Source organism: Micromys minutus, assembly GCF_963924665.1.
Source record: "Micromys minutus genome assembly, chromosome: 8".
NCBI classification, from domain to species: domain Eukaryota; kingdom Metazoa; phylum Chordata; class Mammalia; order Rodentia; family Muridae; genus Micromys; species Micromys minutus.
The window spans coordinates 9,061,896-9,118,508 of record NC_137977.1 but is presented as its reverse complement, the minus strand read 5'-3'; the positions used below and the strand labels follow the sequence as shown (position 1 = coordinate 9,118,508).

The 56,613-nt window shown below is 43.9% G+C and overlaps 1 protein-coding gene and 2 pseudogenes across 3 annotated transcripts in view; 2 read left to right on the top strand and 1 right to left on the bottom strand.

The window, feature by feature from the left end:
- Positions 1–16,036, top strand: part of LOC308423740 (protein SET-like) — a 21,546-nt pseudogene extending 5,510 nt beyond the window's left edge. Inside the window, exon 2 of the transcript in view lies at positions 15,165–16,036. The product of the transcript in view is annotated as a protein SET-like (transcript). The remainder of the gene's footprint in view (positions 1–15,164) is intronic.
- Positions 16,037–17,767: 1,731 nt separating this feature from the next.
- Positions 17,768–19,016, top strand: LOC308423739 (fructose-bisphosphate aldolase C-like; annotated as a pseudogene). Its single transcript has one exon. The product of its transcript is annotated as a fructose-bisphosphate aldolase C-like (transcript).
- A 5,107-nt stretch (positions 19,017–24,123) lies between these two features.
- MEP1B (meprin A subunit beta) lies at positions 24,124–46,795 on the bottom strand (the record flags this gene model as incomplete). Its single annotated transcript, XM_080920519.1, has 16 exons — positions 24,124–24,254; positions 24,802–24,907; positions 25,219–25,417; positions 26,348–26,480; positions 27,573–27,752; positions 29,501–29,944; positions 30,889–31,104; positions 32,682–32,834; positions 33,390–33,608; positions 36,191–36,369; positions 37,750–37,867; positions 40,885–40,963; positions 42,917–42,957; positions 43,593–43,643; positions 44,345–44,363; positions 46,733–46,795. 16 exons carry the CDS (start codon positions 46,793–46,795, stop codon positions 24,124–24,126), a joined length of 2,331 nt encoding a protein of 776 aa, XP_080776645.1.
- Between the last annotated feature and the right edge of the window lie 9,818 nt (positions 46,796–56,613).

Here is a 56,613-nt window from a genome sequence, read left to right as displayed (position 1 = left end):
GTCAACCTGACACAAGCTAGAGTCATCTAGGAAGAGGAAGCCTCAGCTGAGGAATTGCCTCCATCAGATTGGCCTGTGGGAATGAAGTCTGTGAGGAGAACATTCTTTATTAATGACACATGAGAAGGGTCTAGCCCACTGTCAACCTTGTCATCCCTGGACGAGTAGCTGAGTTGTACAGGAAAGCAGGCTAAGCCCCTAAGCAGCTCTCACCATGGTCTCTGCTTCGATGCCTGCCTCTTGGCTTCTGTCAGCGATGGTGTGTCCTGACTGGATTTTTTGCAAACTTGAAACTTTCCAGGATCATCGGGGAAGAGAGAAATTCCGTTGAGGAAATCCCTCTGCTACATTGACCTGTAAGCAAGCTCATGGACTTTTTGATTAGCGGGTGATGTTGGAAGGATGAGAGCACTGTGGGCTGTATACCTCGGGGTTATAGAAGAAGGGCTGAGTGGGGAGCAAGCCAGTAAGCACCTCTCCTCCTGCAAGGTCTCCGTTTCAGTTCCTTCCTCCAGGTGCCTGCCCTGTTTGAGTTCCTGCCCTGACTTCCCTCAGTGGACTGTGGTCCAGATGTATAAGCCAAATAAACCCTACCCTCCCCAGGTTGCTTTTGGTCAGAATGTTTTATCACGGCAACAGAAAGAAAAAGAAATAGAACATTTCTATAACTCCCATGAAAGGAACACAAGGTATCACAGGCCTCCCTTGTTAATGATAAAACAAAAAAAAAAAAAGACTGGAATAAATTGTGCATTCCACAAAGAACCTCTCACCCTGGAATAATGTATTCTCTTTTTCTCTAGCTTTGACAAGCTTACAGGCTTGAGCAGTAGGGGTTTTTTAAAGCCTTCAGGAAACAATAGCAAGACTTCATTTCCTTAAAAGAAGAAATGGAATCCCAAGGTGGACTGAGCGCAAGGGGGGCTTGCAGCAAGCCAGCAGAGGCAGAAAGAGGATCCCTGTTACTGTCCTGATGCTGGCCAGGGAAGGACTTATCAGCAGTGACCTTTCCCCTGGTGAGAAAGAGCTGGCCTTTGGATTCTCTTCCTGAGGTCAGAGGTTGTTCTAATTGCTCTTTATGTCCCCATAAACTGACACCTCACTCTGTTCATGGTGAACAATGTAACAGATCTTGGTTGTTTATGGGCGAGCTGATAACTGGGTAAATGACTGTGTTGGTGTACTTTTTAAGCATTTCCATTTTGTACGTTGAACTACATGTATGGGGCAGTATGCACATGTGAGGATGTACAGTGGACCTCCTGGAACTGGAGTTACAGGAAGGTTGTGAGCCAACTACCCGGAAGCTGGGAATCGAAACTGAGGTCCTCTAGAAGAGCAGCAAGTGTCCTTAATCGCAGAGCAGTCTCTCCAGCCCTGGTGGATTCAAGTGTATCGAGCTCTTTCTTCTCCGCCTTACAGCAGACACTTCTTCCTGGCCCCTCCACATGATGCTCTGCCAGGTTCCATCAGCCACACCCCAGCATCAGCACCACTGGGCCATCCCTCCCACAGACCTAAGCAAGTGTCCCATCTTCCCACAGATGGTAAGGCACATTTCCATCTTCCTGGTGTCCCCAGATTATCCCAGCCCCACCCCACCCCCAGGCAATAGCCACAGATATATTTGCCATTAAGTGAGTGAATTTAAGCATATTTTAGATTCTTCATTTGAAAGTAAATTCTTCTATAGTGGTTTTTGTTGTTTGTTTGTTTGTTTGTTTTCTTTGTTCTTTGGTAAGGAAGATTAATGTTTATTAAACACTAAGTCTGTTGAGATACCTGTACTGACTTACTTTAAAATTTCCTTTTGTGACCAAAACTGAAGCCTACAGTTAGTTTTCAATCCAGTGAAATAATGTCAGCTTGCAGAAGACACAAGACAGCCACTTCTGGCTTTTTCAGTTTTTATGTCTCTTTTCTCATTCAAAATGATACAAAAAGGTTTTCAACTTAATGAATATATAATTCTTTCTAAATTATAATGTGATTTACTTTTTATGGCTTGAAAGGTTCACCTCTATTAGGTTTTCTTCTCTCCCTGTGTGAACAAGCAGATGCGTTCGCTAGATCTGCCTCAAAGCAGAAGAAACGTGGTACTCACGGGATGCATCTTTAACTCCCTAAGGCCATTTCGGAGTTTCTCTTTCTAGTTTTTTTCTTTTTTTCTCTTTGAAAACTTTTAAGAGAACTCAAGTCCAAAAACCAATTCATAGTAGAGTGATCTGCCTGAGACTGAGAGAGACAGGCAAAGGTTAACAAAATCACAAAGAAAATACTTTTAACTCGTTCCACTTTATGGAAGGCAATTTCCAAGTAGCTTATCTACTGTGAAGATAACGTCATCCACACATTTATTTAATACTTAATTAGAAGCATCTCTTAAAAGACTTCCCCAGCCATAATCCTGGCTAATAATATCAAACTGATGAGCAAAGGCATCACACCTACGTGTTCAGCTGCTGATATGGCAAAGATCATGAAATTCTGCAAAACTCAATCTAAAGCAAGTTGTAAATTGCACAAATACCAGCTAATGGATAATGAGATTCTATTCTAATGTTGATAATGTGCAATGTAAGTGTTTCCTGTTTCTTAAATAGGATATCTTTGACCATTTAAGCAAGTCTTTAGCACCAGGCACCCACAGATATGAGTATATTAAAAAAGCCATTTTGTGTATGCTTGGAGGTAATGAGGAAGTGCTTCTCAATGGGACACGCTTAAGAGGAGACATCGATGTCTTATTAATAGGTGAGAGCACGCTGAGTTAATAGTGCATTGATAACTTATTTTTATTGTCCCCTCCTCATCACACTTATGTGCTTCCATGATGTAATATTAGCAAGAAAATAAAAGGCCAACCTGGTACAATTACTGTGTCATCATTTTCTAGTATAAAGGCAAGCTTGCTTTTTAATGGAGATGTCTTTTAGCTGTGAGGACATCCTTTGACCTTTTGCACAAATAGATTATGTCCAATACATCAGCCAGGTACCCCAAACTCCTCCACTTGGCTCCTTGCTCTCACAATTACCTCGAGCAAAATCCCACTATTGATCTCCTGAAAATTCTAACAGCCTGAATTGTGGTCAGAATTGCTCTCTCGCTGGGTTGTTGCCAGTCTTCCTACTTGCCCTTGAGCATAGTTTCTGAAGCCAAGCAGAGCTTCGGCAAACCCTTCCATCCACCTGCCATCAGCCCCCACTGATGGGCACCCTGGCAGGGGAAGGGTACAGAAACACATGTGGTTAACTCTGCTCAGTTGTAGAAGCAAATCAAATATACTCACCAAACATGGAAGAATGACATCCTTACTGCACACACCCACACTGACAGGCGTGAGAGGCGCTGGAACTGAAGTTGCCTGGGGGAGGGGCCACATCTGCACTGTGAAATCTACAAGCTGATTGACAGATTAAAACCTGTGACTAGACATTGGACTGTTACAGGTTAAGAGCCAATTTTTTTTTCCAGCTTTCTGCTGCCTCCTAAATAGCCTTACCTTACCTTCTGTATGAGACCAAACATCCCTGTGACTATTAGCTAAATCCTCTCAGACTATACCAACACACCCCTAGCTTCCACCAACCCAAGGCTAACAATGTTACCTGATGCCCTCTGAGACCCAGAACAGAGCCCGCTCAGCCTTGCTATGACCCATTCAACTGCCTGACATATATATATATATATATATATATATATATATATATATATATATGTATGTATGTATGTATGTATGTATGTATGTATGTAGGTAGGTAGGTAGGTAGGTAGGTAGGTAGGTAGATAGATAGATAGATAGATAGATAGATAGATAGATAGATAGATATTGCCAGCGTCCTTGAAAGATGTTTTGGTTTATGGCTCCCCGAATTGTGTTGTTAGATTGGATGTGAAATCTGGGGTCTATATATGTGTTCGGGGCCAAGGTCACTCTGGAATAAACTGTCTCCTCTCTTTGAGGTATGGTTTTTGTTTTGACCTCCAGCTTGACCTCAAGGAATTCTCAGAAGAGAAAGGAGAGAGACGGGTACAGACGGGGAAGGCAGAACAGAATGTACCAGAAAGGAAGTAGTTCTTTTTTTTTTTTTAACATCAAAACCAAATTATTTGTGTGAATGGAGTCACGTGGTGGGTGTGAATGTGGATGGGGTACGGGTGCCAGGCTTCCACAGCACGCAGATAGAGGACGTGTGGAAGTTGGGTCATGCATTCCATCAGGTAGGTCCCAAAGACTGAACTGAGGTCACCAGGCAGTACACTGTCTTTACCCACTGAGCCATCTTACTGGTTCTTCCTCAAGTATTATTTAGGTCAGCAACCTCAAGGTCATAATTGGGAATTCAGATAAGATACTATCTCTGCTTTAAATCTTCTTTCCAAAAACTCTTTCCTTGCAACATGTTTTTTGTTTTGTTTTGTTTTGTTTTGACCATGCCATCTGCTGTGCATTGTTCAGTTCAGTTCTGACAGCACAGACCACTCAGGCCCCCAGGCCCACAGACTGGGCAGTGGTGGGCAGAGGGCTGCAGATGTGTGCTCCTGAATGGTTTGTTTTTGGCCTCTTGGCTTTGTGAGTCTCACAAAGTCTTGCTCTGTGTCCCTGACTGACTGGGTCTCTTGTGGTGATCTGAATGAGAATGATTCCCATGGGCTCACAGATATTTGAATGCTTGGTCAACAGGAAGTAACAGTATTTGAAAGAAGAGTGTGATGTTGTTGGAAGAAGCCTATCACTAGGAGTGGGCTTTGAGATTCCAAATGCCCAAGCCAGGCTGGTGTTCCTTTCTCTTCCCAATTCCTGTGGGTCTGGATGTAGAACTCTCCTTCTCCAGCACCACATCAGTCTGGGAGCCTCCGTGTTCCCTGTCATCATGTTAACGAACTAAACCTCTGCAACTGTGAGCAAGACCCAATTCAACACCTTCTTTTCTTTCTTTCTTCCTTCCTTTCTTTTTTCACTTACTTATTTATATTTGTTTGTTCATTTGAGACAGGGTTTCTCTGTGAAGCCCTGGCTGCCACAGAACTTAATCTACACACCAGGCTGGCTTTGAATTAAAAGATTTGCCTGCCTTTGCTTCCCAAGATTGAATGTGTGTACCACCACTGTCCGGCAACATGCTTTCTTTTATAAGAGTTGCTGTGGTCATGGTGTCTCTTCACAGCAATAGAACACTGACCAAGACACTTTTTAGAGCTTAGTCTGGCCTCAGACTTTCAGAAATTCTCCTGCCTCATCTTTCCCAAGTGCTGGTATTTCAGGCACGCATCATCATGCTGGGCTTCCTAGGGTTTTACTGAGGTGCTGGGGAGTCAGGGCCTGCACTTGCTAGGCAAGTGACTACCACTGAGCCATAGCCCCTGCCCTGGGATATGTAAAGGCAACACATCCCTCTTCACTGAGTGTTTTCTGTTAGTCAAGATACAACCGAGATCAGAGGTGATGCATTTGGGTTCAAGAGCACTGGCTCTAGTTGCTGCCCATGGAACCTGATCTAGCCTGCTGGCCTGCTTCCTGCTTCCTTCTTTATGGGAAAAACTAGATGATTATCCATTGCTCTCAGCCTCAACACAGGTCTGTCCTCTAATATTGCTGGAGATGAAGCCACAGAAAGTTGGAACTGTAAGAGCCAGATGGCTGCAGATGCTCACACTGGGCTACACGGAAGCCCGAGGAGTAGCCAGCCGTTCCACAAAGACACATCTGTGCAGCTGACTAGAAAAACAGAAAAGCATATAGTGTAGACGTACAAGCCAGGGGAAGTGAGCCTCGGGAAGTGCAAAGCTGGTGGACATTTGGAACGGAAATGGAAGTTTTCACCAGAGTTTCATTTCTAGGGTCACCAATACCTTGTATTTTACAGACTCTTTTTAAAAAAAAAAAAAAATCAAAGTCCTTTCTGTTGATGTTTTTTACATTTATTCATTTGTGTGCGTGTATGTACATCTGTGTGCGTAGGTCTGTGTGTGTCTGTGTGTTGGTGTGTATATGTGTGTGTTTCTGTGTGTATGTGTGTGTGTCTCTGTGTATATGTGTCTATGTGTGTGTGTGTGTGTGTGAGTATGTGTAAGTGTGGGTATATATGTATGTCTATGCACATGTGTAAAGATTAGAGGGTAATTTGAGGAGTCTGTTCTCTCCTTCCATGTGGGTCCTAGGTAACTCCTGGTGGCATGTGGCATGCAGCCACTGAGCCTTGTCACTGGCCTTGAGTTCATGGCTCTCACAAAGATTAGGCTTCTGACAGAGATAGGAAACGCCCAAGTAAAGTGCTAGAGAGATAACTTGGTTGGCAAAGTGCTTGCCACGCAATCACAAAGAGCATAAAGTTCAGTCCAACACATCAACACTGAGAACAAACAAGACTGGGCATGACAGGCTGTGCTCCTAATCCAAATGCTGAGAAGGCAGAGGCAGAGTTCCTAGGATTTGCTGACCAGCTAGCCTATCTGAATCTGGATCCCAGTTTGAAACTGTCTCAACAAACAACATGACCTGCACAAAATCCCCTCCCAACAACTCATCATGAGTAGGTGAAGGGTAGTGAGAGACCAAATTTCACTCCTTAGGGGACTGTAGCCAGTGTGGTGGGCTCACTTTCTTCAGTGGTGTAGCCACTGGTAAATTGCCCATAAGTAACATACCATCCACACTCATACAAGCAACCCTAATTAGACTAAAACACACTTAAAAAGACATAAAAGTATCAGGAAGAGCAGCAAAGAAGATCAGAAAAAGCAACGGCAATAAGAGGATAATGGGGGGGATTAATTATACATGTATGAAATTGTCAAATACTAAAAAAATCAACAGCACCTATGGCCACATTCTGCTCTATCTGCGGGAAACTCAGGAGGAATTTAAAACAAATAGAAGATAAGAAAGCTGATAAGAAGACAAGAGGCATCTTTGTGGAAGAGGATGTGCTCAATTGGCATTGTGCTTGCCCGGCGTGTGCCCTGTCCACATAAACAGGGCATGGTGGGCACACCTGGACTCTCAGCATGTGGCGTGGATGCAGAAGGATCTAGAGTTCAAAGTCTTTGGGCTAGAGCATACAACTTGGGCCTAAACCTTGGGCTGAGGAAATGGCCAAGTAGGTAAAGGACTTGCCAAACAAGCATGAATTTGGATCCCCAGAACCCGAGTAGAACCGCAGTGTGCACAGTAACCGAACAACTCTTAAGAGTGAGATGGGAGGCAGCGACAGTGGCAGCCCCGGGAGTTAGGGTAGGGAGCCATGGGGATGCACCCGGCTGAAAACAAAAGAGACTGTCTCACGCAAGGTACAAGGCGGGAACCAACACCTGAGGATGTCCTCTGGTCTCCACGTATACTCTGCTGTACATGCGTGCGTATGAATGTGACGGGTGACTTTTTAAAGTTCCAGACGTTTACCCTTCAACCCCTGTACGACCAAAATCTCCACCCAAATCCTAAGCTGATGGCCTTTTTTAGCCAGTGTATTATGAAATCATAATCTCCACCTTAGATGTGTATTCACAGAGAAAAAGACTCCTGGAGAGCCCGAACACACGGCACCCAAGTATGTGGAGAAGAGGCCAGCAGCAGAGGCCACCACTGCAGAGCCAGCAACACCTTCCCCGAGTGTCAGAACCTTTGTGCTTTGTCTCCTCCTCATCCATAACGTGTGACAAAGGAACTGAGTCCCTAGCAGAGTCATCCTCTTTTAATTAAGTTTTGCTTCTTTGCTTTTTAAAATAGTTGAGCTACAACAAAGAAAAGTTCACTGTAAACAGATACGTACTTATGATTTCGTATCTGGTGCTGGAGGGATCTGGTGACTACCAGCTGTCAATCTCCACTTCGAATTCTGCTGAGTCCAACTGATACCTCGTCAGCAGTGTGAGAATCTGTGTCGTACAGTTAGCCAATAATTGCTGTCCGTGGAGGCCACCTGGAGTTGCAGGCAATTGTAAGCTGCTGGACTTGGGTTTGGGGAACCCAACTCCAGTCCACTGGAAGAACAGCAAGAGTCCTTAGCCACTGAGCCATCTCTCAACCTTGTTGCTTTTTAACAAATGGGCTAGGGATCCAATTCGGGTCCTTGTATATGCATAGCAAGCATTTATTGTGGGACTGAGCTAGCCCCTAAAATATCATTTAAAAATCATCCCAAGATCAATTATTTGCAACACGCAAAATGGTGTGTCCGTGGTGATTTTCTAGGACATTGTCTCCATTCCCCTTCGTGGCCACCGGGGTTTGTATGTGAGACAAACTGTACCAATCACAACCCAACACCCTTTTCCACAAGCACACTCAGCCAAAGCCAGGTCAGCCAAATCTTTCAAACAGGAGCTGGGGAAGAAGAGCAAAGTCCTATTTGAGGCAGGGCTGTTGGAACCTCAGTCCAGTCCCACCAATCCCACCACAAGCCTGCCTCAGAAATGGAGCTGGTTTGACAGAGAGGGGCAAAATGGGGAGAGCCGAGGACAGGGCCCAGGGGGACTGGTGCCGTGGTTATGTCTGTAACCAGTGGATCCCAGCCTTCCCAAAGTTCAGATATGCAATCAATAAAATGTCCTCCTCCTTATGCAAACTTGTAAAGTCTTCATCTGTGGTCCAAAGGCTTCTGAGTTTTACGAGCAGGAGTTCCTCTTTAACGGCCTTGTTCCTGATTCTCTTTCCGCTAATCTGGGAACACTAGTAACTAACCAGCAGCGACGGCGCTTTCCAGAAAGTCAGCTCCAGTTTCTCTCTCATTTCTCATAGCTCTGCCAGGCAGTAATGGCTAAAGGAACAGACTGCGTCTAAAACCCCTGTCAAGTCCGGGGGCCAGCTGTCACTAACGGGGCGGGGTGGGGAGGCCGCCCAGAACGCCGGGGAAAGCCTACAGAGCCCTGTTCCCTTCTCTTGTGGGCTGTGTGCCGGTTGGCGTGGATCACAGTTTATAAATGTCACCGGTCATGGGATTCAAAGAGCTTTAGTTCATGAAAGCACTCCTGTTGTCTGGGCCTCCGGTTTTTAGTGTGCCCTTCCTTCCCCACACCTGTTTATACTGTCACTACAAAATGACCCAAGAGAGTGAACCCTAAGGAGAGAACAACACAGAGGCAGAATCGACTAAAAGAAGCCACTTAGAAGGAGTTAAAGAGGGGAAAGCACAGTCTGTGGAAGAGCACTTGCTTAGAAGGAAAGGGTAGGGCCACATAAGGGGAAACCACTGCAGGAAGCTTGCAGTGTTGACACACGTGTATGAACTCACGATTCAGGAAGTTTGGCTGGGGAAAATCCCAAGTGCAAGGCTTGATAGAATGGAGCAAGTCCTTATCTAGGAAGAGAGGAGAAGAGGGAACTGAGAGCTGGCTCAGTGGCGCACACCTGTGATATCAGCGCTTGAGAGGCTGAGGCAGCAGAATTTCTGTTAAAGGCCAGCCCGGGTAAGAGTCCAAACAACAACAATTCAAAAACAGCAGGCTAGGACACTGAAGTCCCGCCAACAGTGGAGGAACGTTCCTCTTTCTCCACATCCTCACCAGCACCTGCTGTCACCTGAGATTTTAGCTTAGTCATTCTGATGGGTGTGAGGTAGAATCTCAGGGTTGTTTTGATTTGCATTTCCGTGATGACTAGAGATGTTGAGCATCTCTTTAGGTGCTTCTCAGCCATTTGGTATTCCTCAGTTGAGAATTCTTTGTCTTGCTCTGTCCACCATATTTTAATAGGATTATTTGATTTTCTGAAGTCTAACTTGAGTTCTTTGTATATATTGGATACTAGCCCTCTATCAGATGTAGGATTGGTAAAGATCCTTTCCCAAACTGTTGGTTGCCATTTTGTCCTCTTGACAATGTCCTTTGATTTACAGAAGCTTTGCAATTTCATGATGTCCATTTGTTGATTCTAGATCTTAGAGCATAAACCATTGGTATTCTGTTCAGGAAATTTCCCCCTGTGCTTATGTGTTCTAAGCTTTTCCCCACTTTCTCTTCTATTAGTTTCAGTGTACCTGGTTTTATGTGGAGATCTTTGATCTACTTGAACTTGAACGTTGTATAAGATGGTAAAAATGGATTGATTTGCATTCTTCTGCATGCTGACTGCCAGTTGAACCAGCACCATTTGTTGAAGAGGCTGTCTTTTACCCATTGAATGTTTTTAACTCCTTTGTCAAAAATCAAGTGACCATAGGTGTGTGAGTTTATTTCTGGGTCTTCAATTCTATTCCATTGATCTATCTGCCTGTCTCTCTACCAATACCATGCAGTTTTTATCACAATTGATCTGTAATACAGTTTGAGGTCAGGGATGGTGATTTCCTCAGAAGTTTTTTTTTTTTTTTTAATTGTTGAGAATAGTTATTGATATCCTGCATTTTTTGTTATTCCAAATAAATTGCAAATTGCTCTTTCTAACTCTATGAAGAATGGAGTTGTAATTTTGATGGGGATTGCATTGAATTCATAGATTGCTTTTGGTAAGATGTCCATTTTTACTATGTTGATACTTCCAATCCATGAGCATAAAGATCTTTTCATCTTCTGAGATCTTCAATTTCTTTCTTCAGAGACTTGAAGTTCTTGTCATACAGATCTTTCACTTGCTTGGTTAGGGTCACACCAAGTTATGTTATATTATTTGTGACTATTGTGAAGGGTGTCATTTCCCTAATTTTGTCCTCAGACTGTTTATTCTTTGAGTAGGGGAATGCTATAGATTTGCTTGAGTTAATTTTATATCCAGCCACTTTGCTGAAGTTGTTTATCAGCTGTAGGAGTTCTCTGGTGGAATTTTGGGAGTCACTTAAGTATACTATCATAACATCTGCAAATAGTGATATTTTGACTTCTTCCTTTCCAATTTGTATCCCTTTAACTTTCATTTTTGTCTGATTACTATGACCAGGACTTCCAGTACTATATTGAATAGGTAAAGGGAGAGTGGGCAACCTTGTTTAGTACCTGATTTTAGTGGAATTGCTTCAAGGTTCTCACCATTTGGGTTGGTGTTGGCTACTGGTTTGCTGTATATTGCTTTTACTATGTTTAGGTATGGGCCTTGAATTCCTAATTTTTCCAGGACTTTTAACATAAAGGAGTGTTGAATTTTGTCAAATGCTTTCTCAGCATCTAATAAAATGTATGTGTTCCTTTTTCCTTTGAGTTTGTTTATGTAATGGATTATGTAGATAGATTTCCATATATTGAACCATCACTGCACCCCAGGGATGAAGTCTACTTGATCATGGTGAATGATTGTTCTGATGTGGTCTTGGATTCAGTTTGCAAGAATTTTATTGTGTAATTTTGTATTGTTGTTCATGAGGGAAATTGGTCTGAAGTTCTCTTTCTTTGTAGGATCTTTGTGTGGTTTAGAAATGAGCATAATTATGACTTCGAAGAATGAGTTAGGTGGTGTTTCTTCTGTTTCTATTTCGTGGAATAGTTTGGAGAGTGTTGGTACTAGGTCTTCTATGAAGGTGTGATAGAATTCTGCACTAAACACATCTTGTCGTAGGCTTTTTTTTTTTTTTTTTTTTTTTTTTTTTTTTTTTTGGTTGGGAGGATTTTGATGACTGCTTGTATTTATCTCTTTAGGGTTTATTTGACTGTTTAAATGGTTTATCTGATCCTGATTTATCTTTAGTACCTGGTATTTGTCTAGAAGTTGGTCCATTTCATCCAGATTGTCCAGTGTTGTTCAGTATAGGTTTTTGTAGTAGGACCTGATAATTTCTTGAATTTCCTCAGTTTCTGTTGCTATGTCTTCTCTTTCATTTCTGATTTTGTTAATTTGGATACTCTCTGCTTGCCCTCTAGTTAGTCTGGCTAAGGGTTTATCAACCTTGTTGATTTTCTCAAAGAACTAGCTATGGTTTTATTGATTCTTTGTATAATTCTTTTTGTTTCTACTTGGTTGCTTTCAGGTCTGAATTTAATTATTTCCTGCCTTTTACTCCTCTTAGGTGTATCTGCTTTTTTTTTTTTTTTTTTTTTTTTTTTTTGTTCTAGAACTTTCAGGAGCCCTGTCAAGCTGCTACTGTATGCTCTCTCTCCAGTTTCTTTTTGGAGGCACTCTGAGCTATGAGTTTTTCTCCTAGTACTGCTTTCATTTTATTTTATAAGTTTGGGTATGTTGTACCTTCATTTTCATTAAATTCTAAAAAGTCTTTAATTTCTTTATTTCTTCCTTGATCAAGTCGTCATTGAGTAGAACATTGTCCAACTTCCATGTGTATGTAGGCTTTTTGTTGTTTTTGTTTTTATGCAAGACCATCAAAGGTGGTAATCTGATAGGATGCATGGGATTATTTCAATCTTCTTGTATCTGTTGAGGCCTGCTTTGTGACTGAGTATATGGTCAATTTTTCAGAAAGTACCATGAAGTTCTGAGAAGAAGGTATATTCCTTGTTTTTATGATGAAATGTTCTATGGATATCTGTTAAATCCATTTGATTCATAACTTTTGTTAATCTCACTGTGTCTCTGTTCAGTTTCTGGTTCCAGGATCTGTCCATTGATGAGAGCGGGCTGTTGAAGTCTCCACTCTTATTGTGTGAGGTGCAATATATGATTTGAGCTTTAGTAAAGTTTCTTTTATAAATGTGGGTGCCCTTGCATTTGGATATTCAGGATACAGAGTTCATCTTAATAAATTTTTTCTTTGATGAGTAAAAAAATGTCCTATCTTATCTTTTTGGTAACTTTTGGTTTAAAATCTATTTTATTCGATATTAGAATGCCTACTCCAGTTTGTTTCCTGGGAACATTTGCTTGGAAAGTTTTTTCCCAACCTTTTACTCTGAGGTAGTGTCTGTCTTTGTCACTGAGATGAGTTTCCTGTGTGCAACAAAAAGCTGGATTCTGTTTATATATCCAGTCTGATAGTCTATGTCTTTTTATTGGGGAATTGAGTTCATTGATGTTAGGAGATATTAAGGAATAGTGATTGTTGTTTTCTGTTATTTTTGTTGTTAGTGGTAAAACTATGTTTGTGTAGTTTTCTTCTTTTGGGTTTGTTGCCAGAAGATTGTTTTCTTGCTTTTCCTAGGGTGTAGTTTTCCTCCTTTTGTTGGAATTTTTTATTTATTATTCTTTGTATGGCTGGATTTGTGGACAGATATTGTGTAAATGTGGTTTTGTCCTGAAATATCTTGGTTTTTCTATCTATGGTAATTAAGAGTTTCCCTTGGGCTGGCATTTGTCTTCTCTTAGGGTCTGTCTGATGTCTGTCCAGGATCTTCTAGCTTTCATAGTCTCTGTTGAGAAGTCTTGTGTAATTCTGATCAGTCTGCCTTTATACTTGTCCTTTCTCCCTTACTGCTTTTAATATTCTTTCTTTGTTTTGAACATTTGATGTTTTGACTATTATGTGTTGGGAGGAATTTCTTTTCTGGTCCACTCTATTTGGACTTCTGTTGGCTTCTTGTATGTTCATGGTCAACTCTTTAGGATGGGGAAATTTTCTTTTTTTTGAAGACATTTACTGGGCCTTTCAGTTAGGAGTCTTGACTCACTTCTACACCTATTATCCTTAGGTTTGGTCTTCTCATTTATCCTGGATTTTCTTGATGTTTTGGGTTAGAAACATTTTTTAATTTTTGGATTATCTTTGATTGTTGTATCAATGCTTTCTATGGTATCTTCTGCCCCTGAGACTCTTTCTTTCATCTCTTGAATTCTGTTGGTGATGCTTGCCTCTATGACTCCTAATCTCTTTCCTATGCTTTCTATCTCCTGTGCTGTCTTCTTTTGTGATTTCTTCATTGTTCCTATTTCTGTTTTCAATTCCTTCACCTGTTTGGTTGTGTTTTCCTGTAGCTCTTTATGTGATTGTTGTGTTTCCTCTTTGAGGGGTTCTACTTTTAATGTGTGTTCACCCTGTTCTCCTGTAATTCTTTAAGGAAGTTATTCATGCATTTCCAGAGGACCTCCATCATCATTATGAAGTATGATTTTAAGTCAAAATGTTGTTTTCCTGGTGTGTTGGAATGTTCACTACTTGCTGTGGTGGGAGAGCTGGGTTCTGATGTTGCCAGGTTGTCTTCATTTCTGTTTCTTAAGCTTTCTTGTGCTTGCCTCTTGCCATCTTGTTGTCTTTGATTCTAGGTGATCTTCTTGTCTCTGTCTTGAGCTTGTCTCTCCTGTGGGCCTGTGGGATCAGGAAGGAGATTGCTCCTGGGTGTTCTGGGCCAGCTTTGGATGTGGGCCAAAATTGTCTGTTCCCAGGCAGCACAGTGCTACCTGCACCTCAAGAGTTCCTGGATAGTCAGTGGGGAGGAAGTGGACTTGCCCATGGACTCAGGAAGGAGAGCGTTCCTGCGGCTCTTCTGGTTGCTGAGCAATCTTCTGGCAGTCTGAGAGTCCTGATGGCTGTGAGCAGCTCGAACAATACATATTTTAAAGAAGACTTGATACTCTTCTCAGAAATAGGTCTTGTCTTAGTCTGGAAAAACTTAAGGTGACATTTTGAATATCAATATAGTGACTTCCGGTGAGAGTATAGAATTTATTTTTCAGTTTCTTTTCTTTTCTGGTAAAGACTAAACAGAGTTTTCTTCTTGGACTTGGTTTCAATTATATTAAACAGAATTTCTTTCTGCTTTCTCTGCTCTGCGTGTTTGCATTAGTCTGCAGTCCAACTAACCCAGCAACGGGCAGCTGTGAACCGGAAGTCCAATTACCTAGTAGTTGTTCAGTCCCATGGGGCCAGCTGTTTCAGGTGGAATCCTGAAGAAGTAGGTTCCAACAGATGTGCAGGCAAGTAACTGCAACGAAGAGATTCCTTCTGTTTTTAAAGCTACACGAGAAACGAGAGGTGCGGGGGCACTGGGACTAGAGGGATGAAGTCCAAAGACAAAATCCTTTGGGTCATACAAACCAGTGCTGTAAGATTTTGCCAAGAATCTACATCCATTTGAGATTTTTAAAAAATGCTCAGAGGCTCCAGACACGGAATCGCTCTTCCAGAAGACCACTGTTCAGTTCCCTGCGCCCACATCAGGAGCCTCACAACTTGCCGGTGACTGGTGACTTAAGCTCCAGGGGACCCAGTGCCCTATTCTGGCCGCTGCCAGCACCTGCACTCACGCAGTGCACATAAACTCACACAGGCAAGTACACATACACACAAATGTAAGGGGGAAAAAAATCAAAGATAAAGGTGGAGAGGACCTTTCTCAACTTGTTGAAGAGAAGTTACAGAAATGATGACACTGGGGTCACCTCTAAGTCTCTTCCTGCTGTGGACATCAGGGCTCTGTCTCCTGACCACCTCCCTCGTGCCGTGGCCCAGACATGGCAATCTGCGACCCTGCCTCAGCCTAAGAAACCCAGACCTGAAGCTGGAGGACAAGTCGGCCTCCCCTGCCACCCCCCAACCCCACTCCGTCTGCTAAGGGGAGAAAAAGAACAGCAATAAGCAATTGAACATTTTGTTGAAGTACAAAATCAAATAAATAGACTTAATGAACAAGCCAGTGAGGAAATTTTTGAAAAGTAGAACAAAAATATAACAAATTCTGTCAACCTTTTTTTTTTTCAGAAGAGGTCAGAATTGATCACCCAAATCCCAAATTTTGGGATAACGACACTTGTCAACCACCCACAAGTGTCTGCACTGCTTGGGGAGGAAGACGAAGAGACTCTGTATTGTTTGACCAGAGTTGACGAGACAGAATTTGAAGACATTAAATCAAGGTCACAGAATAGATCCTTATTTTGATGAAAATCCTTACTTTGAAAATAAAGTTCTCTCCAAAGAATTTCATCTGAATGAGAGTGGTGACCGGTCCTCAAAGTCCACTGAGATCAAATGGAAATCTGGAAAGGATCTGACAAAATGCTCAAGTCAAGGAAGTGGCAGCAGGAAGGGGCAGAGAGCTTCTTCACCTGCTTTCCCATTCTGGTGCAGGTGCTGAGTTAGGAGAGGTCGTCAGAGATGATATTTGGCCAAATCCCTTGCAGTACAATTTGGTTCTCAATGTGGATGATGAGGAGGCAGAAGAGGAGGAGGAGGAGGAGGAGGAGGAAGGTGGTGGTGGTGGTAAGATGAGGATGAGATGATGAAGATGATGAAGGGGAGGAAGAGGAGGATGAAGGCAAGGATGAGTAGCACAGAAGGTTGATGGATTCTAACCTTTTTTATTTTATTTTTATTTTTTAAATTCTCTCCAGTCCCTGGGAGCAAGTAGCAGTCTTTTCTTCCCCGCCCCTCTGTGCTCAGTCGCCCTGATTGTGAGGTCTCAACATCATGGTTCTCAAGTAATTTGGGGGAGAACATCTTGAGCAAAATACAACAGGAAAAGAATCTCCACGTTTCTTTCTAAATTCACTTTTATCCTTTCTTGTCTCAGAAACTGTGGATTCAACACCTCCACTGTGCTCTGAGGGAAAAAAGAAAAGCCCTTTAGTTCTCTTGGCTCTGCTGGAGGCTGGAGGGTGCTGGGCCCCTGTGTGCATAGAATTCTAGCTTTTTTCTTTTCTCTGTAGATTGGGCTCAGAGATTACACTGTCTCTCTGTGGATAGAGACAGTTAGCATTCACCAACGTGTATCTGTCTGCTTTCTTTTGTTAATAAAAAGGGGGCTCTAGAGAGGGAATAAGGGTGGGTTTGAGGTGTCAGACATCGGTAGGTGGGCATTTAACTGTGATGTTTAGCAGACATTTTTGCAGTTTAAGGTGACACTTAAAGTTCTCTCCTGGTGATGACCTGAGCCCTGCCACTCAACCGGAGACTCAGCAGAACCTGGAGGGTTCTATTTGGAGTTGGCATTCTCTGTTATAACTTTAATTTTCTTTTTCTTTTCTTTTTCCTTTGGTTTCCACTGAAAGGAAAAGGGTGCTCACTTTAAATACTGGGGTTTCCAATTTGTTTAGTTACAATAAAATCAATGTATACACAAAGGAATGGGTGACATCATAGCGAACGATGAAAGACGGAAGGCCTTGCTAAGACAAGAGCAAGGTAACAGTCCACTTCCACCGCTGTGATCTAGACCAATCATGGAGAAAAAGCAAGCGAAAGGGACCCAGACAGGAAGTAATAAGGCAGCAGCCTCATGTTTAGTGGCATGTTTAGTGATGTCACTGCATACAGGCTCAACATACGGAAGTCGGTCTCTCTACACACCAGTTGTTAGCATTCCTTCTAGGCTCTGCCCCACAGTTACCTGTCAACAACCAGCTAGTGCCAGGCTTTCTATAAAAGGGGTTAATTGTCCTCTTCTTGCACTCTTTCTCTCTTCCTTCTCTCCCCATTCACCCCCTCCTCTTCTCTATCGATCTATCTATCTATCTATCTATCTATCTATCTATCTATCTATCTATCTCTATCTCTATCTCTCCTCCCTTCTCAATGCCTCTTCTCATGCCCTAAATAAACTATTCTATTCTATAGCTGCCCGCCTTTGTGTGGCGGAAACCTCAGGGGGAAGGGATGCCTCAGCATGGGCCAGCAGAGGCACCTCCTCCCCACACCACACCTCGATCTATCAAACCTATCACTGGCTTCCTCTTCTTTTTATAAAACACAACACCAAGAATGAACACATGGAAATTTAGAAATCTCATAGTTTATAATCACCCCACCACAGAAGTGTATACATTCAGAACCTCTATGCCAGGATGTGTAGTGAGAATGAAAAAAGTATTAAAAAAAAAAAAAAAAAAAAAAAAAACCTCTAAGAATAGAAAGGTGGATTTAGTCCAGCTTGGACTGAGCTACTGTCAGTTGCTAATCAGGCCAAAGTGAGGTATGCCTGTGGCTCCGGCCGCTGAGTATAGACAACCGTCACCATGACCCACTTGTCCCCATTTCTGTCTGAGCAGAAAGAGTTGTCCGATATTGCTCTGCGGATCATGGCCCCAGACAAGAGCATTCTGGCTGCAGATGTACCCATAGGCAGCAGGGCAAAAAGCTAAATTGGAGTGAGCATCGCTGGCTGTACTGCTAGGTCATCTGTGATGAGGACCGTGTGAAAAAGTGCATTGTGGGGGAGGTCATCTTCTTCCATGAGACACCCTACCAGAAAGATGACCATGGAGTCCCCTTTGTGCACACCATCCAGGATAAGGGTTGACAAGGGTGTAGTGCCTCTAGCTGGGACTGATGGAAAACCACCACTCAAGAGCTGGATGGACTCTTGGAAGGCTGTGCTCAGTAGAAGAATGGTAATGATTTTACCAAATGGCGCTGTGTACTAAAGATCAGTGATCGCACACCCTCAGCACTGTTCAGACTGGAGAATGCCGATGCGCTGGCCCGCTATGCCAGCATCTGCCAGCAGAATGGTATGGCATTGCGCCTCTTGCAGAGAATGAGGCCTACCTGATGGAGACCAAGACCTCAACATTGCCAGTGTGCTACAGAGAAGGTCCTGGCCGCTGTGCACAAGGCCCTGAGTGATCATCATGCAAGAGACTCTGCTCAAGCCCAACATGGTGACCCCTGGTCATGCCTGTCCTATAACCTAGAAGAGATTGTCATGACAACTGTCACTGCCCTTTGTCGTACTGTGCTCCCAGATGTCCACTGGTGACTTTCCTGTCTGGGGATCAGAGTGTAGAGGAGGCATCACTCAACCTCAATGTCATCAACCACTGCCCTCTTCCGTCACCCTGGGCCCCCACCTCCTCCTGTGGATGTGCCCTGCAGGAATCTGCACTCAGTGCCTGGAGAGGACAAAGGGAAAATGCTGGGGCTGCTACTGAGGAGTTTATCAAGCGGGCAGAGTTCAATGGGCTTGCAGCCCAGGACAGATATGAAGGTGGTGGAGATGGTGGAACAGCACCTCAGTTCCTCTACATGGCCACCCTTCCTACTGAGGCACACTTACATGACCCACAGCCCTTGGCCGAGAAATGCATACCCCATTTTGCCTATAGTCACAGCCAGGGACAAATAGCCATGCAGAACAGAGATATCTATCCAGCACCAAGTCATCTGACATCCACAATGCCTCACATCTCTGCACCTGAGACCACAGGATGGGAGGGTAGAGAGGGCCGCCCATGTCTGAGGATGGGGGAACTTTCTAGAAGTTAGAACAGAACCTTTCCCCTGTCTCCACCAGCCCTACACTTTCCCTTGATGGTGTCATTTGTTCTTGGGCTCTGCTTCCTGACCTTCTCTCTTGGGATCAGGGACGTGAACCCTGGCCCTAACGCATGCTTTGAGTACATAGCAATAAATGAGATCAAAGCACAACTTGGAAGAACAACTAGAAAGGTGTGCGGTGATCATAGATTAGAAGACAAAGAAAATGTCATTTCCCCCAACAATTATAGTTATGTTTCACACAATTATTGTCAAGGTCCAAGCAAGATTTTTTTTTTTTCAGTTACAGACTCCATCACTCTGAAATGTATCTGGAAAGGAAAAAGAACTAAAGTTATCCAAACTGTTTTAAAAAATTAAAATGAAAAAAAAAAAATCATGTAACCCATTCAAAAACCCATTGGATCAGCCACCACGCAAACGCTGTAGCCAAGACTATAGGAAACCGACCAGCGATATAGTAGTCACGGCTATGAAGCAATCAAGACTGTGAATCTTGTATCTCATAGGACCAGACACATCGGCAAAGCAGAACAGAATTCAATGCAGATGAACACATTCAGCCTCGTGCAAGTGAGGCTGGAACGGAGAACTCGGAGGCCGGTGCAAACAGACACACTCAGCCATTTGCAAGCAAGGTTGGCTTTCATCAGCTGGTGCTGGAAACCCGGTGCTATAAAAAAAATCTCCCCCAAACCTGACTCCTTAAAACCAACAGAAACAAAGCATTGCTTAGACACAGAACATTAAAAAGCTGAATGATTTTTTTTTATAATAGAAACTATTCACAACTTAGAGACAGACAAAGATCTTAAAATCTCCAGTCCACAGCATGACCGATTTAATGGTGAGGTGCGCCGGGACAGGAGGGACAATAAATGGGGCTTCATCTAAACATTTTGTTCTAAAAAAAAAAACTGTCTGGGGTTCTTGTTGTTGTTTGTTTGTTTGTTTGTTGAGACAAGGTCTCACTATGTAGCCCCATCTGGCCTAGAATTCACTATGTGAAAGTATCATTCTGTCTTTGCCTATAAAGTTCTGGGATTTAAGCCGTGCCCCACCACACTGAACACAAATCTATAAAGGCAATGAAAGAAAGGGCTGAGAAGTAGAGAAGGACATGTCTGTAGAGCACTGACCTGCCAAGTGTGATCCCTGGATCTGATCCCAGTTAAGTGAAGGGAGACCACCAACTTTTTTTTCAATTTTATTGGATATTCTCTGTATTTACATTTCAAATGTTATACCCCCCCGTCCCCTCCTTCCTCCCCCTCAACTTGATTTCATGAAGGTGCTCCCTCTCCCAATCACTCTCTCTACCTCAGTGCCTTGGCTGATGATGATGTTGTTCTTCCCATGAGGGTGCAAACCTTTCAGCTCCTTCATTCCTTTCTCTAGCTCTTTCACTGGGGTCCTCATGTTCAGTCTGATGTTTAACTGCAAGCATCCTCAACTGTATCTATGTGACTCTGGGAGATCCTCTGAGGAGACGTCCATGTCTGGTTCCTGGCAGTAAATACTTCTTGGCATCAGCAAAGCGCTTGGGTTTGGACCACTGCAATAACTGACTGGAGTATAATGTGTAGACTATATGAAGTCCTCCTACAATAAAACCACAACAATACAACTAGAGCATGAAAAGACATTGAGAGATTTGACTCGAAGGTGGCAAGAAGGAAAATAAGAACAGAAAGAAGCTACACAGCAGCGTGACAGCAAGCATCCCACATACATCCCACATGCATCCCACATGCATCCCACATACATCCCACATGCATCCCACATGCATCCCACATGCATCCCACATGCATCCCACATGCATCCCACATGCATCCCACATGCATCCCACATGCATCACACCTGCATCACACATACATCACATACATCCCACATACATCCCACATGCATCCCACATGCATCCCACATGCATCACACATGCATCACACATGCATCACACATGCATCACACATGCATCACACATGCATCACACATACATCACACATACATCCCACATGCATCCCACATACATCCCACATACATCACATACATCCCACATACATCCCACATGCATCCCACATGCATCACACATGCATCCTACATACATCACACATACATCACACATACATCACATACATCCCACATACATCCCACATGCATCCCACATGCATCACACATGCATCCTACATGCATCACACATACATCACACATACATCACATACATCCCACATACATCCCACATACATCCCACATACATCCCACATGCATCACACATACATCACACACACATCACATACATGCTATCACTGAAGAACGGGACAAACTGTCGGAAACAGTGGCCTGGGTTTGTTGAGACTAGAAGAGAGGGATAATGAAGCGGTGGCTCACATAGGGTGTCAGAGCGTTAAACCATTTTGCAGGCAATGGGCATACACTCACCATGCCTTTCTCGAAGCCCAGGGGTTATAAAACACCAGATGTGAAGTCAGGGAAAGGAGGAGGCTCCCAGTGACTGTGAGCTTGTACTGTGGCTTTGGTTGTCACAGGAGACCTCTCTGAGTTGGATGATTCATAGTGGAAGCGGCCGTGTATTTCTCTCCAACGTCCATTTAATGTTGTTACAAATCTAAAACTACTGTGTAAAATGAAGTCTGTAAGCAAGATGTGGTGAGATATGCTAAAGTTCCAGTACTTGGGAGGTGAAGGCAGGAGGGTTGCATGTTTGAGACCATCTCAGACTGTGTGGTGGGACTGTCAATGAAGGTGATGATGGTGATGGTGATGATGGTGATGATGGTGATGATGAACAAACATACATTAAAAATAATGACAACAACCAAACATGGACAAGGACTCAGAGAAACTCATTCATTTTGTACTGTAGATGGGAATGTAAACTGTGCCAAACTTACTGATTGTCCCGTGCAACCATCCTGCCAGCAAGAACGACGCGGCACACAAAATAGGATTCTTCTGCGGTATAGCTTTAATGCTCTCGAGAGGCAGAGCATAAGCTTACATCAAGTAGAAGCGAAGACCACGAACTATCTAGCCCGTCCCCTTATATAGGAATCAGTCCTCGCCTTGGACGTGGAGCCCCCTGATTGGTTGAAACTCATCAGGCCCTATGACGCCACGGGAGAGGCAGAGCTCAAGGAGTGGAAAGTTACCCAGCGCGTGCGCACATGACTTGTTTACTGCTAACTCCAGCCGGATGTCAGCGCCATCTTGTAATGGAGAATGTGCAAGCGGCGCCCCACAACTGATAGCTTTGAGATCAGTAGTGATGTTCTCTGATGTTCTGATGTTGTAAGATAAAATATTTCAGGATTTTAAAGCACTGCTTAAATTTTCTAAATTTCTACATGAGTGATGTAGCATAAAACCAAGTCATACACAGTTGAAACCCATTTGAAATATGTATGGAGCAAGGCAGAGTGGCACACACCATAATCCCAGTACCTGGGATTAAAGAGGAAGGCAGATCTTGGTGAGTCTGAGGCCTCTATACAGTGAGCTCCAGGACAGCCAGAGCTACATATGAGACCCTGTCTCAGAAAACAAAAGGGAGGAAGGAAAGATGGAAGAAACGGGAGGAAGGGAGAAAGGAAGGAGAGAAGGAAGAGGAGGAAGGAAAGAAGGAAGAAAGGAAGGAGGAAAGGAAGGAGGAAAGGAAGGAAGGAGGCAGGCAGCATGCAGGCTGGCAAAGAAGAAAGAAGAAAAGAGGGAAAGGGAAGAGAAGCAAAGGACAGGAGGAGGAGGGGAAAGGAAAGAAGGGGACGGGAGGGGAGAGGGGAAGAGAGGAAAGAGAGGGGGAGAAAATGCATGTGAAGTATACAGATTATAAACAGAGCCCCCCTTGAACCACATTTCTGCAAGCATAGTCCTGCAGGTCCTTCTACAAGACAGCATACCCCAGTGGGCTACTTGTAGAGATGCAGGAAAGAAATCAGCTGTCTTCTATTAAACTAGACCTTAGAGATTTCCAAAGGAAATGAAAACTGACATCATGTAGGTGTACTTGTTTGCTAAAAAAACATTGTCTTAACTTACAATGAGCTCATTTTTTCATAGTGCTAAGGCTTGAACTAGGAGTCTCACATATATATTAGGCAAGCATGCCCCACTATGTAGACCAGACTGGCCTTGAACTCACAGAAATCTGCCTGCTTCTGCCTCTGCTGATATTAAAGGTGTACACCACCACACCTGGCCCTATAACAGTGACAACAACAACAACAACTTCTTCCTCCTCCTCCCTCTTCCTCCTCCTCCTTCCTCCTTCTTCTCCTTCAACATTTTGTGTGGGTTTGTGTGTGTGTGTGTGTATGTGTGTGTGTGTGTGTGTGTGTGTGTGTGTTTTTTGTCTGTGTGTCTGTTCTATGTATATAGATACCCATGAAGTCCAGAAGAGTCATCAGATCTCCTAGCATTGAAGTTGCAGGATGTATGCCTCCAAATGTGGGTGCTGGGGACCTAACTCAAGTCCTCTTGAACAGAACAGCAAGTGGTCAACCACCGAGCCATCTCTCCAGCCTTTGTCTTTCTTAATAATTAACAAAATCAATCATAGTTTAAAATAGTCTCATTATGAGTTCCTCTAAATGGCCATATTATCCAGCAGAACACTTGTAAACAAAAGTTCTTTGGGGATCCTTGGTAATGTTGAAAAATGTCAAAGCTCCTAAGATTCCTCTTCCCCACAGTTTCGTTTTTACATTAATGTAGCTCAAGTGCCCCAAAGACCACAGGAGAAATTAAGAAAGGAAACAGTTTGGAAGACCATGTGAGTGTATCTCGGAAGGGCATCCCATTGTCCTTTTCTATCTTGGGACAGGACAAACTGAAAGAGCTGAGATTCTAGCCCAGGCTTCCTCCCACAGTATGTTTTCTGTGGTGATTCTGGGTAATTTCTGTGAGGTCTAGTATTTTGTTCCTAAGTGGATGGAATGACCATTTGGAAAGCTGTCTCTGTTTCTCTCTCTTTCACTGATGGCTTTATGCACGTAGACTACAAAGTCCTGAACTGTGGAGAGAAACAGGGGAGGGAGAGAGATCACTAATTTGACTTTTACCAAAATAATGATTTATTATGCATTCAGATATTTACAGAGATGATCTGGTTTGGGATGCTGTGAATGTCACACAGCTTGGGCAAAATGTTCTTCTCCGACCGGAAGGTTTCCTGTTTCACCTGCTGGCGTGAGTTAATATTCAAAACGCATGTTGCTGAAAGGAAAAAGGACAATCGATGACATAATTCCTAAATATAAAGATAGGTCACAATGTAACAGTCCCCAACACAGATCCTGGCATCCCTCCCAGCTGACGCGCAGCACTGGCTCTGTCCTAGGGAGGTGTCCCAGCCCTTCTGAGTTTCTAAGATACAAAACTTGGTGAGGGCTCAGAAGGGTGAGCATCCCAGTTCAATATCTACACTGGATCTGCAAGATCCATTCTCGATGAACACACTGAAGAAATGCAAAGATGAAGGAAAATGTAGTAGACTTCTCACACCAGACAATATATTTAATGACTTGGGGTGTCATTGAGACATCATGATGGTGTGTCTATCCATTCATATCCCTGCCATGTCCCCGCTATGATGGTCGTGTTCCCCTCTATTGACTTAGGCTCGACTCTGTTTTCCTCATGTTTCTTTCATTACTTCTAATATGTACTGACTCAGTTAGAGCCCTTGCGATCTCTCCCACACTGCCCAGGGAAGGGCTCTTGACAGTCCCATGCACGCACATTGCTGGCCCTCCCCCCTCACCATTCTCTGCCCATCCTGCTCTTGTGTCTGATGCATCCTTCCCAACTGTGGGGACCCGGCCCATGGCAGGACAGCAGAGTCCCGCGCTGGCTGCGCTATCATTGTACTAAGCTGAGGAAAAGGTTTTCAAAAGCAACCTGTATACATTTCATTTATTTGTCGTTTTTGTTTTTGTCGAGGCAGGATCTCTATATGGCGCTGCTGTGTAAGCTGCTGTGTAATTGCTTTGTACTACCTACGCTACTGCTGTGTGCTGCCTTCCAAGTGCTGGGCTCAAAGGGCTGGAGAGGTGTCTCAGCAGTTAGGAGCACGGGCTGCTCTTCCAGAGGACCCGGGATCAATACCCAGCACCCACGAGGCAGCTCACAACTGTCACTCAGTTCCGAGGTCTCGGACATTCGCACTAACTTGACTTACGTTTTCTAGATGTGTGGCTGCTGTACTTGCTTTCTTCCTATACTTCCTCCGGGTGCAGTAGACGCTGACAAGAGTGATGATCAGCATCACAGCAAACACAGTGACCGTGGAAGAGACAGCAATGACAACAGTGTCTCGGGTGGACCCTCTCTTCTCGCACCTTTTGCCCATGTACCACCAGTCTTCTCCTGAAGGACACCTGCAGGAACAGATGCGATGCCACTTATGGTGTCATTTACAAGTGACATTGAACTGTGAACATCACCAAGGGCCCTGGTCACCTAATAATGTTAGACCACTGATAGTCGCCGACACACATAACTAGTAGGCCCACAACTACCTGAAGTTATGAGACTAACGTCAGGTGAGGCAGGGAAGGGGGAGGGGCGCATTAGAATTAATCTGATACTGGAACAGCAGTGGGAGGAGTGGGAAGAAAGCCAGCTGAGGGGACCAGGGTCACCGCTGAGCTCCACACCTTGGCTATGGACTCAGGACTTCAACATATTCGACTAGAAAGTGGGGAACAGCAGAGTCAAGGGGCAAGACTGCTGTGAGGGTTTAATGAGATAAGTAACGCGATAAGCTATATAATTGAGGCAATTAGACCACAGTGCACTACTTCTTCATAAGTCATTGTTCTGACGGAGTTCAAAGAGTAACTGCTGGATGGTTTGATGTCAGCTTGACAGAGGCTGGAGTCATTGGAGAGGAAAGAAACCTCAATCAAGAAAATGCCTCCAGAAGATTGAGCTGCAGGCAAGCTTGTAGGGCATTTTCTTAATTAGTGATTGATGGGGGACTGCCCAGCCCTTTGTGGGTAGTGCCATCCTTGGGCTGGTGGTCCTGGGTTCTATAAGAAAGTAGGCTGAGCCAACCTCAAGCAGCAAGCTAGTAAGCAGCACCCCTCCATGGCCTCTGTATCAGCTCCTGTCTCAAAGTGCCTGCCCTGTGAGTTCCAGCCCTGACTTCCTTCAGTGATGAACAGCTGTTTCATCGCAGCAACAGAAGCCTGACTTGGACACTCAACCAGTATCACACATTCGAATTATCAGCATCTAACTCCCAGAAGGACAAAAGCCAATCTCATGAGAGAGCGAGACAGAGGAACCTCCCACGTGAGCCTCACTTGCACTCAGCTTTGCCGTCTTGGACAGTGCAGATGCCACCGTTTTGACAGTCAACCTCAGAGCAGGCATTATGGGCAGTCGAGGTGGGGACTGGCTCTGGGACAGCTGATGTAGAGTTGAGGTGAGATATGTCTGCAGAGGGAAGGAGACAGTATGGTGGGAATCAGAGTCTGCATTAATAGGACACAGATAATACTCCAGAGTGAAAGCCTGTGAAAAGGCCACGTGGTCTTGATTCATGGTCCAGCAACACTTATAGGCAGCCAAATAAGGACCCAGCAAAGGTAGAGAGATGGCTGTTAGCTAAGGTCTTGACTGCATACTCCAGACCCGTGGCTTGTGTTTGTGTGTTTGTTTGTAAGCCATCTGAGGTGCTATATGTTTACAGTCTGAAAAAGTAGAGACAGGCAGATAATGACAGCCAGCCAGCCTAGCGTTGCCTCAACGTGGGCTAGAGAAATGGCTCAGCAACAAAAGAGCACTGATTGCTCCTCCAGGGGACCCAGGTTCAATTCCCAGCAAGCACATGGCAGCTCACAACTGTCTGCAACTCCAGTTCCAGGGGATCTGACACCATCACATAGACATGCAGTCACAACCAATGTACAGTTACAAAATAAAAATAGATAAATTGTTTAAAAATGAGACAGTGGTGTCTAATGCAGGCAGAATTGTCCAATGGCTTATATACACATGCACACATACACACACATGCACACATGCACACATACACACACAGGCACACATACACACACAGGCACACATACACACAGGCACACATACACACACATGCACACACACATGAACACGCACACATACACACACTCATGCTTGCACTCGCACATGCATACATGCACATGCACACGCCGAGAGGGAGAGCTGGAGTGACCAGCACCATGCTTATCTGGCAGGTGGAGCTCTGAGGGGCCCAGGGTCATGTGTTTCCTGTGTAAGGAAGTGAGATACCAGAGACTTTCAGCCTAAAGAGTTTCACTATTATTCTATAAAATGGTATATAAATGTTTGACTCTGGAATTTTTGATATTTCAAATTAAATTGTTTCATATTTCTAATCATAAGGATTATGATTACATAAGATCATATTTACATAAGAAAATTCCCACTCTTGCCCACTTCCTACTATAGCCTATACACCACAGCTAAAAACAAAAGCCAAACGAACACAGCAAACAAACAACCGCCATGAAGCTCACACATCAGTACCTTCGACGGTCAGTAAGATGTAAATATCGTCTCCTTTTATGAACTCTCTGCTCTTCAGCCTCTCGCGGGTTATGAAGACACTGGTTCCATAGCCTCTGCCTCTGCTAAACTGAGTTCCGTTAGGGAAAAAAGCTACCGCTCCCACCTTCGAAGGCCTGTCCCAAAAATAGCTTCCATTATCTGAAAAAGCAATGTGTATAAAGAAAGGGCTGGATTGGGCGTCATCACACCTTTCTGCAGGAATGAGCAGCAGCTGGCGGAGCACAGTGAGGAGGCGGTTGATGCTCTCGACCTGCGGTGAATTCCCAGGCACCCGCGGAAGTGAACCTGTGCCCCGGAAGTGAACCTGCGCCCCGGAAGTGAACCTGCGCCCCAGTGGACAAGTGGAGGGCATCACACATATGCATATTGTCCTTCACAAAAACCCTTCTGTCTGATGGGATCGACCCTCAACAGCCTCTGAATTGTAATTGGGCCTTTTTAAAACTGAGTCAAAGCAGGCAGTTGCTGAGAGTTTTTAATATTATCAAAGAACAATTCGTCTCAGAAACTGAACTAAGTGGCATCTCACCGTCATCCAGAGGAACATGTTGGAAAAGAATGAAAACCTTCTGCTCTTCTGGTGTTTTTTCCTCACTATCAAATTCAGTTGCTACTTCTCCTGTGTCACTTTGCTTCATACTTGTCATTTATAAACTACACTTGGTGCCATTCTTCTTCCCATAACTCTCTTCTCCCCTCTGCTCCGTTTCCAGCAACAAAAGATTATGGTAATTCCAAGTGTGACCATGTTTCTCCTCTGGGTGTTGGTTCTTTCTGAGACTTGGAATACTGTCACTGTCACTAAACCCTGTCAGAAGCATTGATGAGCCATTCCTCTCCACTTCCATGCTGCCGCCATTGTCCCAGTGCCTCATCCTGACTGTAGGCACCTCATTCTGACTGTAGGCACCTCATCCTGACTGTAGGCACCTCATCCTGACTGTAGGCACCTCATCCTGACTGTAGGCACCTCATCCTGACTGTAGGCACCTCATCCTGACTGTAGGCACCTCATTCTGACTGTAGGCACCTCATTCTGACTGTAGTTGCCTCATTCTGACGGTAGGCGCCTCATTCTGACTGTAGGCTCGAACCTTAAAACCTGAGTTGGTTGTCATGGCACCACCATGTCAGCATGGGTGAAAGACTCCCAACAGCAGAGGGACTCTCCTTCCCAACAGGCGTCTGTATTATTCTCTCCTAAATCTCTCAATAAATCTCTGAGATTATTGTCCCTGCCTTGGTTTAATAGCCAAGAACAGTGGGGCTTCAAGAAGTTCCCGCCCCCTGGGGTTGGATAAATAACTCAGTGGTTAAGAGCACTGACTGCTCTTCCAGAGGTCCTGAGTTCAATTCCCAGCAACCACATGGTGGCTCACAACCATCTGTAATTGGATCTGATGCCCTCTTCTACTATGTCTGGAGACAGCTTTAGTCATATACATCTACATCTACATCATCTACATCTACATCTACATCATCTACATCTACATCTACATCTACATATACATATACATATACATATACATAAAGTTACATTTATTTTTTAAAAAAGTTTTTTTTCTTCTTCAAGAGCACAACCCTGAGAAGCAAATCTTGGGTTTGTATCCAAGCATGTCAGCCTCTAAAGTCAGCACTCCTAAATCAATAATTAGAATTCAGGAATGGTTAGTTCCTAAGGTCCCAGACCTTGCTGACATTCCTGACAGTTTTCTACCTGGGGACTGTGTCTTCCGCTAGTGAATCTTTTCCCTGAAACTGAAAGCCCTCACTTTCAGGCTGAATATTCTCCAAGTAACCAACAGTGAAATCTCTCACTCCCATGTCACCCATCCCCCTTTGAACAATGCTTATGCTCCTAGTCATAAAGAACATAAGCTACGAACCATCGGTCATCGTTGGGTCTGTGGTTATGCTCCGCTGGTTGGACATGCGCTGTCGGATGTCAGGATTTTGATCCAAGAGTGTGATTGTGGCTTGTTGCCAAGGACAGGGCCACTGTAACTGATCATCATTGGCACCAGAGATCAGATGGAAATAGAGCCCTATGTTTGGTGCGGAATTTAGATTCATGAAAATCTGAAAAGCATAGCCTTTAGAGGAATAAAATGGAGGACTGTATGCCTCTGTGTTCTGGCTGCCAAGAAACTGGGTGGCATTCTGAATGTGCCAGATATGGTGAGGACATCTTGTTTCTGAGAGATTGATGTCATCAATAGACAGACCACCCGGTGATGCGCCAGGGCCTCCGATTCCTTCAAACACCACTCGAAATTTTTCAGTCACTTGCAGTGTCACATAGTAGAGTTGCCAGCTCCCGATGGGCACTTCTGCAGAAAGATTCCTCGGTTCAGAAGCAGTGAAGGAATATGAACTCCACTCTGACCTGCTCAGTGTCGAAAGCAAATGATAGTCCTAGGGTCACTGCTTCTTTGTCCTCTTCACTGATCTATTTATTCAATTTACAGTCCTTCTCCATCCTCTGTCCCTTCCTCCTCTGAGAGAAAGGAGCCTCCCCCCTCCCATGGGTGTGGAGAAAGGTTTCTCACCTCTTTATCCCAAGATCATTGACTTAAGGGTGCTGCTTAGCTTAGGCTGTTCCCTGGGATACTTAATGTTTGCACACCTGCTCCTCAGATAACTCACCCTTTCTCAGAGGGAAAGTCACCCAGTTCCTGAGAGCTGTGTGTCTGGTTACCAGTTACCCGGCATTCTGAACTGGATAACAGTCCAACCTCTCCGACACATGGTTAGTGTAAAATGTGGTCTCCCCTCCCCACAGACATAGTTCCCACTATGGAATTTATTTCATATCACTGTAGAAGGCCTTCACGGGATTTATTTTTTTTTAAGCCAAAGTTGGATAAAGAGCTTTCTCCATTTAAATGTCATTTTGGTAAAACTAGGTCACAGTGAGACAAGATGAGAAGTACCAAGAGTGTTTCTTTACCGACAGACCAGGCCCTCCCTGAGGCCAGTCTCTCCTTCATCCACTCCATACTTTGGTTTCTTTTAACCATCAATGTTCTCCTTGTCACCCAGAGTTCAAAGTGTGTTCTCGTTACTTGTGGATAACTCAGGTCCACAGTCCCAGAGACCGGCTCTGTTTTCTAAGTATTGAATAAAGGACCCTCATTTTAACTTCCTTATCAAGACAGATCAAATTCTATTCGAAAGACACGTGTGACCAGCCCCTGCTCTGCTAGAAGCTGCCTTATCAAGTTCTGAGAACACCTCACCCTGAATCTAGACAATAGAAATGTGGGTACTGTACCTTTTATTCCTCTCCGGAGGATTAAAACACCATCCTGGTGACCTGCAGTGTACTCCCGGGTGTAGACGTTTACTTGGTCATTTCCACTTCCACTGTTGTACAGATAGAACTCCAAGCACTGAAACCCTCTCTTGGGGTAGAACACTCTGCTCTCCAGCATCGCAGTGGTCCCCCCGTTCCCAGTGCTAGTGTTGAAGTGCATGAAGAAGCCAGAGTCTGCTCAGAACACACAAGTAGAGCAGATAAGTAAGGACCGCTCTCTCTGAGCACATTGTCTTCTCGTAGTGTTTTATTCCCACCATCCACCCATGCTGTGGTCTGGCTTCGGCCCCCAAAGTTCACACAGTTGAAATGACTTTCAAACTGATAGGCTGACAGCGTTTAGAAGTTGGACCTTTGGAGGAAATGGGGATACCATGAGGTCATGGGTAGGGTTTCCTGTGACCAGGTGATGACCCTTGCCCTAGGATGTAGCAGAAATGCTCTCAACAGATGACAAACAAACTCTAGGCACCCTAATCTTAAACTTCTGTTTGGTTTCAGACCCTAGGATAAGAAGCTGAGGTACAAATTTCACATAACAAAAAAGACCTGGCCTTCAGGTTTTCCCAGCATTCCTCAGTTCCTACCTGACTTACCCTGACCCAAACCCTGAATGTTCCAGCCCAGGCTGGGCTGCCCTTATCTCAGAGGCTTCTCCCTATGTAATCCAGACATTTTGGTCTCCTCTGTCTGTCTCTCTCTTTCTCTGTCTCTCTCTGTCTCTCTGTCTCTCTCTCTCTCTCTCTCTCTCTCTCTCTCTCTCTCTCCACAATCTCTCTTCCCCCTCCTCTTTCACCCTATTCATGGCAATAAACCTGCCTTTATATGTTTTAATCTGGCTTGAAATAGCTTGTTTCCCCAACAAAAAAATAACTTAGCAACTTCCAAGTGTCAGTGTTCAGACCAATGAGGAAGTGATATCTAAACAAATTAAGTATCCAGTCTTGGATCAGTTATAACAACCAAAAAACCAAGCCAAGCATGGCATTGTACTGGGCAGTAAAATACTGTTCTCCATTCAGGGAGTTCATGAATGAGACATAGTGAAACATCCTTTCTCTTACTACAGAAATTAGCTTCCAAGAAAAAAAGAAAGTGCGAGCACCTAGGTTGAAGCTTCCTGTCTTCATGGTAGATGTTTTGGTTCCTCCAACTCAGTTATGTCCAGGTCTAGAACTGAGTACCTCACAGCCCAGCAATGCTCACTAGATTCCCTCACAGTCTGAGAAGTGACAGGAAAGGCAACTCAGCCCCTCCAATCACAATCCTTCCGAGAGGCTCCTTCCTGTCCTGCTCTGTGCAGAAGCTGCTGGAGTCCTCACAGAGCCAAGCCTTTGATTTGCAGAAAGAAAATCATTCTGAGTGAACAAAAGCAGGAAACAGCAGGTGCTCTTTTAACGTCCATAAGGCCCACGGAGAAACTGCATGTGTTTTCATTGGTAACTCCAAAAAAGGGGTGGCTCGGGGGTCAAGAGCATCTCCTGCTCTTACAAAGAACAGGAGTTCCATCCCAGGAACCCATGTCAGGCAGCTCACGATTGCCTATAACTCCAGAGGAGCGAATGCCTCTGTCTGATAAGCGCATCTGCACTCACGTGGGCATACCCACCCCACGCAATTATACATAATTTAAAATAATAAAAAATAGATGATTTAAAAACTGATCATAATTTTGATAGAAATGAGAGATGAATCACCAGTCTTTTGGACTGGACAAGAAGGCTGGAGCCACTGATCATAAAGCCTGTTACCTTTGCACCGGCCCAGAGTGGAGTGGTCGCTCTCCGGACCGCTGGGAACCTGGGAAACCCGCTGCCAGTCAGCAGTATCCCCTGAACTCTGAATCATGCCACAGATGTTTTCCTGTTCAAAATTGCAGGAGTCCATAAAACTCAAGGAAGAAGCTACAAAAGCAAGAAAGGAATGAGACGTGAGCATCCACACACAGGGTGACCTACATGATAAAAATGATCACAGAACTACAAGGAACGTCACATGAATGGGAACATCTGGCTGATGGGAGGGCCTGCCAACAGACAGACATGTGTCTGTCCACAGAGCCTCCTGTGTGTGAATACTCAGTCCACATCTATTTGTAGAAACCTGAGTCAATATTCCTCCTGTTAGTCAAACCTTTTTGCCACAGAAAACGTTATTTTGTCTCATTTACAGGAAAACCCGCACATTTCATTCTGGCTTAAAAGAGGTTTGAGTAACAAAACCATTTGAATTTGAATTAGTAGATCCTCAAAAATCTGCCTGGGGTGCATTCTTACAAGGATTCAGGCTGTTTTATAGAGGCAAACTTTGTAAGAAGAAAAGCACTGAGAATGTCTGGTAGATTGGGACCCAAGTGCTAGTCTTTTAATCCAGCTCTCAGAATCTCAGAAAACCCAAATGCAGACAGAACAACTTTGCCGTTTCCAGCAATGCAGAGGGAATGGGCGCCCATCACATACTGCAGCTGTACAGCTGGTTCAGCTTCAGGAGGTCGTAGTCACTGAAGTCCATTCGTTGGCCAATCACATCCTCGAAGTCTGGGATTCTCGTGACGATGGTCGACTCTGTTCCATTCTGGAAAGCGGTCTTACTGTAGTGCATGACCGAGGTGTAGTCGTACGGGACATTCAGGGAATCAGACACACTGTCGTTGTAGATGTTGAAATTGTGTTCCTTGCCTGAATATATTTTCAAAACTTTCATTACTTTATGCTCATGATACTAAGGTGCGCTGTTTACTGGGAAATACAGAATGTAACAAAGGGACCTTTGTACAAGTTATCCATTGAGTTTCAAGGGTTCCAGATGCTCTTGTCTCTGAACCCGACATCGTGCAGTTATGGTAGAGACAGTCAAACTAACAAACACACTTACACTTCAGGACAGTCAGAAGTTTAAGGCTCTACCGCCTGCTAATGGATAGGACGGTTCTACAAAGCAGTGTGGAAGCATCCAGTCACCACCACGCAGCACTGAGGGAGGCTTAAAGTGCTCACAGCAGACTTCTGGGGTGGGAAGCAGGACTTTGGGGAGTAGGCTAAGATAGGACCCTACACTGATAACATTACCAGTCATTAGAAATATGGATATAAACTGGTTGGGGAAGGCACGTGCCTTTAATCCCAGCACTCCGGAGACAAAGGCAGGAGGTCTGTGAGTTTAAGGCTAGCCTGGTCTACAGAGTAAGTTCCAGGATAGCCAGGGCTACGCAGAGAAACCCTAGCTTAAAAAACAAAAAACGAAAAAAAAAAAAAAAAAAAAGGAAAAGAAAGAAAGAAGCGACAGGTTACTATAATATTTGTATAATTCATTTAAATCACAGTGGCTATAGCTCATGATTGTAGTTGCTTGTAATATGAGTGCTAATTATGTTCCCCAAAAAAATGTAAGAGAGTGTCTGTACACTCTTACAGGTTACCTGCCCCCAGTTAGTTCTGATTGGTAAATAAGGATGCCTGCAGCCAATAGCTGGGCAGAACAGACATAGGTGGGAGGAGGAGGGGGGAGGGGGGAGGAGGGGGGAGAAGGGGGAGGAGAGGGGAGAGAGTGAGGAGGAGGAGGAGGGGGAGGAAGAGGAGGAGGGGGAGGAGGAGGAGGAGGGGGAGGAGGGGGGGAGAGAGTGAGGAGGAGGAGGAGGGGGAGGAAGAGGAGGAGGGGGAGGAGGGGGAGAAAGGAGGGGGAAGGGGGGGGGAGAGAGTGAGGAGGAGGAGGAGGGGGAGGAGGAGGAGGAAGAGGAGGAAGGAGATCCGCTGTGAAGGGAGTGTGGAGGAGAGGAGAGCCGCCATGCCTGGGAACAGTGCCAGACAAAGAGGCCCGGCCACCATGTAAAGGAGCAGAGAGAGTGCAGCCAAGAGGGCTGCCCAACAGGATCCAGGGCAGCCAAGGGAGGGTGTGTAGAATCTAGTAAGTAAGAACTCGAGATTATTGCCAGAGGAGGTTAACCCCAGGGATGTTAGGAGTGGCCCAGCGATTGAGCTGTTGAAGGCATATCAAAGTACACAAGCTTTGTGTACCTTTCATCCGGGAACGTAAACCACTGGGGCAGGTAGAAAAACTGCTCACCACAGGATTTATTTATTAATTATTGAATTCAACACATGAGGGGGTGTTATGTATTTTTAAACTGTAGATAAGCTAGTGTCTTATCAATAAAATAACTTCTCACCAAAAAAATGCTGAGTAAGAGTCAGGCATGCGGATTGATTTATTTTAAATAAAGCAATAACTGTGAGAATTATTTTATTAATGTGCACATATCATTCCTCAGAAAATTGGACATAGTACTACCTGAAGAACCAGCTATTGCCCTTCTGGGCATTTACCCCAGAAAAGCTCCAACATACAACAAAGACACATGCACCACAATGTTCATAGCAGCCCTATTTATAATAGTCAGAAGCTGGAAAGAACCCAGATGTCCTTCAGTAGATGAATGGATACAAAAATTGTGGTATATTTACACAATGGAGTACTACTCAGCTATCAGAATAAATGACGTTATGAAATTCTTTAGAAAATGGATGCATCTAGAGAATATCATCCTGAGTGAGATAACCCAGTCACAAAAGAACAGACATAGTATGCAGTCACTGATAATGGGATACTAACCCCAGAAAGCTCTGAACACCCCAGAAACAACTCACAGACTATATGAAGTTCAAGAAAAACAAAGAAAAAACAAAGGCCAAAAAAAAAAAAAAAGAAAGAAAAACCATTATGCTTAATCTTTACACACCAAGAAAACTGCCTATTTCCAGGTTACATCTTGTTTTACATGTACTTTATGCTCATTGTAACTAGTAAGAGTTTAAGGCATGCTATCAAACCTTTAAAAAAAAATCAAGTACTGACAAAAATGTATTCATATACTGTTATGCAAAAAATCTTTTAAAATCTGTACATTTATCTTTGTTTTTTAAAATAAAGTTGTTCAATTAAAAAATGTGCACATAACAAAATATCACCTTGTTACCCATAAATATATAAAATTACAACTGTAAATTTAAAATGTGATTTTTTTTGAGTTATCATGAGCTCCAAAGATAAACATTATAAAACATTAAGTTGAGTGTATTTAGAGAAGATACCAGGCCACTTGGCTCCCTGTTATTGGACAACTGATTGCAACTTAATATAGATGAATTGCTAGACATGATGAAGTATATCTGGTCTCCAAAATAACACACCCATTAGCAGACTGCTAAGGATGCTTACCTGCTCAGAAACTTGACCTGTATTTAAGAATGTAAGAGAAACATACCTGACTGAATCCTGTCCCAAACTATAGTGACATAATCATCCCGGTCAGCACGTGACTGCTCATGCCAGAATCCCAGGGCGTGGAGGAACTCATGTTGAACTGTTGCTATCCGGTCACAGTTTGCCCCGATGGACAACTCTTGCTTCCCCGCATGAATGTTTCCCACGGAAGACCAGCACCTAATGCAGACCAGGAACAGAGGTCTACCTCACTCACTTCTTTACCTCATATGTCCTTCCCTTTAGAGTGGGGGACACACTGGGCAACAATGAAACACACTCTGTAAAGGAATTTAAATCCAGCAAGATGGCTGCCCTAGCAATCTGGCTAGGATGCAAACGTGCCCTTAGTATACACCTTTAAGGTAAAAATTAGTTTGTAGAAGGAAGCAGCCATGTTTGAAGTGACATCTAATTAAGGGGAAGAACTTAATGGGCATCGGTATGTCCTTCATCACAAATCGTTTTGTTTTGTGTAATTTTATTGATAAGCTCTGTGTACATGTATCTGTTTGGATGCCTTCAGAAGTCAGAAGGCGAGTTCCCCTGAAACTGGAATTGCAGGTGGTTGTGAGTCACCCAGTGAATGCTGGGAATAGAGTGAGGTTGCTCTGCAAGAGCAACAGTTGAGTTACCTCCTTAGTTACCAAACAAAAGTTTGATAGGAATAGCAATTACTCAGAGTCCTTGTGTTTCAGGTCAATGACACTACCACCTTTCAAGTAAAAAGACTTGCTCAGTGAAAATGAAGTCACACAATCTACAAGACATCGTACTTGAAGAGAGAATAAAGAGTATTAATTTGTAAATGATGAAATCACAAGGCTATAGAATAAATAACATCAGTTCATGCTTGCTATACGTTGACCCTGGAAGACTGGCTGTGTGTATGAAAACATTTCTATTTTCTTATTTTAGTGTATGTGTATCTGTGTATACACGTTTGTGTGGGTGTTCGTGCTTGTGCTGGCCAGATCGCATGTCTTCCTCCGTTACCTTCCACCTTACCTTTTGAAACGGTCTTTCACAGAGACTGAAGCTCAGCTACTGGGTTAGGCTGGCTAGCCAGGGAAGTCCGGGAGCCTGTCTACCTCCTCAGAACGAAAGCTGTCTCACACCGTTTTATTCTGTTTTCCACATAGAGCTGGGGATCTGAACTCAGGGTCTTCATGTTTATGCAGCAAGAATTTTAGCATCTAAGCCACCTCCCCTCACCAGGTTGGCTGCCTCTTTCTCCCTCCGTCCCACCCTCCCTCCATCCCTTCCTTCCTTCTTTTCTTTCTCCCCTTTCTTCCTCCTGCCCCTCCTCCTCCATGGCTCCCCCCTACTCCATCCTTTTTATAGTACTGTGAAACTACCCCAGGGGCCTGGGGTACTACTAGGCCATTTACTACGGTGAAACATTATTTTATGGCCAGAGAAACCAGGTTTCAAGGTCAGACTCTGCATAAAAAGCAAAGAAATTTGTCACCCCACCCAAAAGTCAAGTAAGGCTTTGGACTGCTGCCCAAAGGAGCAATAGTCTTCTCCGAACCTTCACAGGCCAAAGTGCAGACTTACCCACTGCCCTTGAACACTGATATGTAGTTAGCTTCTCCAGACCAAGGTTTGAAGTCAATGCACGTTTTAAGGCGATAGCGCTCGAACGCATTGAGGATAACTCCTTTAGCATTCATCTCTGACAGAAGACAAAGGTGTGCTGTGAGATCTCTGTTTCTTTTATTTAAAAAAAAAAAAATTTTTTTTTTTTTTTGTTTTTTTTTGTTTTCCAAAGCAGCCTTAGATGTCCTTAAAATAAGACTAGGATGCCATGATCACCACATGACTACATCCGAGCAGGATAGAAACAGGTCCTGTTAGTAAAGCTTGGAGAGAATATCTGTCCGGTGTTGAACCGCTCTGAGAACCAAGCAGAACATGTGTGAAAGTATCACGCACTGTAGAGACTTCTACCAAGTTAAACCGTCCGTTTGTTTACCTCCCGACTTCACTAGCTCAGGTTCTGGCTAAGTGTGGGTCATTTGTAGAAAGCTTGACCTGGGTCATGTGAGTAACCCCGGGCACGAGCATCCGAGGATCTCAGCAAACAGTGATACAACTCCGGGGACCCACATGGTGGAGAGGGCCTCTGACTCCCACACACACAGTGCGACACGTGGGCATACACACCATACAGGAATAATGTGGTTTAAAAGAAACATAAGAAGTGCAGCACACAGAGAGAAAGAAACAGAAAAAAACTACATCACCATGGTTACAGTGATGGAAGAGTCTCTTTGTGGGACCGGAAGGACCCATGCTGAGTTCCTAAGCTACCATGCTTTCTAATGATTGTTCCCCAAGGCTGGGCTGCATCCGCTCAGTCGGTGCCTTCTTCTTGCTCACTCACTAAGAGCCGTGTCTGGGAAGCACTGTGATGCGTGTGATGCGCAAAGGCTACACTCATGCCAGGTGAGCACTCTCCAACGTGAGCTACGTGCCCAAGCCAGGAAAGGCTTGGCTCTTAAGAAGACATTGTTTTTATATTTCCCCCAGAGGTATCTTCCAGAATGATGTTTGTCAGAGGTAAGCTTTGCTTCCCCCAATCCACAGAGTGAAGGAGGAGCTCCCTACCGGTGAGCTGCTTTTTGTTCTCTGTCTCCCCCCCCCCATTCTCTCCCTCTTCCTCTCTCCCTCTCCTACATAGGCTTGTCAGGCCCCAGGCTCAGGGTCACCCTGCCTTTTCTTCTGGAGGACTACCAGAGTGACAGATGTACTCCCCTCTTCCTAGCTCATGACAAATTCCTTCTCTACAGAACGTTCTTAGTTGTTGTTAGATTCTTTTTATTTCCCCCACCTCTTTCTGTGTGTGTGTGCATGTGGGGGGGAGTTCACATGTGTGGGCATGTACCTGTGTGTGCATGTACCTGTGTGTGCAAGCACCTGTGGTGTACATGCACATGTGTATGTGTGGTTTGTGAGGGCACAGGGGTGTGATGTCAGAACTCACCCTCCATTGCCCTCCCACCTTAGTCATTAATAGAAGGCCTCTCAAGCAAACTCAGGGCTTTCCCACAGCCAGCTTGCTCTGGGCTTCCTTATCTCCGAGGAGGATGGAGTTACAGTCGGCTCCCCAACACACACGGCGTTTACATGGGTTCTGAGGGTCTGAATTCCCATCCTCGCGCTTGCCATCTCCCCAACCCTCTTCTGCCATTTTAATAATGTAATATTAAATTAAGAATAACTTGGGGCTGGAGATATGGCTCAGAGGTTAAAAGCACTGGTTGTTCTTCCAGAGGTCCTGAGTTCAATTCCCAGCAACCACATGGTGGCTCACATCCACCTGCAATGGGACCACTAGCTCTCTTCTGGTGTGTCTGAAGACAGCTGCAGTGTACTCACATAAAAGAAGTACATCTAAAAAACAATTATTTATTTCCAGAAAAAAAAAAAGATAGTGAACTCTTGTTAACATCTGGACTTGGCAAAATAAAATCCTGGCAAGCTGCCATTTTCTATAAATGGTTATTTTGTGGCCTTTACCCATATTCATCCCTTACTGGGACTAGAGGTGGCTCCTGTGCAGCTCTTCTAGAGGACTGGAATTTAGCTCCTGGGACCTACGTCAATGACTCAGAACAGATCCGGGGGGTTCAGCGTCTCTTCTGGCCTCTGCAGGCATTGCACATGCGTTATTCACTCTCTACACATGCACACATTCATAACTAAAAGCAATAAAAATTAATCTTTTCAAAAATTCTTTTCAGTCTGGGAGTGATCAGTGCTGTTCCATCTGCCTAAAATCTAAAATGCCCCAAGCCCTCGATTCTATCGTCAGCTCTGCAAGAAATAAATACATGCTTAAACATGGGGAGATGGTGCTTTAAAACAAGTATCAGTCAAGGAGCGATGGCTTAGTGGTTAGGAGTATGCACTGCTCTTCTAGAGACCAAACTTGGGTTCCCTGTGCCATGTCAGGTGGCAGACACTGACTGTAACTCTAGCTCCAGGGGATGCATCCTCTTCTCTGAGTACATGTGCATATATCACACACACACACACACACACACACACATATATATACATATACACTCACACACAGAGGAGAGAGACCACGTACACAAACACAGATATGCATACATATATACATATACATATACATATTCATATACATCATATACATATACATATACAGTTACATATATACTCACACACACTCATATACATGCACTCACATACGGAGGAGAGAGACCACATACACAAACACATATATACACAGATATGCACACACACACACACACACACACACACATACACACACACAGAGGGGTGGGGGGAAGAGGGAGGGATAAAGGACAGAGAGGGAGGTAAATATGAATTAAAATAGCAATAAAATCTAGAGCAAACCTTGTTAAAACCAAGAATGCTCCTCTAATCTTTATGCCCTTAACGTTCAACACAAAGTAAGTTCTCCATCAAAGTTGACTGAATTGATTTTGAATATATGTCAAAACTGACATATATTCAGTGAGAAATGTTTAAGATCTTTTAATTTTGCATTTTGCCTATTTGCTAAAGTAAGTGTGTATGGTCATACAGAGGAACAACAGCAACAGTGAGAAGCCTTAACACCACACGTGGCCATTGGGGTAAATGCTGTTACTGCCATCTCAGGACCAAGGTAGCTGTGGAAACTCCAACGTGTGTACTAACCCAAGCTGTCTTCTAGGACATATGGAATGGTATGTGGCCATCTGTAGTTGTCTCCAATGATGGAATTCCTCTCATGTGCCTGTCAAAAATAAGTGTGAAATGAATCAGTTAATAAACTAGACAAAGTTAATCAATAAGTCAAACCAATGGTGCACATGTCTAAATTTCTACCATTATTTAATAAAATTTACAGATGGGAATAACTAATTACTGTAATTAACATACAGTTAAAGAAGAAATGGTACTCAAAAAAAAAAAAAAAGATGGTTGGAAAATGCACTCTAAGGACTAGTAGATGTTTAGATATTAAAACCACATAAGAATGGGCTGTCAACACCTCCACAGTTAAGACTGCTTGCTGCTTTTGAACAGGATCTAAGTCCAGTTCCCACCCCCCCATATCAGCAGCTCACAACTGCAATACATACACAGCATGCATAACTTCATGTAGGCACACACATGCACACAGCATGCATATGGTACACATAAACTCCTGCAAGCTCACACACATAAACTCGTGTAGGCACACACACACGTACATGCATGTGTTATAAATAAACTTATTCAGGCTCCCACACACACAACATGCGTGTGGTACATATAAACGCATGCAGGCTCTCTCACACACACAGCATGCATGTAGTACTCATAAACTTTCTTTTTCTCTTACCTTCCTTCTCTTTTCTCTCCCTGCTCTTCACTCTCCTTCCCTTCCCTTTCCTCTTCTCCTTCTTTTTTATACAGTTGGAAACAAATCCAAGCAAGAGCCTCAGTATCCCACCATATCCCCAGCTTCTCTTTGACATTTTAACTTGAGTTTAGGTCTTACTGTGTAACCCCAGCCAGCTTTGAACCTGTGGTTCTCCTGCCTTGGCCACCGGAGCAGCGGGATTACAGGTCTGAGCATCAGGTGCGGGTCACAGCTCTCTCTCTTCAAGAAGATTTAGAGGTGAGCCTCCGATGTGTAGAGGACAAGGCAGGGATCACAGAGTGTGTTGGGGGAAATAGTAGACGTTTGGAGAGCAGAAAGCTCTACTGGATGAGGTCTATGTCCAAGACAGTGTGTGTTTTAAACTATGAGTGATCTTGTTAATTTGTCTATTTTTTAAGTTTACACAAACTCCTACAACATAACAATTATAAATGCATTATTAAGCATCACTAATTCCCATCACCTACAAAAAAAGAGTCAGTTCCTAAAGTTTAAAAAATCTGGAAAACAACAAAAAAAATAGCTTGCTTTTCTTTTTAAAAAGTGCTTAAGACACTAAACTCTTGTTTGGTTGGTTGGGTTGTTCTGTTTTCTGAGACAGGGTGTCTCTTTGTAGCCCTGGATGGCCTGGAACTCAGCATGTAGACCAGGCTGGCCTCAAACTCAGAGATCCATCTGCCTCTGCCTCCCAAGGGCTGGGACTAAAGGCATGTGACAGGATACCATGTCCAACAAGACACTGAACTTTTAAGTCCTCTTAATCTACGTATACACCTGCACATGTGTTTTTCTGTGTGTCATGATGGCCAGATCACAATCAACACTCAAAGAAACGGTTTGGGACAACCCTTTATATATCTTATATATAATATATATTTTATATTATAAAATGTATTCAATACATAATGTAGTCAATATAATATCAAATATACTATACAATATATTGTCATAATAATTATTGTTATCATTAATAATTATTGATAAAAGTCTAAGTCATTGGATATATTTACAAATTCAGCTTTATTTTACTTCAACTAGACGAAATCAGTGAAGCTGTTTTTAAATGAAAATTCTCCTTATTTGCTGCAATAATAAATTCACTCAAAGCAGCACACACGTCAAGAGATTCAGATTTCACCACACAGACACTCAAGCACTAGAGGATAAAGTCGTAGCTATACATGTGTCCTTCCAGGGCAGCGTGCACTCCGAATCGGGGCCACCAGGCTGCTGTACCTTCTGACAGAGCGCCTCAGCCAGCCGCCCTCACCCATCCTCCTCAGTCCTCAGGCTGAGCGAGCAAGTTCCATTGCAACTCACCTGGAGTCTGATGTCTCCCTCAAAAAGGTCCAGTCCTAACTCTAAGAGAAGAAATGAGATAAGCCGTGTTACTACATTGGCTTCCTGTACCACACAATAGGCATTTTTAAAATTCCTAAGAGGGGCTCACAAGACCTCAGCCCTAAGGATTTGTACGAAGTTTAATGGTTTCTTGGGGGTGGGACCAGCACTGTCTTCAGAGCTGTAGCCACTGCTAAGCAGTGCGCTCTTGTGAACGACCCCTCACCCAGCCTTTGTAAGTAACCCTGAAGACTCTCTCAAGAGGAAAGCGAACAGAGCATGGAAGCAGAGATGAGAGGCAGTGACAGAGGATGGAGCCTGACAGAAGTCTGGGAGACTGGAGGGACGGAGAGGGCAATGGGTGGATACTGTCAAACACGTTATCTACATGCATGAAAATGCCGTAATGAATGCCACCGTCATATAAAAGTAAAACATGATAATAAGAAAGTTAAAGGGGACCCTGAAAGATAGCTCAGCCAGGAAAAGGTGCCTGCCACCAAGCCTTGACAACCTGAGTCTGATCCCTGCGAACCCATATGATGAGGAAAAAGAACCCACTCCCACAGTTTTACACACACACACACACACACACACACACACACACACACACATTAAAAATATTTAAAGTATAGAAAAACAAAGAGCCACAAACCTTCATTGATATCAAATATGTCTTGATCAATTCCCCCATCTATGTCTTTGACTGAAATAACAAAAACATATTGAACATTATGCTCGTGACAAGAAAAAGAATCTCATTAATCACACAATCAGAAGGAAGGAAGGTTTTGTCTCGGATTCTCATTTGCCTTGCATTAATTAATGATGGGGACTCTACTTGATTGACCCTCCTGTGAGCCAGATTGGGGACCGCACAGTGGACTTTTGAGTGTGTGCTCTGTCCTCTCCCCTCCCTTGAGGATCAGATGACTTTAGGAAGAAGACATTGCTCCCTCTGCATGTCAGTAAACATAGCTTGGAAGGTGGGAGTAACTAGAAAAATGAAAGTCCAAAACTGTCCCACCCAGAAAGCCTTTCTTGGACTTGTATTCTTCTGGTGGGCAGATGGGTCCTGAGCAGCCAGTGTTGGTGCTGGAGCGATGGCTTGGCGGTTAAGATCACTGGTGCTCGTCCAGAAGACCAGAGTTTAGAAGCACCCACATGGCAGATCCCCTGTCCAGAGGACCCGGCACCCGCATACAGAAATAAGTAAAGATAAATAAATCATTAAAAAAAAAAAAAAAAAAAAAACAGTGTTTGATCAAAGTCCGTCACACTGTTGCTTGGGTTTGCATCTGCCGCCACGCCCTCCACTAGGCGGAAGCACGCCTTTACGGCATTTGCTCGTCTGATTCAGCATGTAATTTCTTGCGCCGTTTAGAGCAAAACTCGAAATAGACTTACCAAACTTTTCTGGAGCTGGCTGGGAAACAAACACCAGGGAAAAAAGGTATTATTACAGGACTCATGGTATAAGTGACATTTTTGGCTCTAACTTGGATCCCTTTGACAATCATATTTCAAGTTTGTTTATTTATTTATTCATTCATTCATTCACGCGGTGTCTGTCCGTGGTGGACAAAGGGAAACTTGCAGTAGTCCCTTCTATCTCTGTACTATGTGAGTCCTGGGACTGAACTCTGATCATGAAGCTCAATGGGCAGTGCTGAGTCACCTGCTGAGCCATCTCGGTGGCCCCAGCTTTGTATTTTAGTACTGGGTCTCTGTGGTTCAAGCTGGAGCTCACTTTGCAGTCTGGGCTAACCTTGAACCTGCTACAACCCTCCTCCTTCAGCCTCCCAAGGGCTGGGGTGACAAACATGAACCGGAATGGTTCCCAGTTATACTCAGACAGCTCTTTTTATTAATAAACTGTAACACTTTCTTCCACACATCCCAGACACATGAGCTGGAGTTCATGTAACATGTTGACTGGATGGATTATCCTTCTGTCATATAGAAACTGAAGCTTCCTGTTAAATGCATTTAAAGAAAGAGACAAAATAATCAGCTTCAAAATTCGAAAAGAAGGCAACACAAACAACTCAGCCCTACTGAAAACACTTCCCACATGATCTCCTATAAGACTTGTGCAATACTCGGGAAAAACTACAGCCTTATTCCCAACTAACGGCAGGAACTTTCCCCAACCCTCACTATCATCATGTCTGCCACCGTGCCTCAACCAGGCCTCTACATCTGAAAACACCAAATACCTAAGCAAAGCACCAAACGAGTCGATTTTGTGAGGTTTTTTAAAACACCGTCACCTCTTGTCGTTTTGGCTTTGAGACCAGCTCTTTCTGTGTATCTCTAGCTGCCCTATAGATCTGCCTGCCTCTGACTCCCAAGTGCTGGACTAAAGGCAGAGCCACTACCACCTGTCTACAATACACATATTTTTAGACAGTAGACTGTAAACAAATTACTGAGCTGCATGCCCATTGAGGGGAAAAATAGAGTCAACATTGGAAATGTATTTTGGGGGTAGGGGTATACACGGGGGCATATATGTGTGCAGTTGCTTCAGAAGTCAAGAATGGCAGTGTCATTCTTAAAGTCTCTCACTGGGTCCCAGGGCTTGCCAGTAAGACTAGGCTAGCTGAGCCGGCCTCACGGAGCCCCGAATCTCTGCCTCCCCGTGACTGGCATTGCAATCACATGCCGTCATACGTGGCTTCTCTTATGTGTTCTGGAAATCAAACCGGAGTTCTCATGTCTGAGACGGCAAGTACTTTACAGAAGGCAATCCTCCCCCAGGCTCTCTGGGGAGTTTCCTAATCAGTGTAATCTAGGGAGAAGTCAGCAGACCCGGTAGACAATCCGTGTGAGCTCTGCCTGAGTTCTCTAAATTTAAGGCAATTTACTTCATGGACCTGAATTGGTAAATGATCTGTGTGACGAGGTCACCACCTGATTTGGATGGGTATCATGAGTTATATGACACCACACCAAAGCATGCTATAAAAATGTGCTACTGTGAAGAAAAAAAGTGGCATTAAAACAAAGAGAAAGCTAACAGCGGAACAGCGGAGATACAGAAGACTGAACAGTTGAACGAGAGGTGCAGGTGGACTAACTGGTCAGATGGCTACCATTGCCTAGACAACCAGCATCCTAGTTTTCTGATCTGGTAACCCCACAGCACACTTTCACAGATGACCCGACCCTTGCAGAAAGAGATTTGCAAGTAGCTGCTCTGAACCCCAGTTAAACATGTGTGAAGCGGAAGCTACTTCACATCTACAATCTCTATTTATCTGTACGCCATCAGCTCAATATGATGTATTTTAAGTTCCAGCTAAAGGGTTTCCTCCGCCGTTAGATATTTAATAGAAGATCTTGAGTTAGCTTAGGGTACAAACTACCAAACACGGATGGAGGATTCGTGTGAACTGGCAAAGATGCAGAAGAGACAGTCCATGTTGGTAAACTTGGTCAGCATGGGCATTGCCTCTGAGGTTGATTGGTCTTCACTGTGTCCAGTTACTCAAGAAGCAACGGTAGGTCAGTCAGCAATAAAACTTTCAAACCTTTTGTTCGCTGTCTTACCAAAGAAAGCCTGTCACACAACAGTGAAGCAGAAAGAAAAATATAAATTTCTGTCACAATCTCTAGACATCTCTGGCAGAGTGACCTCTTATAATCAACATTCTACCAGCTCCTACCTTCCAGGAAGAGATGCTCACCCAAGAGCAACATTCTGAATTATGTAATACAAAACGTGAACAAACAGTTACCACTCAGTGATTGATGTTGGCAGGCCCCCAATTTTTCTGTTAATTTTCTTACCAAGCCGGAAACCAGGAGAAATGTGGCAAAAATCAGAAACCAAGGCCGATGCCAGGCATCCATGCTGTGGCTTCCAGATGAAAGTCACAAGCTGTGGCAGTCATGGCAGAGCTGACTTTTAAAAGCAAAGCATCATGACTTCCGGCCTTTGATCTTAATGTTAATGATCGATCTCTCAAGTCATCTTGCTGCTGTAGTAACTTCCAGTCAAGGAGGTAAAGTCCAGGGCTGACACACCCCCTCCCCCCCTTACTGTGCCAACATTGAACAGCTAAAACTTGCCACTAAGACATATCCTCTGATGTATACATATCACTTCCCAACATTACTAACACCACTTCAGCAAAAAGAAACATACATATGAACGTGTACACACACACACACACACACACACACACACACACACAGTGTGTGTGAACCAACCTCTCATTGTATTGCTGAGACTGTAATGATAGTTTATTAAATCCGGAATCAAATCGCCTGATTCCTCGCTAGGGCCATGAGGAGCTACAATACAGAATCAAGATGGTATTAGGGAGGAGGAGAATAACTCGTGTAAGGCCAAAAGCAATACATACATGTCAGAGAATGAACCCACCCAGCAGGGTCACCACATACATAGAAATAGGGATATTTCCAAGAAAGGCTACCTATAAGGATAACTGGAGGAATAATTTTCCAAAGAGGCCTGAGGATAAACAGCATCCGAGATCATATGTGGCCCTGCCAACACCTCTAGACTTTAAACTTGGGCACAGAATCATTATTTGGTGTTGAAAATATACTTCGGCAGCAGAGTCCTTACCTCACATTTACAAGGCCTGAGTTGATCCCCAATAACACATACACAAGAAGAGCTTGCCCCTCATTGGCTGCGGTGAAGTTTCTACCACCTCCCTGGAAATGATAATGACTCTTAAAGAAAAATAAAGAGGGGAGGCTGGAAAGAAGGCATAGCCTCAAGAGCAGTGGCCCCTCTTTAAAGGACTCAGGTGCCAACCTTAACACCCACACAGCAGATCACAGTTGTCTGTGATTCCAGTTCCAGAGACTCTGACGCCCTCTTCTGGCCTCTGCAGGCACCAGGTACACATGTGATACGTGGCCATATATACAGGCAGGCAGTCAAATACAAACAAACAAACCTTCTTTTAGAAGTAAAGGAAGATAAAGTTAGACATCTTCAATGAGTAAGAACCAATTCTGAACATCTGGCTTCCCAAGCTGCAATGTGAGCCTGAAACACACACACACACACACACACACACACACATACACACACACACACACACACACACACACACACACACACACAAGCAGAAAGAGTAGGTAGCAACAGTTCCTGGGACAGGAGAGTCTTTTTTCCACTCTAATTATAGGGTGTGACCGACGTCTGAGTAGGAGTCTCATAGAAAGTGACTGAGGCATGGCGGAATCCAGCTGCAAACGGTGCATTCTGCCTGGGCTGGCTGGCTGGCCTCTGTGTCCTCTTCTGTCGTGGGGTTTCAATGAAATGCTCCTGCAGGAGCCCCACTTGAGGGAGGGGTCCACCTCACCTCCAAGTGCCACCGTGTGTATCCTGTCCCGGGGAGCCCTTGGGAGCTTCATCTTGGCATCTAAAGCTCTGTCTCCTCTGCTTGCTGGTCCAGCTGTGCTGTTCATTTCTCTCTAGGCAACATCATCAACTGGAAACCTAGTGTCAGGATCACAACGTTTATAGATCACTGTTTCTCTCAGAAATGTGCTTCACAACACATCCACAGAATAGGATGGCACTCTAGACCTGAGTTTTGCAAACCATGAGGGCACAAAAAATTCTGCAAGAGCTACTGCAGAGGTGCAACAAGAGGGTCCAAAATACCTCACAATATGATTTTCTGTACCTAATTCTCCCTCCAAAAAGTGCAAATTGTGGGGCAAGGTCTCTAGCTCAGATGGTAGAATATTTGCTTAGCATGTGTGAAGCCCTGGGTTCAATCCCCAGTGCTACGTAAAACTGGAGCTATGGTGTAAGTCTGTAATCCCTGAACTCAGGGAGAAGTAGAACGATCAGAAGTTTAAGATCACGCTCTATCACATAGAGAACTCAAGGTTAGCCTGGGCTACATGATCCTGTCTCAATTAAAACCAAAAAACAGATAGTTATGACCTAAGTATCTTCATATCAGTTCTTCATGAAATCTTATAAGCACTCCTAAACATATTGTGAGACGCTCCCTCCATCCCTCTCTATATATACATTTGTGTGTGCATAAATACATACATATGTGTGTGTGTGTGTATGATACATATGCACTTAAACTACATAATGTAGAGAGGGAACAATTATGGGTGACTATAGATATCTGTGCATTGAGAGCACAAATCAGAAACCAACTAGACAATAAAAACACTCATACGGGCCGGAGAGATGGCTCCGAGGCTAAGAGCACTGACTGCTCTTCCAGAGGTTCAAATTCAAATCCCAGCCACCACATGGTGGCTCACAGCCATCTGTAATGAGATCTGATGCCCTCTTCTGGAGTACACACAGGCAGAATGCTGTGTACATAATAAATAGATAAATCTTGAAAAAGAAAGCGCTCATAAGACATAGGCCCAGGGTGACTACACTGCTTGATGCCCATCTGGCTGTCACATTATTCACAGAGACTTTTTCATGTCCCTCCTTTAGATTAACATGTTTTTTACATTTCTCAGAGTTATGACTTTTTACTCACTAGCCAGGGTGCTTCAAAAAGGGAAACTCACCAGGATGTGTAAATGCCCACAGGGAGACTGTCTTGGGGTCTCATTGCTGTGAAGAGACGCCATGGCTTATAAAAACAATGTTTTTTAAAATTGGGTCTGGCTTACAATTTCTGAGGTTCAGTCCACTATTGTCATATTGGGAAGACAGGCATCATGCAGGCAGACATGTTGGAGAAGGAGCACAGAGTTCTACATCTTGAACGGAAGGCAGCCATAAGGAGACTGAATTCTGCCGGCAGCTAGGAAGGAACTGAAATTCCACACTGGGCGGAGCTTGAGCATAGGAGACCTCAAAGCTCACCCCTACCGAGACCAGTGAAGCACTTCCTCCAACAAGGCCACACCTACTGGAATAAGGCCACACCTACTGAAATAAGGCCACACCTACTGGAATAAGGCCACACCTACTGGAATAAGGCCACACCTACTGGAACAAGGCCACACCTACTGGAACAAGGCCACACCTACTGGAACAAGGCCATCCCTCCTAGTAGTGCCACTCCCTGTGGGACATGCATTCCAACACATGACTCTATGAGAGCCATACCTATTCAAACCACCACAGAGATGAATTTACTTTGAGGAGTTGGCACCACTTGGTGGCAGAGGCTAACTCATCCAAAATTTACAGACAGTGGCCTCAGCAGGCCGGACAGCCAGGCGGGAACTGGATTGCAGCCACTGGACAAGGTTGCTAGAGAAATTCTTCTTCCTATAAGGACATCTGTCTTTGATGCTCAGAAAACAGCCAAGGACTGGGAGTAGCAGCTCATTAAGATGTCAGCAAACTGGAAACTGAAAGGGGAAAAAAATCTATCCCTACAGAGCCCCCTTCTGATACCTGTGCTGATGTCTCGTGTGGGCAGCCAACCTACACAGCATAGTGCCACACAAATGACTTATGACCACCACAACAGGATTCCCAGGGTTGTATGTCTACTTCGGGGGACCACTAGAACAATCTAGAGACTAGGAAGCTTGTTCTGTGGTTAAAAGCATTCACTTTTCTTGCAGATGATGAGAATTCAGTTCCCATCTTAACACTGCTTGCAACGTCAGCTGCAGAGGGTCTGATGCCATATTCTGAAGTCTGTGGACACTTCCACTCGTGTGAGCGAATACCACAGAGAAACTACAAGTACACGTGATGCTTTTAAATAATAGAACAAATTGTTTGTTTTAGATACAAGTCCACGCCCTCAGAGCCAAGTCCAGCAGAGCACCTGCGCTCAGCTCAGCGTTATAATGTCTGGAAGAAGCATCAACGCTTTTTTCTTTTTAAAGATTTGTTTATTCATTTTATAGGTACACTATAGCTGTCTTCAGACACACGAGAAGAGGGCATCAGATCCTATTACAGATGGTTCTGAGCCACCATGTGGTTGCTGGGAATTGATCTCAGGACCTCTGGAAGAGCAGTCAGTGCTCTTAACTGCTGAACCATCTCTCCAGCCCAGAAACATCACCCTTGATTTATATGTATGAGTATTTTCCTACGTATATGTCTCTGTACCACGTGTCCCTCGAAGAGGCAAGAAGAGGCTGCCAGTTCCCCTGCGACGGAGGTTGCAGATGGTTATTAGCCACGCTGGTGCTAAGATTGAACTCATGTCCTCTGGAAAAGCAACAAATGCTCTTAACCACTGAGCCATCTCTCCAGACCATTCCTGTTTTTTGGTAAAATGTTTGCGTGTTTGTTTCTCTATTTATGCAGACGAGAGGGGTGTGGTGTGAGTGCTCTTGTCCATAGGAGCCCAAGAGGGCTTCAGGTGTCCTTGTCACTTTTGGTCTATTCCTTTGAGGCGGGTGTTGTGTGGTATTCTCCAGAGAAGACTGTTCAAACATGGGTTTAAACCAATAAATGTGTGTATTAGCCACCTGGGCTAGTAATGGGCTGGGTCTGATTGGTCCCTGTCCTATGTAGTACAGGAGTCAGGTCTCTAAACATAACTAGCAATCCTGGCTGATTTTTGGCTGGAAATGATTAACTATATCCTCAGGGTACCTTCTTGTGGTATAAAGTCAGATTCTCCGGGGTTTTCTCTGTTTTTCAAAGGCCAGATTTTTTTTTTTTTGTTGTCTTTTTTAATGTGTATAACTGTCTCCATGCACACCAGAAGAGGGTATTGGATACAGATGGTTGTGAGCCACCATGTGGTTGCTGGATATTGAACTCAGGACCTCTGGAAGAACAGCTAAGTGCTCCTAACCTCTGAGTCACTCCAGCCCACCAGAATCTTTTAAAGGACTTTGCAGAAGGTCTTAGTTTTACAACCCCAGTTTTCGCAATGGAATCTCCCTTGTTTCTGGCAAGTAGGGGCCCAGCTGCAAAGTATGCATAGAATTTTAAACACTGTAATTTTATCTCAAAAGATACATTTTTATCTTTCTTTTTTAATCTTCATACAACCAGACACGTAAAGTGGGCATCAGCATAGGTCAAGATGGAATATAGGTTTCTGGTCTGTAGTCACAGTAATAGCTAATACCTTTCCCTGTGTCTGTCTTTCTCTGTTTCCAGTCCAGGCCTGAGGACAGTGGGGGTTGGACCATGACCCTCATTCATGCCCATCGTGAAAAACACGAGAGTCGGGAGGAGGCACAAGGATAGAGGGTGGAAGAGCCAGAGCCATAGAACCTTATTTCAATGGGGTAATAGTCTAGAAACGGGCCATTGGGCAGTAGCATCTGTGCATTCACCTGAGTGTGGTAGATCCATGGGACAGTGCCAGCTACCTTCATGGTCATAGGAATAGAGAGGATCACTGTGTAGGGTCTTTTCCAGGCTAATTTCAGCACCCCTTTGGCTAGTCACTTGACCCAGATGGTATCGCTGGACTTGAAAAAGGGAAAACTTGTGGAGGAGTCAGAGGTCAGCTGGGTCTCTCAGAGAGTCCAATGAAGAGCTTGTATGGAGAACTGTAGGGTCTGTAGTAATTTGTGAAAGCAAAGGTTAGAGATTTTGCCACTACAGGTCTCTGAGGCAGCCAAGCAGAAGGGCGGGTATGATGGTTTGTATATGCTCCACCCTGGGAACGACACTATTAGAAGGTGTGTCACTGTGGGCATGGCCTTTAAGGCCCTCATACTAAGTGCCTGGAAGCCAGTTTTCTGCTAGCTACCTTCAGATAAAGATGTAGAACTCTCAGCTCCTCCTGCACCATGCCAGCCTGGAAGATGCAATGTTCCTTCCTCTCTTGAAGACAATTGGCCAAACCTCTGAACCTGTAAGCCAATCCCAACTAAATGTTATCCTTATAAGAGTTGCCTTGGTCATGGTGTCTGCTCACAACAGTAAAACCCTAACTAAGACAGCAGATATTTGAAACATAATCATGTAGAGGTAAATTCCTCCTCACATGAGGTGTAGCAGGCTAAAGCAAAGCAAAGGGAGGAGGCCTATCCATCCTTTGGTAGATTCTAATGAGAGTTTTGTTAAAGGTTTCTTTGTTTGTTTCTTTGCTTAATATCTTATTTTTTTAATCTGACCAAAACTCTGAGGTCTATATGCACACCAAAGTTTTTCATCTGAAACTATTTTTATTTAGCTGTGTTTTAAATTGGGATATTTTACTTATTTACAATTCAAATGTTGTTCCCTTTCCAGGTTTCCCCTCTACAAAGCTCCTATCCTGTCCCCTTTATTCTGCTTCTATGAAGATGCTCCCCCACCCATTCACCTACTCCCACCTCACTGCACAAGGATTCCTCTATACTGGGGCATCAAGCTTTCACAGGACCAAGAGCCTCCCCTCCCACAGATGACACAGGGCTTCTTTAGCTCCTTCAGTCCTTCCCCTAACTCATCCATTGGGGTCCCTGTGATCAGTCTGATGGCTGGCTTTGAGCATCTGAGCATCTGCATCTGTATTGGGCAGGATCTGGTAGATCTTCTGAGGAGACAGCTGTATCAGGCGCCAGTGAGCAAGCACTTCTTGACATCATCAATAGTGTTTGGTGTCTTCATGTGTGATGGAACCCCAGGTCAGGCAGTCTCTGAATCCTCCTCCAGACTCTGCTCCACATTTTGTTCCTGTATTTCCTTTAGACAGAAACAATTCTGGGTTATAATTTTGGAGATGGGTGGTGCTTCTATCCCTCAATGAAGGAGGGGGTGCATGCTTAACCACTAGATAGGGTCTCGACAGGTTCTCCCTCCCCTTTGTGGGTTATTTCAGCTAATGTAATCACCTAGGGTCCTGGGAGACTCTTGTTTTCCTGGAATCTGAGACTTTTCTGTTCCTACCCCCAGTTCCCTATTACCAATTGCTACACACCTCTGTTCAATCTCCTGACCTCTGTACTTCTCCTCAATCTCCTCCCATCCCTACCTGGTTCTGCCCCCTTATCCTTTCCCCCTTCTTTCTTCCTCCCACACCCATCCCACCATCTACTTCTCTTGATTATTTTATTAGCCCTTCTACGTGGGACTGAAGAATCTACTCTTTGGTCTCCCATCCTCTTGAGTTTCATGTGGTCTGAAAGATGTATCGTGGATATTCCAAGCACTTTGCCTAATATCCACTTATCAGTGAATACATACCTTGTGTGTTCTTTTGAGACTCAGTTACCTCACTCAGGATGATATTTTCCAGATCAATCAATTTGCCTGTGAATTTCATGAAGTCATTGTTTTTAATAGCTGAGTAGTATGACATTCTGTAAATGTACCACATTTTCTGTATCCATTCCTCTGTTGAGAGATATCTGGGTTGTTTCCAGCTTCTGGCTATTATAAATATGGCTGTAATGAACATGGTGGACAATGTGTCCTTATTATATGTTGGAGCATCTTTGGGGTATGTGCTCAGGAGTGGCATAGCTGGGTCCTCAGGTAGTACTATGTCCAATATTTAGAGGAAATGCTAGACTAATTTCCCGAGTGGTTGTACCAGTTGCCAATCCCACCAACAGTGGAGAAGTATTCTTCTTTCTCCACATCCTCGCCAGCATCTACTGTCACCTGAGTTTTTTATCTTAGCCATTCTGACTGGTGTGAGGTGGAATCTCAGGGTTGTTTTGATTTACATTTCCCTAATGACTAAGGAAGTTGAGCATTTCTTTAGGTGCTTTTCAGCCATTTGGTATTCCTCAGCTGAGAATTGTTTGTTTAGCTCTGTTCCTCATTTTTAATAGGATTATTTGATTCACTGGAGTCTAACTTATTGAGTTCTTTGTATATATTGGATATTAGCCCTCTATCAGATGTAGGGTTGGCAAAGATCTTTTCCCTATCTGTTGGTGACAGTTTTCTCCTAATGACAGTGTTCTTTGCCTTACAGAAGCTTGGCAATTTTATGAGGTCCCCTTTGTCAATTCTTGATCTTAGAGCATAAGCCATTGATGTTCTGTGCAGGAAATATTTTCCAGTGCCAATGTGCTCAAGGTGCTTCCCCATTTTCTCTTCAATTAGTTTCGGTGTATCTATGGTTTTATGTGACAGTCCTTGATCCACTTGGACTTGAGCTTTGTACAGGTAAATAAGAATGGATTGATTTGCATTCTTCTGCATGCTGACTGCAAGTTGAACCAGCACCATTTGTTGAAGATGCTGTCCTTTTTCTATTGAATGTTTTTAGCTTCTTTGTCAAAGGTCAAGTGACCATAGGTGTGTGGGTTCATTTTTGGGTCTTCAATTCTATTCCATTGATCTACTTGCCTGTCTCTGTACCAATACCAGGCGGGTTTTTATCACAATTGGTCTGTAATACAACTTGAGGTCAGGGATGGTGTTTACCCTGGAAGTTCTTTTATTGTTGAGAATATTTTTCAATATCTTGGATTTTTGTTATTCCAAATGAATTTGCAAATTCTAAGAAGAATTGAGTTGGAATTTTGATGGGAATTGCATTGAATCTGTAGATTGCTTTTGGCAAGATGGCCATTTTTACAATGTTGATCCTTCCAATCCATGAGCATGGGAGATCTTTGAATCTTCTGGAATCTTCTTCAAGTTTCTTCTTCAGAGACTTGAAGTTCTTGTCATACAGATCTTTCACTTACTTGGTTAGGGTCACACCGAAATACTTCATATTCTTTGTGACTATTGTGAAGGGTGTCAATTTCCTAATTTTGTTCTCAGCCTATTTATCTTTTGAGTAGAGGAAGTTAATTTTATATCCAGCCACTTTGCTGAAATTGTTTATCAACTGTAGGAGTTTTCTTGTAGAATTTTTGGGGTCACTTAATTATAATATTATATCATCTGCAAATAGGGATATTTTGACTTCTTCCTTTCCAGTTTATTTCTTTAACTTCCTTTTTTGTCTAATTGCTCTGGCCAGGACTTCCAGTACTATATTGAATTGGTAGGGGAAGAGTGGACAGCCTTGTCTAGTATCTGATTTTAGTGGGATTGCTTCAAGTTTCTCACCATTTAGTTTGATGTTGGCTACTGGTTTGCTGTATATTACTTTTAATAAGTTTAGGTATGGCCTTGAATTCCTAATCTTTCCAAGACTTTTAACATGAAGGGGTGTTGAATTTTGTCAAATGCTTTCTCAGCATCTAATGAGATGATTATGTGTGTGTGTGTGTGTGTGTATGTGTGTGTGTTTTGAGTTTGTTTATTTAGTGGATTACGTTGATAGACTTCCATATACTGAGCTATCCCTGCATCCCTGGGATGAAGCCTACTTGATCATAGTGAATGATAATTTTGATATGTTCTTGGATTCAGTTTGCAAGAATTTTATTGAGCGTAATTGTAGCTTTGGAGAATGAGTTGGGTAGTGTTCCTTCTGTTTCTATTTTGTGAAATAGTTAGGAGATATTGGTATTAGGTCTTCTAGGAAGGTCTGATAGAATTCCTCACTAAATCTGATCCTGGGGTTGTTTTGATTGGGAGGCTTTTGGTGACTGCTTCTATTTCTTTAGGGGTTAAGGGACTGTTTAGATAGTGTATCTGATCCTAATTTAACTTTGGTACCTGGTACCTGTTGAGAAAATTGTCCATTTTCTCCAGATTTTCCAGTTTTGTTGAGTATAGGCTTTTGTAGTAGAATCTGATGATTTCTTGAATGTCCTCAGTTTCTATTGTTATGTCTCCCCTTTCATATCTGATTTGGTTAATTTGGATGCACTCACTCTCTGTGCCTTCTAGTTACTCTGACTAAGGGTTTTATCAATGT